We start from the raw sequence: 66092 nt of genomic DNA on the forward strand, positions 1-66092 counted from the left end.
AGTGAAGCCCATGTCATGTTATGGTATCTCCCTGAGCCTATCTCCTTAGGCTGGTAGCTCCCTGATGACAGGATTGTTTCTCATTTTGTTCCCTGTCAGCTTCAATGTTTTTGAAGGACTCTTGCCTGACTTTGTCGATCTCTTTCCTCTAGTCACTTTCTACAAGTCACGTCCCTTTGTGTCCAGAAGGAGCCAGGAGCCCAGAGGAACAAAACCTCCCAAGCAGGTCGGTATTTCCCACGGCCGCATCCATGGCCACCTGGAGAGGGGCAGGATACTCAGAATGGACGTGGTGGCGCCTGGCTACGTGGCCACCAAACTGCCCTACCCCTCGGCCCTCATGCCGGAGCTGGTCAGCAACAGGGCTCTGCAAGCCAAGAAGAGCAGGGCGACCAGTGCCCAAGATCAAGTCCAATCCCTTCCAGCGGGCTGTGCGCAGCAAGAAGGAGCTCAGCAGGATGTGAGCCTTCACGTCCATCACCAGGACGGTGTCCTCCTTCCCCAGCTCATTCCCCACAACCTGGTGGAGAAATCAAAGGTCCGGACCTAGGAGTTCTGATTCGGGGGTGATCACACTCTTGGCCATGTTCGGTGTCATACAGCCACCATCTCAATGTAGGGTATATGCTGTGTTGCAGGTGAGCGTCACTGCATTTTAGAACGTATTTTAGTTACAGGTATGTTTAGATTGAACCTAAGTGGTTACTTATTAGGCACATCCTGTGAGCTAATAAAAAAAGCAGGAAGATCACTGCATGCATGCAAGACCAAGGATATAAGGATGTCATGTCCTATTAAGTCATGATTATTCGTTCTGGTTATTCAAACTGGGGTAATGGTGGTGGTTAACCATGTGTTCCTCTGGAGGAGGCTGCTGGGAAGGGATTGTCCATCAAAGACCATCTGGACTTGGCCTCCGAACACGCTGCACACGCCGCCAGCTGCCACAGTCTCCGCTGAAGAGGCAACAAGCATCTCCTGCCCTGGAACCCTACCTGTCTAGCCTCCTGCCATAGCCTCCCCTCTCCTCTGACGCACCCCTCCCTTTTGGCTCGCTGGACCTTTGAATCAGGATAAAAACCCCTCTTTATCCACAATCTCTTCCCTGAACGCTGTACCCCCTCTTCCCTCGTGTTCCCTGAGAAGCTGGGAAGGGGTTGGGGGAAGGGGCAGGGAGGTTGCTCGGCGTCCAGCGGCTAAGAGTGATTGGCTGGGGTGGGAGGTACCCACGGCCTCGGTAGATCAGGCGCCCTGTGTAAAGTCCTGAGGTTGATGCAGACAGAGGCCAGAGGTGGCTCTGAACCCCCAGGAGTGTTCTGGCTGCCCTGGTAGGGATCTCGACTCAGCATCTCCACAAGCCTAGGACCTCCCAGGAATTCAATTTACAGTTATTAATTGAGCACCTACTGTGTGTTGAGCATGCATTAAGAATTATAGGTAGGGCTTCCCTGGTGGCGCAGTGGTTGAGAGTCCGCCTGCCGATGCAAGGGACGCGGGTTCGTGCCCCGGTCCGGGAAGATCCCACATGCCGCGGAGCGGCTGGGCCCGTGAGCCATGGCCGCTGAGCCTGCACGTCCGGAGCCTGTACCCTGCAAAGGGAGAGGCCACAACAGTGAGAGGCCTGCGTACCTCAAAAAAAAAAAAAAAAGAATTGTAGGTATAGCACTGTCCTAGACAGTTGGGATCCATGCCTTCATGCCCTTTTGGTGTTTTAATGTCTGCAAGAGAAGACAGACGTCGAATAGGGAGTTAAAAGAATAATGAGGGGTACGAGGGTCAAGTACAGGTTACGGGGGGAGAAGGTCAAGGGAAATCTGCCTGTGTGGGTCAACAGAGCCCCTGGGGAGAAGCTCCTCACTAGACGGGATTAGAGAAGGGTAGTCCCACAGCAGCCCCCAGGCCGCTTCCCCCAACCCCCACGGTGGAGGAAGGCGGACCAGCTCATCCTTAGATAAGTCGATCGCATGCTCAGAATTCAGAAGAATTTCAAAGCAGTGCTTTACTTTGGGTTCCAGCCACACCTTCTCATCCTTTCAGAGAATATTCACAGGCATGTTCAGGAATGGAGTCTCTTTACCATTTACCTCGTCTTCTCACCCAATATGGACCTTCACTTCAGCTTTCCGGGGCCGCTCCACACATCCACCCCTTCCTGCAGTCCCCAACCCTAACCCCTCCTCTTCAGATCCTCTCCCTTTCCTCTTCTGGGTAATCTGGTCCACAGCATTCTGCCTCTTTTCCGTAACCTCCAGTTTCAGCCATTCAGTTTATCATGTTCCACTCAGATGAAATGGGGAAGGGGGTATATTGGATCCTGCTGGTAGCGCATCTACCAGCCCCTGGCAGGCTTTTGCACAGCCAACAGCCTTCTCCCCCTGGCATATCACAGCATTAGTACCTTGCTAGAAGAATCCTTTCCGCTTCCTCAAAGTTGAGTTCTGTGTTAGTCAGCTAGTTACCCACCAAGAATCCTTCTTCTCTTCTTCTAAATCTAAAGCAGCAGGGTTTTAGTGCGATGTGGCCCCCGAGGCCACATTCCCTGAGTGTGGGCCTGTTGCTGATTTCTCTCCAAGGGAGGGGAGCGATGTTCGCCGTTTCCAGGCCTGGACCTTAAAACAATGCACGTGCACCCAACAAGCTGGAGCACAGACTCCTGGCAACCGTGCTTTGATGATGCAGGGTCTGGGGGAGGGGCAATGATTTTCACCATCCTGTGCCTCTCAACAGCTCAAAGAACAGAGCCGCTCCACTGATCTGGGTCATCCATGTCAGAACTGTAAGCTAGAGAGAAAAACGTATTTATTCTTCAAACCACAGTATTGTTTGGTCTCTTACCGTAAGTAATACAAGTTTCATTACCAAAATGTCTCTTTTTGTCTGGTAGTTGAGTGGGAAGGACCCTCCCCCTGTAAGAAGATACATTTTACAATGTTGTCCATCTCTTTAAGTGCCAATTGAGCATAAAATTACTGCCCTGTGGGGACTTCCCTGGTGGTCCAGTGGTTAAGACTTCACCTTCCAATGCAGGGGGTGCGGGTTCAACCTTTGATCAGGGAGCTAAGATCCCACATGCCTCACAGCCAAAAAAACAAAACATAAAACAGAAGCAATAATGTAACAAATTCAATACAGACTTTAAAAATGGTCCACATCAAAAAAAAAAATCTTAAAAAAAACAAATTACTCCCCTGTGGCTTTCCTTCCCACAAACACTCCTCACTCTTCTTCACCTGCTTCAGGTCAAGGTGAGTTTTCCCTGGGAAGGTGACAAATGGTAGCTCTTCCCTCAACCACCCCTCCTCCGAGCCTGCAGACATATGGTCTACCAGCCGGCTGCCCAGAGCCCTAGCATCTCTGCAGCTGCTGTGCAGTGAAGCCTCTTCTTCTGGACTCTGCTTTATTACAGCAACCCTCTAAGTTCCGTTTCACCAATGTCTGGAAGGCAAAGACTAAGGCTATAAATAAAATAGGTCCTACTGCCTCTTCTTCAGGGTTTCTATTGGTTGTGACTTAATCTCTTGAGGCAAATTGATGGTTTTAATATTAAACTGAAATACCAAGAGTCAACAAAGAGATCATAGAATTGAGCAAAAAAAATAAACCTTTCCAGAAGGCGTATTTTTCCAGCTCTTTGGCTGGGGTTTGTTTGGGCCAGGAAAATTTGTTTCTTTCAGGTATTGAGGTAGACAAGATAAATACCTTTATAAAGACTAAGAAAGCCAGAGAGTCTAAACATGGTTGGGGTTGTTTTTGTTGTTTTTCTTTTGTTTTTTCGGCCATGTTGCGTGGCATGCAGGATCTTAGTTCCCTGAAGTGGAAGTGCAGAACGCTAACCACTGGACCACCAGGGAATTCCCTAAACGTGTTGAATTGGAAAAGAATCTGAAACTCCAAGCAGAGGTTGGGTAGGGTCCCTGCTTAGCCTCCCCCAATTCATCCAGATCCCTCCTTGGCCCCAAATCAGGAATAGCTCTGGCATTCCTTGGCCATGATGAACTCCTGCTCCACTCTGACCTTGCACTAGGTATACCATCTCTACCTAATAAGTCAAGGGCTGAGAGGGTAGCAGTTGTAGCTTTGTAACTTCATGTGCAGCTCAACCTTGTACCCTCATCCCATCTCACTCTTTTTTTTTTTTTTTCCGGTTCAGTCTAACTTTAGTTTAAAACCATCAGTCTTTTAACAACATTCACAAACATTAACTGTCCCAGCACTAGAGGAAAACATAATGATGACAAGCTAGCCTAGATGGAGGGACCCTGGGTAGAAGGTGTGATCAAATCATAAATGGTACCGTCAATGTATGGAAGGCATGTAATAAGGTCTAAAGGGAAATATTTTATTAATTAAATCATGTATAAATAATGCCTTGATATTGCATTATGATCTGATGCTTTTAATCACTTCAAATGTATGTTAAAGTGTGACTTTTTAATTATAAAAATAAATCCTACTCAGGACATTTTAAAGGCAGCTACGATACTCTTCATAATAGATCTAAAAATCACTCTACTTAGGTGTCTAACTTATTTAGTACATTCACTGTTTGTCTTTCATCATTGACTTGAAGTTGTTTTCTTTCTTCTTATTTTAACCATATTCTCCTAAAGGCCCAAAGTTTCAAACTAAAGGACTGATGTAAACAATTTCACGTGTGGTTGGGCAACTCGTACTGTGAAGACCCAATGCCTTTAAAATATAAAGTGAGGAAAGCAATCTCACTCTTGACCTCAGCCAAGGGCTGATTCCATGTCCCTGGGAGACAGCCCATTGCGGTGAAGAACTGTAGACACTGGAGCCAGTTAAACCTGGGTTTGAATTCTTACTCCGGCATTTAGTGAAAGACCTATGGGCCAGCACCTCTATCTCACCCACCGGACCTGCGCGCAGCCCAGTGTCTCATGGAAGTGGGCTGGCTCATCTCATCTTTTGTGACAGGGTCTACAGAGGGGTCTTAAAATATTCTATTTCAGAAAATAGGCTTGAGACTTATTGCAAAGGCTTATAAAGGTGAAATAAAAACAGAATCCTAGAAGTGTGATGTCTAAGTGACATTTTAAAAGGAGGACTCTTAAATTGGATGAGAAGCTGAGAGGCTTCAAAGAAAGAAGGCTGAGTGCAGTATAGGTTCACGGCATGTATCGTCGGGGCCCCTCCATACATCCACGCCCCTCAAATATCATTTATAGAGGAGGCACCTGAGAAGGTAAAGGCCTGAGCCTCACAGTTTCTTGAGGAGTCTGGAGTTGGTATGTGGAATTTTTTTTGTTTGTTAGTTTTTTAATTTTATTGAAGTATAGTTGATTTACAATGTTATGTTAACTTCTGCCATACAGCAAAGTGATTCAGTTATACATATATGTGGGTATATATATATACATGCTTTTTCATATTCTTTTCCATCATGGAATATCACAGGATATTGAATAGAGTTCCCTGTGCTATACAGTAGGACCTTGTTGTTTATCCATCCTATATATACTAGTTTGCATCTGCTAATCCCAAACTCCCAGTCTATCCCTCCCCCACCCCCTCTCCCCCTTGGCAACCACAAGTCTTTTCTCTATGTCTGTGACCCTGTTTCTGTTTCATAGATATATTCATTTGTGTCCTATTTTAGATTCCACACATATGTGATATCATATGGTATTTGTCTTTCTCTTTCTGACTTACTTAGCTTAGTATGATAATCTCTAGGTCCATCCATGTTGCTGCAAATGACATTATTTCAGTCTTTTTCTGGCTGAGTAATATTCCATTGTGTGTATGTGTATATATATATATATATATATATATATATATATATATATATATATACCACATCTTCTTTATCCATTCATCTGTTTGTGGACATTTAGGTTGTTTCCATGTCTTGGCTATTGTAAATAGTGCTGCCATGAACATAGGGGTGTGTGTATCTTTTCAGATTAAAGTTTTGTCTGGATATATGCCCAGGAGTGGGATTGCTGGATCATATTGGAGTTGGTATACGTTAACTTAATGCTGTAACTTCGAGCCCTTGGTCAGCAATATAGAAGCACCTCCCATAGGGCAAGTCCCTTTGGTACCATTTGTGTAACAAAACTCATCTTTGAAATGTAATTAGAGCCAACACTCCCTGAGTGCTCACTAGGTACCATCATGCCAAGCCCCTCATGTGGACCATCTCCTCAGTCATCTCTAAAACGTTGTGAAGGTGCTGTTATTTTTTCATGGAAGTGACCAGCCCACCGTCCCCCAGCTAAAAAGCGGAGTCAGTATCTGAAGCCAGCCAGGCTCTCCCGGGCTTGTGCTCTCAAAGCTCGACAATAACGAGATTGTCGGAACACGATAAAACACCACCCAAACCAGCACATTTTAATCATACATACCCTATTACTTAAAAAATATACCCGATAAGAAATAAGAAATGAAAACGTTGTGTCAATGCTACTTTATTTTTTACACAACTGAATATTCTAGTGAATAGAGAGCAAGAGAATTCTCTTTAAATACTGTTCACAGAAAGAAATTTGATATTTGTTCAAAACAAATGCTCAGTTGCCTCATCTGATCCAGTCTCCCTTTGCCGCTGAATTCTGAAAAGAAAAAAGAAAAATGTACAGGTCAGATTGAATCATTATCAGGATGGAGATGAGGCCCAGGGTCACGTTATTATATAACATATTTTAAAATACCTCAATTTGGCATGTCATAAATGCCCATAATTGGTACTCATAAGGTTTGTTGCTGTAACTGATCAGGCCATTAGGTCAGTGTGAGAGCTGTGGCCTCAGGGAACATCTTTCCCAGTTTGGCCAGGGCGGCTGTGCTCCCCAGCATCTGGACAGCTCTCTCAGGCACCTTGGGCTGCCAGGGCCCCAGTCACTGTCAGTTGGTCCAGGGGCTCCAGGAGGGAGGCTGGGTTGCCTCTGAAAGACAGTGGCCTCATGTCCCTGGGACCACATCAACATGAGAAACAGTGGTGGCCCAGAGCTGCTCGTGTGCAGGGACTCGAACTGCCACAGGCCAGAAGCCAAGAAATCTCGCCAGATTTCACCTCCAGGTCTCAGAGCATCATTGAATGGAGGGAACAGCCTGGCCTGGTTCTAATCGGAAATGTTCCCACTATAGAGAACTTCTCCCCACCAAGCACGCCAGGGCGGATTTTGCCTCATCACAAGGGCCAGGTGAGAAGTCACAAAAGCTGTGGAGCTTCTGTCCTCTCACAGCCACTGCTGGAGACAACACACCTGCAAAGAGCTGGCATGAAGCAAAGGCTGCATTGTTTGGGACAGTGCCAGGCTGCAGTGGGGTCTCTGTGATGCTGAGAGCAGGAAAGGGAGGGGGCAGAGGAGCCCCTTAGGGGTTTCACATGGCCTCCCTTTCTTGGAACCATCACCCCTCTGGTTGCCTCTCACTGCCCCACGTCAGACAGATAACATTTGTTTGGAGGAGAAGAGCTGCAGTGAGGCTGACCTTGGACGATCCTACCAGGTGCTAAGGTTAAGGTTTCCTCCATTCCTTGGCTGAAAAAAAAAAGGAGAAGCTTACAGTACTGAGACCACACTGCCTGGAATCTCTTTCTTGGTTCCAGACCTTTTCTCTACGCCCTAAGGCTCTGTTCTCCTAACTGAGGCATTAGCAGCTTCCCTGGGGGCTCACCTGGGGAGCCCCAGTCTCTGCTACTCTGTGGATCCTCTGGGGCAGTGCTCCAGGACCCTTGCTGCTCCTATGGCCCTGACACTGTGCCTCACCCCACCACTCCACCCCTTAGCCTCTGTTTATGTGGCAGGACGATCCCTAAACAACGCATCACAGGACTTCTCATCCTAAAGACATCATGGAGACCCACTGTTTCTGCAAGTACTTTCCAGAAAACAACCACTAGTAGGGCATGCAGATTCAAAATGTGTACTTGGGATGTCATGGGGGTTTGGGAAAAGTATGACTGAGCCAAGTTGAACAGGTTGCTTCCTGCAGGACATGGTATTCTCTGTAAACCTCGGAGAGTGTCAGGTACAGTGTTTTCTATCGTATTTGATCTTTGCAGAGCATCTCTTAGCACCAATGACCACAGAATGCAGATGGAGGAGCGCACATGTAGTCGGATTCGCACGTTTTTCTGATGCAAACACTGAAGATCTAGGGGGTGAAACAGCTAGGGAGTGGTAGGTCTAGAACTAAAAGACCATCTGTGACTCTGTGACCTTTGCAAGAAGCTCCGAGTTCCCCGGGGAAAAGGACGCCTAGACTCCTATTTCCACTGTGATCGGGGCCGTGCGTCCCGGACCTTCAGGCTCTGGAACACGGACTCCGACTTTGGTTGGCCCGCGCGTCTGTCCATCAGCAGAACTCCCGCCTCCCGCCCCTGAGCTCCTCCCAGAGCCCTGGTGCGCGCAGCCCGTGTCCGTTGGACCCTTTCCTTTCCAAGCATCGAGTCATCCCCTAAGGAAGGGTGAGAAAGTTCCCCTAATGATTCACCAGTTCGCCATGGGGGCCTGTCTGGGCTCATTCTGCAGTAACTCCATAATTGGGGCGGTAGGAGAGAATTGGGGTGAAAAACAGAGAAGAGGAAATATGCTTTACCCTGAAAAGGAAAAATGGTCTTTCCAAGGTGGCAGTGTGATCCTGCAACATAAAAACACAAACCATTATGCAACCACGCTGTGCCGGAGGTCTTTCAAAGATGTCTATGGTAGTGGTTTTCAAGGTGTGGTCCCCAGACCCAAAACATTAACAACACTTGGGACCTTGTTAGAAATGCAAAATCTCAGGTGCCCGCTGAATCTCGGGTTGGGGCCCAGCCATCTGAATTTTAACAAGTCCCAAGTGTTTATGGTGCACGGTCAACTTGGAGAAGCACAGATGCTGCACCCCTCCCCAAGTTTGCACAACTGGCCTGTGGGCCCCTGAGGCAGAAAGCAAATCTCCAGGGGCAGATGGCCCCAGGTGACGCATCTGTAAGAACGGAGATGAAATAGTGCCGTCCAAGGGCATCGCTCCATGATTCCTTTCTGCTCCAGGACAAGCCCAGGGAAACCCAAAATTAGATGCTCAGCCTCAGAGAATTTTAGGGCATAGTGTGAGACCAGTTCTTTCCAGAAGTGATCTAAAGGGGCTGCAAGGTGGCCTGGCTTCAAGCACTCCCCCGTCCTTCTCTCTTTGAGAAGTAGATCTTTTTTGGGGGGTGGTGCTTGCTCAGGGCTTACACACCTTCTTGGTAAGATGCTCTGCAGCAGCTCCGGAATCCTGTGAAGGAATGAGGCCCAGGTTCATTTAATAGGAAACTCATCCCCGAGGCTTGCAGTGTACTGTGATCCTGCCCCTCCCTGATTCCATTCTAAGGTAGCCGGAAGTCAGATGCAAAATGCCTTTCAAGAAAACAGCTAACCGTGGAGCCAATCACAATTTTCTGTTCAGGAAGGCAAGTGTGTTTTCTTGGTTGGGTTACCCTTAGGGTCCAGGACAATGTTAAACTTGCTTGTTCTTCCCAATAGCCTCGACTTGAAGTTGGCTCCTGGTTTAGGCAGATTTTCAAGGATATGCCATTTCAGCTTCTTCAGCTCATCTTTCCTTGTGGGTCTGGCCCAATGGTTGAGGCAGACTCAACCTGGAAGTCTGACATCAGTATCCAAGCAAACTGTGGCCTGTGCTTAGAATGACCAATGGGTTTCTCAGGAAGTGAGCAATTTTTCTGGGGTCTTGGCATTTTCAGAGCTAAACCCAGGAACGGGAACGTCCTGGGCAAACTGGAATGAGTCGTTCACCCTACTTGGACTCACAGTGTACAAAAATTTGTGTTTGTTTCTTTGTTCTGCTACCACGCAACAAAACCTTGATGGACATTTTGAACAGGTTCAGCTATTATTGAAACTAGTCATTTCTAAACTTAAATTTTTTTAATTAAAATTTTTTTGGTTTTTTTAATTTAATTTTATATTAGAGTATAGTTGATTTACAATGTTGTGTTAGTTTCAGAGCTTCTTTTTTTTTTAAGAAACGAAGCCCTGCCATAAGAATAAAAGGGCAGGTGGGGCAATGGGAAGCAGAGTATATGATCAAGGCAAGTGTCCATGTCATGGGGAGGAAGAGGAAGGGGCAGGGAAAGTGAAAAAACAACACGAAAACTAAAATGAGAAAAGATGAAGAGCGCAGAGGAGGAGCCCATGGTCACGGAGCTGGACCACAGCCCCTCTCCCCCATTCCCTGCCCTGCAGCCACCGTGTGGAGCTCGTACAAGGAGAAAACACCAGTGAGCCCAAAGGGGACAACAGGCATTCACCACGGGTAAGTGAACTTCTAGTGGCATAAAAATATGGTGGAAGGAAAAAGTACGTACGCGCTGCCGAAATCTTTTCATCCTTTGGTTGGCCAGCTTAGCAGCCAGACGCATTAGAGAATTCACAGGAGGAAACTGCGGCAAAGAGGCGGTGAGGGTCAGACAGCACTGGGCCCAGGCCCAGGGCTATGTGCATTCCTGTCTGCTCACCCCCTTACAAATGGGTTTAATTTTCAGAGTAAAATCCATTTCCAAGCCTAAGCCTGAAATTTTATGATTTCAATAAAGAACCGCTTGCCTTGCTAGCACATTTCATTCCAACACATCACTCAAAAATATTCCCTTAGGGTAAAACAGACTTGTATCTGCACTAATCCCAAACATTCTGTCCTTCTAGTGTGGAGTGCATCGTCCCAGATAAGCATCTCCATGAAGATCCTCTCTGGCTCCCCAGGTGTGCTCTCCTTATCTAAGGGACGAGGTGGAAGGGCAGCATGCATAACCACCGGCCCCATTCATTTTATTCTCCTGTATGTCTCATCTGTGACTGCCCGCACACACTCAGACATACATACCCTGTCTTATCTAGTCCTGTGAATCCTCCCTGAGTATTTCAGCTCAGAGTAAACGTTAATTCGTGTCACAGACACGGAGTTTATCTTTTCCCTTCCATTTTCTTTTTTTTTTTCTTTTTTAGGCTAGAAAGAATCTTTTTTTATTAAACTATATTTGATTTACAATGTTGTGTTAATTTCTGCTGTACAGCAAAGTGACAATTATACACATATATATATTCTTTTTTTCATATTCTTTTCCACTGTGGTTTATCACAGGATATTGAAAATAGTTCCCTGTGCTCTACAGTAGGACCTTGTTGTTTATCCATTCCATTAAATGTAATAGTTTGCATCTACCAACCCCAAACTCCCACTCCATTCTTCCCCACTCCCCACACCCCGTGGCAACCACAAGTCTGTTCTCTATGTCTGTGAGTCAGCTTCTGTTTTGTAGATGGGTTCATTTGTGCCATATTTTAGACTCCACATATAAGTGATATCATATGGTATTTGTCTTTCTCTTTTCCCTTCCATTTTTAACCCTTCTCAACTTGCAGTGCCCATGGCCTGTCCTGATACTATTCCCATCCTTACCTGATCCCCAGTACTAAATCTATAATCTATACTACTCTTGTGTCTTTGCCTCAAAGGGAAAAACTTTTTGCTTGGTACTTGTTTATTTTAAGGATCTTTCTGAAGACTTGGAAAGCCTTGACTATATAAACAAGTGACTTTCTAATAGAATTTCAATCACTCTGACTGGATTGATTCTATGACCTTCCCAATATTCTCCAAATCATACCCTGCAGAAATTCACTTCAACAATCTGTTCCTGAGGGTAACTCCAATTTATAATAAGAGAGTTAGAGGCGATGCTTTTTATTCCCACAGCACATACACACTGTGACAGTGACGAAAGATGCACACCCACAGGTCACTATTGAGAATGTGGTACTTCACACTTCACAAAGCACTTTACAGAATTTAAAACACAGAAGGTAACATGGAGCAATGTAAATAGAGCTCAGTCTTTACCAGGCTTCTTGTACATCTGTTTAAGTGCATAATAAAAAGTTATTTCTTACTAATTTTTCCTTTTCTGTAATTATTCTCTAGCTTTTCAGATCTGTCAACCTCCCCCAACCCCTTCCCCAGAGAGGGAGAGAGAGAATCCCTGCAGCCCCAGGAAAAAGCACCTAAAAAGCTATTACCCAAAGTTTCTGGAAGGCCCCTGTTTTTCTACTTATCTGCATATATTAAATGGGAAAGGACAAAGGCGTGCAGAGGAGAGTGACTTTTACAGAGAGATGATTACGATAAAATACTGACCCCGGTTTTAACCGGATGCGTCGGCTTCTGAGTTCTGGAGTAATGAAATAAAAACTAAATAAGAGGAAAAAAAGGTTGATTTTAATTCTAAGCGTCACTTGCTGTAAATGTGGTAGTTGCATGCTCTTGTTACTAGGCTGGTGGTACTCACCCTTTTGTATATGTCTTGATTATCCTGGAAAGAAAATGATGAGGGTAAGTCACATGGAATTTTACTGGGGCAGGAGAAATTACACCGGGGACCTTCCTGATTTACCTGAATATTATGAAATAAATTGGCATTCTAAAAAGAAATCCATTATACAAACTTAATAAGACTATGGTTGATGCAGAATCTTGCCAAAAGGAAAGTTGCCAGCGACATCATTATTTTAAAACTTAATCTTATTTTACCTTTTCAATCTTCAGGGGAAAAACATACTCTATGATGCATTGAAGCAATACCCTAATCAGTTCCCAGATAGCCATCTAACTAAGAGGTGGGATAAAATAACGATTGCAACTTTTAATTTGCTGCTGGGTATACCCTATAATTCAGTTTTCCTAGGGTTGGTTCATATTGACCAAATTTTTTCCCTAAAAGCTTTCTACATGAATCTTCACTGTTCTTGCAGAAAGTCCAGCTTTTAATTTCTAAATCCTTGTTAGAGCACCACCCTGTTCTGTCTGCATGGATGACAGCCCAGGAAAAGCTGTACTGGCAGCATATCTTACTCAGAGAGGTACTGTGAATGATGTAAATATCTCGTTACTATTGATCTCATCTCATTTACATCTAAACATTGTTGAAACAGCTCAAACTCCAATCAAGACAGAAATGAAAGTTGTTAGTAACGTGTCTAATTTTGTTGCTGTGAGTACAACTTCCTACAAACTTCGTGGAGGGTTTCTGCAGTAACCAATACTTACATATTCTCTCTTTCTCTCTTTGTTATGTGTGTACGTGTACCCACATGAATATGGGCACACACACACACACACAGACACACAAAATAATGAACCAAAATTACTCATAGCAGAGGCTCAGTGGACATTAACTTTCTGTTTCTTTATGATCACCATTTCTAAATCAGCAGAAAGTATTTACTATTTTTACAACTTCCGGTCTCTTTGTCAGCATCTGTTCACAGAAGTGTGTGTGTGTGTGTGTGTGTGTGTGTGTGTGTGTGTGTGTGTGTTCTGGACACCTATTGGGCAAATAGTTTTGCCCAATAGGCAATATATTTTTGTTATCATGTTCATCAACTTTATACCATTACTTTTCAAGCCCCCCCACAAAATAACCAAGGAATTTGAAGATGATTTTCCAGGTGACGAACACCAACTCTCAAGAGTTCATATGCACCTTCCTTGCTTTATTTTTTTTTTTGTTTTAGAGAAAAAAATATTTTTAAAATTTTATCTATCTATCTTGGAGACTGCTTCCCCAACTAGAATATAAATTCCATGAGAGCAGGTAATTTGGTCTGCTTGGATCACTACTGTATCCCCACCTGACATGTAATTTTATGTATATATGTGATTATGTATATGATATGTATATGTGATTATGATCCTTATAAGAATGCAGATGAACTACCAATATTTTATGGTCATTTATATTTAGGAGAGTCACTCGTTATTTCCTAAAACTGTATTCTTACACACACACTTACACATACATGCAGAATTCTCCTATAGGTAGCAAAAGAGTGTGCTTATTTACAGATATCAATTATGGTATAAGCAGGTGCACTGTTATAAATAAAAGAATTACCATATGTATATTCATTGTTTTACCTTAGGTTGTCTAGAAAGAGTTGCCCAATATGCCAGCCGCTAAAAAATGAGGAAAATGAATCAAAGATAAGTACAAATTCCTTAATCAATAGAAGTAAAATTAAATCCTAAAGTTGCCTCATTTATGAACGTTGCATTATCTTCTCACACAGTGGCCATACATTTCAACACAACTCCCAAGATGACTTAAATGAAGCCACGAAAATGAAAACAGTGAGTTTCTGCTGCAGCCAAGAATCTGATCTTAACATAGTTTTAAGTGAACATTATCCACTTGATAGTTTCAAGGCTAAGGCTAAATAAAAATCTCACATTACTGAACAGTGGTGTACCTCAAGCTTCACGATATCCAAGCCATCTGGAGGATCAGCTAAAGGTCGAGGAAATCCTATTGTGAGAGATCATAAAAATCTCTGTTAGGAGAAAAGAGGTTGTAGCGTTGACTTTTTAAAAAAATATTTATTTATTTATTGGCTGCATCGGGTCTTAGTTGCAGCACATGGGCTCCTCTCTAGTTGTGGTGCGTGGGCTTAGTTGCCCTGCAGCAGGTGGGATCTTAGTTCCCCGACCAGGGATCAAACCGGCGTCCCCTGCATTGCGAGATGGATTCTTAACCACTGGACCACCAGGAAAGTCCAGCATTAACTTTTAAATCTTTACCATGAAGAGCACACAGCGATTCTATTAATACCATGTTGTTAAAAGGATTGTTAAAGAAAACACACTTCTACCTACCACTAGCAAATCTGAGATTTGTACCAAAGTTAATTTAAAATTGCATGGTTTTTTATTTACCAGGAGTTAGCAGCACAAGAGTTAGCAAGTTAGGGGAGAGGGAAAAAATTACCTAGTTAACAACTTAATTTGTATTTTTGAAATGGAGCAGAGCCCTATGGTCCTTGCCCCCTCATGTCCTCCTCCTGCCTTTCGTCTGTAGAAAAACTTTAGCCAAAAGATAAGTTTAATCCAAGAAGTGAGAAAATGCAGAAACATTCCCAAAAGACTAAATAAAAATAGTTTAGTCAGTAAGCAAAGTCAAGGACCTTTAGTTCCTTCTCAAGGGCTATAGATAATATTCTGAGCCATATCCTGTGAGCTGTCTTGTAGATACTAAAACCTCCATCAGGTGGAAGAAGTTAACTACACGCTGACCAGGCTGTAGCCATGACATAAGCTGCCACAGTTCTGAGAACTGGCCTTAAGGAAATGGGAACAACCCAACCCGAGAACTGAAGATTAACTATACTTAAAACAATCAAGATGATGCTGGTCAGACCACCACATGACCAATTTCAAGATTACCGTCAGAGCTGACTGTGCTGTTTCTGCAAGTAACCTCCTCCCTCCATCTATAAAAGCTCTTGCCCACTGATTGTCGGGGGGGGGGGGTCGTGGCTGGGGAGTCGGCCTTTGGACAGGCCTTTGTCCACCTTCCCCGCTCTATTGCCAGCACCTGACATAAAGGAAGCTTTCCTTTCCACCAACCTTGTCTCTTTATTGGCTTTTGAGTGGCGAGCAGCTGGACCCCACTTTTGGTAATATTTTGATGGAATATATAAGGACAGGATATCAAGAGATGGTGTCAGTAAGTATGTGCATCAGAGTCACTCTTGGAACTTTTAAGAAATACGGATACCTGTCTCTCTGCTTCATCAGACTCTTCAGGAATAGGGATATGGGGAAGGTTGCTACTGGTAATGCAGCTGAGTAAGTAATGCAGCTGAACCCTATACCAGTCAACTTTTATCTGACCTAGATGAAGTCTTCATCTCATTTGCATGTAACACAACACTTGGAGGAAAAGCTAATACTGCAACTGAAAGAATCAACGGGATATGTCAAAACTAAGAAGATGAAATTAAATGGGATAAATATAAGACCCTGAATTTAGATTTAAAAAATCTGAGACAGGGAATATCTGGCTCAAGAGTAGTATTTTTTTAAAAAAAATACTGAGTGATATATTGCTCCCTGCCGTCTCACTATAAGCCAAGAAAAAGCTGAGGCAATCTTGTGCTGGATTCAAAAGATAGTGTCCCAACCTTGAAAGGTAATAGTCCTACTTGAAATGATAGGATTTGTTGTGAGTTAAAGGAACTGAGCACAGTTTTCTTTGGCAAAAAGGGAAAAATTAGGAAGTGTGTGTTAACTGCCATCAACTGTTCTGAGAACCTGTCATAAGAAATATTAGTCCTGGGCTTCCCTGGTGGCGCAGCGGTTGAGAGTCCACCTGCCGATGCAGGGGATGCGGGTTCGTGTCCCGGTCCGGGAAGATCCCACATGCCGCAGAGCGGCTGGGCCCGTGAGCCATGGCCACTGAACCTGCGCGTCCGGAGCCTGTTGCTCCACAACGGGAGAGGCCACAACAGTGAGAGGCCCGTGTACCGGGAAAAAAAAAAAAAAAAGAAATATTAGTCTTATTCTGTATATCCCCAAAGGGCAGAACTAGGGCTAGTGGTTAGAAGTTGCATGTGATCAGATTTCAGCTCAGTGTAAAGAAGTTTGTGATGATTGGAGCTATTCAAAAATGAAAAGAAATTCAAACCAATCTTATAAGGAATGATAAAGAGGTTCTGTGCTAACAATACAATGATAAATACCATAGGGACCTTATCCTCAGGGAACAGAAAATTAAATCGGAAAAAGAGGGAGGTGGATATAAATATATAGACAGATAAATAAAAGGTACTAAGAAATTTCCAAAACAAGTTTCTATTGGAAACCAGGGGAGGCAGCTACTGGCTGACTTTGGCTGGTAGTGAGTTGGGTGTCACTGAAAGTAATCAACTAGGGAAATCATAAAGGCGATCCCTGCTCTCCTGAGAGTTTAAACTAGATGACCTCCACGGTTCCTTGCAATGCCTAGGCTTTGTGATTACACTACAGGACATGGCAAAACAAGCATTCTATTTCAAATATATTTTCTGTTTGAATATATTTTCAAAGATTTTCTACTCTCTGAAACCAAAATTCTAATGGAAAATTCTAAAATTTTGAAATAATCTGTGTTTCCAACTGGAGCTTCCACCACATCCTGCATCATATAGCGAGTTACCTGGAGATGGGTAACAAATTTCGACTAGGGACCCCATACCCAACTCCTGTTCCCTACAGGGAACCCCTTTTCCCTGCAAAAGCACTGGTTCTCAGAATTTGGTGAAGAGACACCCGCGTCCGGTCAGCACCTCGGACAGCGCCCAAGTCTTGGAAGACATGGGGCCTCAGCTGCGCTCCCAGGGCCTCTCCCCCCCGCCCAACCCCTCACCTTCCCCGCCAGGCCCACAGGAGAAGCTAGGAGAAGATTCCCTTTCTCTGTGCTCGCTCCCACACCGCCCTTCTCCAACTGTTCCTCAATCCTCAGTCTTTGGCACTGTAAGCTCGTCTCTGCTCTCATCTCTTCAGAATTCCAAGAGCACAAATGGCTAATACGTTGGAGTCGTCCCCCGACTCATATCCCTCACAATTTCAGCGGCACATCCTGGGACCAGCCCTGGGACAGGAGCTGTTTAAAGGCAGTTCCACAGGGGAAAGTAACCTCCTTTGGTAAAAGGCTGCGGCATCTAGCTCTGTCCATCCTCTCTGATGGAAGCCATTTCCAAAGGGTAGAAATGAGAGTAGGTGAGGGAACCAAGCTAGACTCCCTCCAGAAGTGCCCTGAAAGGTCAAGGTCTGTCCCAGTCTTCCTTAGAGCTCAGGCCAGCTGGGGTCTGTTGAAGGGGCCCCCTTACCTGAGGAGGGAATCTGTAGTAGGCAGAAGCAATAAATGGCCAAAATGGATGGGAATTGGGCAAGAAGATGCTTCATCTTCAAAGTGCGGTTTCTCTTTGCTGACCACGGATGTGTTCTGCTGGGATAGGAGTTGAGCATTTCCCGAAGTTCCACAGGCAGAGACAACACTGCGTCTGGCCAGCCCAGTGGAGAAGGTGCCTTTATTTGCAACGCCCTGAAGCCCATTGGCTGAGCACCAATCAGCTTTGCGCAGGAGGACTCGGCTTTTCTCATAAATGTCGTGCTGGGCCCTTATTTGTAGAATTATATCCTCCTGGTGTAGGCATTGTAGAGTCACCTTTTTCAACCCAGCAATAAAAATAAAAATTGGAGAGTCATAATTGTTATTCTATAGTAGTTTGAGAAACTTTTTTTTGACTCAAAAAAAGGCTTTTTTCTTTTTTAAATCAAATCACTGGATATAAATCTGTAAACTCTTGGATGATGAAGTCTTGTTTTATAAGAAGCTGTTTATTCTCCACCCTTAACAAAGGATGTTTTATAGTCTTTGGTGCACCTGAGAACAAAATTTGGAGTCCTGGATATAACATTAGAAGAAATTCAGAAGTTCAGTTAAGGTTTTTAAAAAATTAATTATGGTTAGGAATTAGACTTCTTATGGTTTCTCCAGATTCGTTTCTATGAACAAGTTAAATATTTCAAATTCAATCAGTATTCAAGAAAATATGACAGTGTTTAAAATAGTAATAACAAAATTACTCCATCTACTGAGGTCCTATTCAGCATTTCACCTAGGTTATTCCATGTAATTTTGCAGAAAACCTATAAGGAATGTATTTCTTTCCTAATTCCATCAATGGAGAAATTGAGGCTGGGAGAGATTAAGGAACTTGCGAAAGCTACCAAGCCATCAAGGATGCAGAGAAGGGATTTGGACCCAAGGTCACATCAGTAAGAATGTGGGATTTTAGTTGATATGTTAATTTTTTCTAAAAAGAGCCTCCTTAAGATTGGATATGAGATAGAAGGAAGAAGGAAAAAGAATGAAGTGAGCTGTCTTGCAAAAAGTGTAACATATACAGCATATGTGAAATAGCTTTAGGATTTTTTCCACCATGCATATCTTTAATTTTTGCCTTTAAGGATTAGGAGAATAATTTTTGGTGGAAGTTGCTCAGCATGGGCTATTTATTTATGACTTAAAATGTGGTATTTTGCCAAAAAATTTCTAATTCATAACAGAGCAGGAATTATAAACTATAGCCATAATTTTAACCTACTTCTTTGAGCCAGCAAGAAATAGAGACTTCTATTTATTACAGTATTTACCACTTTGGTTCAAGGAGAATCACCAAGGCCTTTAAACACCACAGAGAGATGATGTCTTTTGTATTAAAATACACCCACTGCCTAACAGCAAGTCTCTACTGAATGAAAGAAAAAAAGTGAATGATTGCTTTTTGAACATAAACTTTTTATGTATGTCTTATTGAATGGACCTTGTGGACACAAATGGACATTCTAGACACAAAACACACACATAATAGCAAAGATTTGTGGCAGTTCTACAAAATGTCAATCAACAAGTACTTTTTGAACATCTGGTCTGTGTCTACCAGTGAACTAGGTGCTCTATACACAAACATACGTTTTTCAAATAAACCTATAGGATAACTGACTTTATCAAATTTATTTGGTTTCCTTTGCATATTTTGCGCTCATTATTTCTCAGATATTAAGGATAAAAAAATAAATTATTTTTAATAATAATTCAGAAATGGGAAAAGGAAAAACGAAGAAAAAAATCTGCATTGATACTATTCAACAACATTGGTATAGACTGAATTGTGCTGAAACCCTGACCCCCAATGTGACTGTATTTGGAAATGGAGCTTTTTTTTTTTGCAGTACGCAGGCCTCTCACTGTTGTGGCCTCTCCCGCTGTGGAGCACAGGCTCCAGATGCGCAGGCTCAGCAGCCATGGCTCACGGGCCCAGCCGCTCTGTGGCATGTGGGATCCTCCCGGACCGGGCCACGAACCCGTGTCCCCTGCATCGGCAGGCGGACTCTCAACCACTGCGCCACCAGGGAAGCCCAGAAATAGAGCTTTTAAGCCGGTAATTCAAGTTAAATGGCATAAGGATGGGGCCCTAAGCCAACAGGACTGGTGTCTTTATAAGAAGAGGTAGAGACACCAATTCTTCCCCACTCCCCCACCCCATGCACGCACAGAGAAAAGGCCAGAAGAGGACACAGCGAGAAGGTACTGTCTGCAAACAGAGGGGAGAGGTCTCACCAGAAACAATCTTACTGGGACCTTGATCTCAGACTTCCAGAATCCAAACTAGGAGAAAAGAAATTTCTGTTGTTCAAGCCACCCAGCCTGTGGTCTTTTGTTATGACAGCCCAACCAGACTAACACAAACACAGGGATTCTTAGCTAGTTCAATACAAAAAAAAAAAGAAATACAAAGTAAAAGGTGGAAACTCTCATTGTTTAAAATGATACAATTATCTACCCCCGAAAATCCAAAGGAATCAACTGACAAATTATCAGAATGAATAAGAGTTACGAAACAGCCGGATTTAAAGAAAACTATTTTCAGGAATAATTTTCTTAGACATGAGCAAAAACAAATTGAAAAATGTTTATTAGAAAATGTAAATAGCTTAAAAAACTATGAAATATTGAGAACTAAACCAAACAATAAATATGGACTATATTAAAAAATAAAAGTACAGAACTTTACCGAAGGACATAAAAGAATATGTGAATAAATGAAAAGGTACATCATGAATCTAGACAACATTCACTGTTGTTAAAGTTTCAACTAATGGTAAATTCACCTATAAAGTCAGGATAATCCTTACTAAACTTCCAAAATGACTTTTCATAGAATTTTAAGACTGATTCTGAAATTAATTTGGGAGAGAAAATATTCTAGAATATGCAAGAAATTTCTTTAAAAAAGAATGATACTTTGTTAATGTAAAAATGTACTATAAAGCAATAGTAATTATGTTGTAGCAGTCATTTTGTTATTGATCCACCAACAGGCAAATAGGTCAATGGAAAAGAATAGAGTCTTGAAGCAGACCAGTTTAATACAGAGTCAAGGTGGTATTTCAAATCAGTGCAAAAATAATGAACTACTCAATAAATGGTGGTTAGGGCAATTGGCTATCCATCTGGAAAAAATTCCCTATTTCACACTATACGTTAAAATAAATTCCAGAGGATTAATGAATTAAATCTAACACACACACACACACACACACACACACACACACACACAGGCACAGGCACACACACTTATATAAAATGCTATATTAGGGAAAAAAAGAGAGTAAATAATTGATTGGAAATTGCTCTTGAGCAAAACCCAGAACAGGGGAGGCTCTACAGTGGAGCTGGATTTGACCGGGATTTAAAAGACAAGTGGAGTTTGCGGAGCAGAGCAGGTAGGTAAGGGCAGTATGAAAGGTACAAAGGTGAGAAAGTATCAGAGAAAAGTGAAGTTTGGTGCTTCCAGAGATTGGGGACAGAAGTGTGGCTGATAGCTGGAATGGGAGGAGAGATAGGTGTGGCATCTTTTGGGAGGTGGTTGGGACTACCACAAAGATGATGGGGAAGCAGAATGAAGGGCTCGATGGAAGCAGGTTGTCAGTCTGCAGACTTGTAGTGAGAGTAGTCAATGAGTCATTTTTATCTGCTTACTCTCCCCATCTGCAAACGCAGCTGCCTGCCAACAGACGGCAATCCTCTGATGTTAGAACTTGGCCTCCTCCTGCGGGAAGGGAGAGAAGGGAGAGGAACACATTGGTTAGCGGCTGGGCTGGCGCGGAAAGCTGCCCTTGAAGAGCCTGCTATGCCGATCAGGAGTTGGATGTATTGTGTCAGAATCAGGACCTCGAGGTCTGAGGTTTGAAAGCAGGGATGGTGGGATCTGAAGATGCAGGCATCCTCAGGTGTAAAATAGTGAGGGCCAGACCCCAGAGTCTTACCGAGAACAGAGAAGAGGGGGTGGATTCAGACGTTTGAACCGGAGAATTGGCAGGAGTTGGGGATGATTGGAGGCTGGAGGAAAAGAAGAAGCTGGAGAGGCCTCCAAGGGGTGAGGTCTTCAACGCAGAGCAGAGCAGCAGCCTTGACTGAGGCAGGCTTGGAGGGAGGGCGGTGGGCTGCTGTGCTGGTTATGTGCCTGCAGAGGATACAAACAGGAGGTTCCAGGATGTAGCTGGAAACGATTGCCTTGTGCTTTAGAAAGAGACTGAACTGTGTGGATTTAATCATCGGGAGCACAGGTGTAGCGGCTGCAATCACTAGAAAAGACGTCGCTTTGGGAGAACGAATGGAGTAAAGAAACCTGAGAGCAGCGGCGAGACATCGGGAATATCAGGGCTCAAGCGCAGGGGCGGAACAGAAGCCAAAAGGGGATCCAGAGGGAACTGTCAGGGAGAGAGGGACGGTGCATTTAGCATCTAGGATGCCGTGGGTGAGCGGTGTCTACAGGGGCTGGCGTGAGCATGCGCAGACGCAGAGACCGCAGAGGAGCACGTGCAGACCAGCCTTCGAAGCACAGAAGGTGAGAGGGCTGCGCACAAGGGAAGCTCCGTAATAAATGAAGGGTGAAGGAGATGGGGACACGCAGGTCGGCAGAGCAGAGGAATTGGTAGAGACAGGGAGATGAAAGGAAACTGAGAAGCCAAAGTCGTGGAGTTATCCAAGGGGACAGAGTCACAAGCCAGGAGGAGGGATCAGTCTCTCTGCTCTGAAACAGGAGGGAAGGAGATAAAGGCACACACAGGGCTGGAGAAGGAATTTGAGCCGGGTTATGTAAAGAAGAGGCTAAGGTACCTAGCTGGAGGCTGGTGAGAAGAAGCGGGAAGTTAGGGCAATTTCGAGGCAAAACCTCACACAGTCCATATTCCCTCTGTTAAATTCTCTTTCCACTTTTTCCTGCTCCATATTTTAAATTTTTAAATATTTTCATAAGACAGGCCTGCTTTATTCTTCACAGTGCTAAGTAATGGAATCCAAGCCCTGACGCAATAGACCCTTCTAATTGCTCGTAAGAGAAATCTCAGCTAAAGAAGAAAGTGTATCCCTCTCTAACGGAAACAAACTAAACAAGATGAAAGCTCAGAGAAATGTTCTTCTACATCATGTAATCATGCTCGTCCATGTTGTTTCTAACACAAGCATCATAAAACATTGGAACTTCAGAGATTGTTGCTATGGCTTCTGCAAATCACTGTAGCTTCCGTGAAGGCGGTGATCCTGATTGGTCTCGTTTAAAAATGTGTTGCTCTGTTTCACCCCCTTTGAGATCTGTTTTCTGAAAAGCATATATATTTGTGAGTCTTTAAGTCAAAAGAGGGCCAGGGGCACTTTGCTCATCTTCCGTCTGTGTGAAGCGAAAATAATAACAATGAACCCAACCCCATGATTTTTTTTGTTATCGTAAACAAAGAATTTGAAAGAGTAACTCATGTAAGTTAATGGTAATAGATGCTTGAGAAGCCAGGTAGGAAATGAAAAAAAAATGGCTACGGTCAGAGGGAAGGTTCGAATGGTCATTGTGGACAGTCTTCATGATTGTGGGCTGTTCTTCATGGTTCTGCACAGGCCAAGGAACAGGAGAGGAAGGTTCTGGAAACTCAAGGAGATGAGGGGGCTCTGGAACTGAAGGACCTCAGACCTTTGCTGGAGAGTCAGGCCACCTCCAAGAGCCATTTCCTGGACACCAACTGAGAAAAACCAGCCCCAGGGGAGATTCCTGCCCCCCTGACTGTCTTTGGGAGCCTTTAGCAAGGCTGCCTGGTACACAGACTGCACTGCGGCCACCTTTGTTTGCAGAGACCAGCTGCCTATCCACCTCGATAAGTTGTCCCTTTTGAGTCACTTTCTCATAGTTGAGAGAAGTTAAACACCCTCCTTGGAAACAGATGTGATCATTAGCTCCGTGGGGACTAAGGGCTATCGTGGTTTGTAACTTCTGAGGACACATGGGTCTCTCCAGGTATGTGAGGGAAGCCATACATCCTCATCTCCGAAAAATTCACAGGCACATCTGGATGCCCAATTTTCATACCATTTCAGGGGTTCAGGCACATCGTTCTTTCCACAGTCCTGTTTTTCTATTGTTGTCAAGGTATAATTTACATATAATAAAATACACCCATATTAAGTGTATCCTTGAAGGAATTTTGATAAATATATACACCCAAATAGCCACCGTCAAAATCAAAATCGGGGGACTTCCCTGGCAGTTCAGTGGTTAAGGCTCCAGATTTCCACTGCAGGGGGCACAGGTTTGATCCCTGGTCGCGGAACTAAGATTCCACGTGTTGCACAGCACGGCCAAAAAAAAAAAAAAAAAAAAAACAGTTAAAAAAGAAATAAAAATCTGGAACATTTTCATCACCCCCAAAAGTTTCCTCATGTGACTTTGCAGTTGGTTCCCACACCGAGTCCCAGCCCTAGGCAAGCACTGATCTGTCAATCACTGTGGTTAGTTTTGCCTAATCTAGAATTTCATATAAATGGAATCGTACATTAGGTACTATTGTGTCTGGCTTCTTCTGTTAAGCATTATCCATGTTGCATGTACCAGTGGTTCATTCCTTTTTATTCCTGAACAGTGTTCTTTTGTGTGGATCTAGCAGGGTTTGTTTATCCATTTACCGTGTGTGTGTGTGTGTGTGTGTGTGTGTGTGTGTGTGTGTGTGTGTGTGTCTATTTTATTATTTTTTTAAATTGAAGTACAGTTGATTTACAATGTTTCAGGTGTACAGCAAAGTGATTCAGTTATACGTGTATATATGTACATATATTCTTTTTCAGATTCTTTTCCATTATAGGCTATTACAAGGTATTGATTATAGTTCCCTGTGCTATACAGTAGGTCCTTGTCTACCTATTTTATATGTAGTACTTTGTATCTGTTAATCCCCAATTCCCAATTTATCCCTCCCCACCTTCTCCCTTTGGTAATTATAAGTTTGTTTTCTCTGTCTTCCACAGTCCTTTTTCTTGAACCCCTACCACAAACAACCACCCACCCTCAGGAGAGGGTTCCTCTGAATGTAACCCCCAGACTATGTGCTTGAGAAACACCCGGGGTGTGCATGAAAAATACAGGTTCATGGGTCCCCTTCTAGACTCCCAGAATCAGGATTGCTGGGTGTGGCACACAAGACTATGCACTGAAAACACACTTCACAGAGGGCTCCACTGCCTTCTGAGTTTGAGAAGCTCTGCCTATGGATTCAGGGGCCCTGGGTTAAGAACCTCAGTTCAAACAAAAGTAGATGATTTCTGGGACTTCCCTGGTGACACAGTGGTTAAGGCTCCGCGCTCCCAATGCAGGGGGCCCAGGTTTGATCCTGGTCAGGGAACTAGATCCCACATGCATGCCACAACTAAGAGTTCGCATGCCACAACTAAGGAGCCCAGTTGCCGCAACTAAGGAGCCCACCTGCCTGCCGCGACTAAGACCTGGTGCAACAAAATAAATAAATAAGTAAATATTAAAAAAAAATAGATGATTTCTCTTGTGTACTCAATAGCTCATTCTCAGCCAATTTTGGGTTCAGAACACACAAAGGTATTTTTATATTGGTTCTGGAAAAATACTGACAAAGACAAATCTTATGCAGAAAATAAATAGATAATAGAGGACTCCCCAGAAGCTGCGTGGAATGTCTGGAGTGATCTGTGCCCCAGCCTGGCTCCATCACAGCTGCTAGCGTCCACATGATCTATGCACAGCTATCTGCATGTGTAAAAATATCATTTGTGCACTAACCTAAGCAGCCCTGGTGGATAGGAAGTTTCGAGAAAGCTCTGATGACTAGAATTTGTCATTTAGAGAAACAGAATGCAAACAACCCCTGAGCATTGCTGGCTGCCCTGCTCTGGGAAAGGCAACCTGGCCTTTCCATTTTATGACCCACTATGAATAATTCTCACAATGTTTCATCTCCCTATTACTCAGATGTCACAAGCTCATTTATTTTCATCCCAAGGCCATATTTTAATTCAATGTAGCAATGCTCCTCCTCCGGATTCTGTGTTTTTATTACCCATCATGACACCATGAGAGCGCTGAGGCATAGGTACACTACTGAGGAAGCAATTGGTGCACAGGAAATAGAACGGGGCTGTAACTACACATTTATTCCTCCTCTTCTCATTTGAGTAACTTTCTTTTTGGAAAGTTTGCTGACCAATTCATGGAGTGACTCAGTTTTCTACAGAAGACAACTACAGAATTATTACAATTATAACTACCCAGCTGTAATATCTGACACCACCATATTTATCAGAAGGCACACATCCAAGTCCTAAGCTGGTGTCATCCCATTAGGCAATTGTATAAAAAGGCTCTGGGTTGTGTTACGAATCTCTAAAACCTGGAATGTGTCAACAAAAAATAAGGATCTTTTTTTTCACTTCAGCTCTGAAGCTTTCAGACTTTGGACAAACCAAGATCAAGATGGCCAGTGTTTGACATTGTATGTTTTACGTGGACGCTATTAGTTATCATGTTCATGGAGACCTTGGCCTTTAGGGGGTCCTCGGTGTGGGAGATGTTACGAATCATGGGGAAAGACTAATCAACAAATGGAGCTGGGACAACTGTGTTATCTCGTGGCATCAAAATCTCAGGGAGGCCGAATGGAAGGTACACATTGTACTGACATTTTTAAGGGATCTTTAAAGGTTGATGTGACTCCACCTACACTTTCAACCTCCAAGATGATATAAAAGGCAGGCTGTCTTGGTTCTGCAGCCTCAGGCACTTTTCTTTCCCCACAGGGCTGCCGAGACCACCAAATATTCAGATGTACTTCCATGACAACAGAGGAAATTTTGGAGAAATATTTCCTTAGCTTCCTGTGATCTTTGCCCTGGTCATTGGTTGGTTCACAAGTAAGCGATAGAGAAAGTAACTCAAGCTAAGTGCAGGTCGTCATCCTCACCAGTCCTCACGGCCATAACCAGCACTTGTAGTCTAGCTCAGCTTTCTACATGGAAACAAATTAGATTTATACTTCTTCACACCATATAAAAATAAATTCCAGATGGGAGTGAGATTAGATAAATGTGAAATCAGATAAATTTTAAAAGTTAGAAATTTTAGAACAACTGGAAGAAAGTACGCAATACTATTTTATTATTGGGGGAAAGGTGATTTCTTTATAAAGACAGCAGAAATCACTAGAGAAGATATTGATGTATTATTATAAAAGTGTTAAACTTCTATATGATAAAATATGCTACAGGGCTTCCCTGGTGGCGCAGTGGTTGAGAGTCCGCCTGCCGATGCAGGGGACGGGGGTTCGTGTCCCGGTCCGGGAAGATCCCACATGCCGCGGAGCGGCTGGGCCCGTGAGCCATGGCCGCTGAGCCTGCGCGTCCGGACCCTGTGCTCCGCAACGGAAGAGGCCACAACAGTGAGGGGCCCGCGTACCGCAAAAAAAAAAAAAAAAAAAAAAAAAAAAAAAAAAATACTACAAACTAAGGTTAAAGACAAGCCACAATCAGAGAGAACATTTTTATGGCAGATGAAGAATTTGTATACAAATATAAATGCATATATATGCTATGAATTAATAATAGTTAACAATTAGTGTTTACTATGTGCTGGGCACAGTTCTAAACATATATAAAGGCACATTATCCTAATAATCACCTACAGCTATAAAGTAATCCTATTATTCATTTTTCATTCTACAGATGGGGAACCATAGAATTTAAACAGCTTACTCAATATTACACAGCTGGTAAGGATCTGAGTCAGGACTCAGCAAAGGATATGAGCAAGCAATTCAGAGAAGAAGAAATATAGTTGTTACCCACCAGGGTTCTTGGCCTCCCTAATCAATAGAAATTGATCAGAGGCTAGACAAGAAATTCAGGCAAGGCTTTATCCGGGCCCCTGCTGCAGCAGGGGGCAGTGAGAACAAACAGCAGGTTCCCTGATAGGGCGTGAGATTACTCCTCATACGGGGTGAGGGTAGGGGTGTGTCCAGGGGTCGTGCCAGAGGGTTGGCTTAGGTGTTTTGCCCACCCCTTAGGTGGTGTTGTGTGCAGGGGGCATGCGTAATACCCTGCTTTTGCTCCAGGCTCTTCAAAAGTGGCAGTTGGGTCTTTTTGGTCTCTTTGTATCTTTTGTTCAAAATTTGTGCAGAGTGCCCATGCATGCAGTTATTTTTAGTCCCATAGAGTTTCTTTGTATTTTGTTGCTCAAGGAGAGGTGTGTCCAAGTGCAAGCATTACAGCACTGCAGCAGAGTGTCCCAGGTCCCATGTCTCATAGTGACCAGTGGACTAGTATTAGAGAAGTTATGTATTAAAACAATTACATACCATTCACACATATAGGATTGTCGGAAATCTAAAAGTCTGACAATAACGTGGCCAAGAAGTGGTGGGCAAGTAAATTAGCACAACCCCTTTGCAAGCAATTTGGAATACCTAGTGAAGATGCTTGGAGTTGGGAGCCCCAGGGAGTCAGTTTTGATGGTTCCTAAAGACTAGACTGTTACAGCCCCTCAATTTTTACTGTGGGACCCCTCTCACCTGCTATTGGATTGGGCAAGACCCTCCCCCATTTCAGTGGCTGCTTTCAAACTGGTCCTCTGTACAACTTCCGGTTTCTCCTGTTCTCCAGTTTTTCAGATGCTGCCTGGTTATCTGTCTGTTCCTGTACAGATGCTGTTAACCTATGGGTCTGTGGTTTTTCCCTGCTTACTTGTATTTTTGAGGTTTGTGGCAATGGCTCATCATCTGGTTCTGTTGTCAATGTTGTCCATGGGTTTTGCTATCTAGTTGCTCTGTTTGTATGCCGATATTTTGAGAAACTGAAAAACTGTGCTGCCACTACCACCTCCATATTCCTAGAATCTGTTTATGACATAAAGAGCTAGAGGTAGCCTAAATGTCCAGCGAAGGGGATCTGTTTCGTATACTATGGTACGCCTATAAAATGAAATAGCATGAAGCCATTACCAGTGATACTGTGGAGCTCTCCATGTTGTAGCATGTATCAGTACTTCATTCCTTTTTTTTTTTTTTTTTGCCAAATCATATTCCACTGTATGGGTATGCTATATTTGGTTATTCATTCATCATTTGATGGACATTTGTGTTGTTTCTACTCTTTGGCTATTATAAACAGCGATGTTGTGAACATTCACATACAAGTTTTTGCACAGATGTATGTTTTTATTTCTCTTGGAATATATACCTGCTAGGTTGACATTTTGAGGAACTGGCAAGAAGTTTTCCAAAACGATTGTACAATTGTATATCCTCACCAGCAACGTGTGAGTGTTGCATTTCTCCATGATTGCCAACACTTGTTATTGTCTTTTTGATTCTAGCCATTCTAGTTGATGTGAGGTGGTATTTCATTGTGATTTTGATGTTCACTTCCCTAGTGATTAAATGATGTTAAGCATCTTTTCATGTGCTTACTGTCCATTTGCATACCTTCTTTGGAGAAATGTCTATTCAGATCCTTTGCCCATTTTTAAACTGGGTTATTTGCCTTTTTGTTATGGAATTGTAAGTGTTCTGTATATATTCTAGATACTAGTCCCTTATTAGATATAGGATTTGCAAAAGTTTTTTCCCATATTGTGGGTTGTCTTTTCACTTTTTTGATAGTATCCTTTGAAGCACAACATTTAAAGTTTTTGATGAAGTCCAATTTATCTATTTTTTTCTTTTGTTGCTTGTGCTCTTGGTGTCATATCTAAGAAACCATAGTCTCACTGAAGGTTACAAAGATTTATGCCTATTTTTCTGCTAGTTTTTTAGTTTTAGCTCTTGCAGTTAGATCTACAATCCATTTTGAGTTAATTTTTCAATATGATGTGACAGTGTGTAAATTCATTCTTTTGCACATGGATATCAGTCATCTCAACACCATTTTTTGAAAGGACTCTTCTGCTTTCATTTAATTATCTTAGCAACCTTGTGTTACTGAGTCCAGGCTCGTACTGCTCACTGCATGACAGGCCAATCGATTGAGAGACCAGTTGTTGAGGCAAGGAATGGCGACTTTATTCGGAAAGCCAACAGACCAAGAGGATGGTGAGCTAGTGTCCCAAAGAACCATCTCGCTCAGGTTTGGATGCTAGTTTCTTTTATAAAAGAAAGAGGGGAAGGTGAGGAGGTAAAGTAAAAAAGGCAATAAGTTGTTGCAAATATTTCCTGGCTCTGGCCAGACTCCAGAGGGGGTGTGTTAATTTCTTCTTTTCCACAGGTGGGCCTGGTCAGGATGTTTCCTGTGAACAAAGGAAAACAAAGATATTTTAGCTTAACCTTCAGACATGGGAGACAGGCTTCCTGGAGATGGGCCATTATGCATACCTTAAGCTATAGGCAACATCCCTTTAGTGAATAACTTGTAGCAAAAGCAATAGAATACAAAGGTTAAAGAAACATGTCCGATATGGAGTCAGGGTTGTTCTTCCCTGTTACACTTGTTGGAAATCAATTGATCATAAATGTGAAGGTTTATTTTTGGACTCTCAATTCTATTCCATTGATCCATATGTCTATTCTTATGCTGGTACCACACTCTCTTCATTACTGTAGCTTTGTAGTAAGTTCTAAGATTGAGAAGTGTTATTCCTCCCTCTTTGATCTTATTTTTCAATAAGTTTTGAGTTTCTTGAAGTTCCCTGTGAATTTTAGGGTCGCATTGGCAATTTCTTCAAAGAAACCAGATGGAATTTTGATGAGGATTGCAATGAATCTGTAGATCAATTTGGAGAGTACTGCCATCTTAATATTAAGTCTTCGGATACGTGAACATGGGATTTCTCTACATTTATTTAGGTGTTCTTTAATTTCTTTCAAAAATGTTTGTATTTTTCAGAGCATAAGTTTTGTACCTCTTTTGTTAAATTTATCTCTAAGAATTTTATTCCTTTAGATGCTATTATAAATAGAATTGTTTTCTTAATTCCATTTTTGGATTGTTCATTGCTAGTTTATAAAAATACAATGATTTTTGTATTATATCCTGTAATTCTGCTCAACTAATTTATTAGCTCTTTTTAGTAGAATCTGTAGGAATTTTCTGTATGCAATATCATGTCATCTGAAAATAGAGATAGTTTTACTTCTTCCTTTCCAATATGGATAATTCATTTGTTTTCTTGCCTAACTGTCCTACCTAGAACCTCCAGCAAAATGTTAGAAGTGATGAAAGTGGACATCCTTGTCTTTGTCCTGATCTCTGGGGAAAGCTTCCAGTCTTTTACCATCAAGTATGATATTATTTGTAGAGTTTTGTAGATGTCATTTATCAGGTCGAGGAAGTTTCCTTCTATTCCTAGTTTATTGCATGTATTTATCAATAAGGGGAGTTGAATTTTGTCAAATGCTTTTTCTGCTTCTATTTACTCATGTGATTTGTCCTTTGTATTCTATTGATATAGTGTAATACATTAATTGATTTTCAGGTGTTAAAGCAACCTTCATCCCTGGGATACATCCCACTTGGTCATGTTGTATAATCCTTTATATATATTACTGGATTCAATTTGCATGTATTTTGTCGAGGGATTTTGTGTCTTTTGTATACAAGATATGGGTCTGTAGTTTTCTTGTGATGTCTATGTCTAGCTTTGGTATCAGGGTAATATTGGACTCATTGAATGAGTTGAGATGTGTTCCATCCTTTTCTATATTTTGGAAGAGTTTGTGAAGGATTCGCATTAATTCTTCTTTAAATGTAGAATTCAACAGTGAAGTCACCTGGGCCTAGTCTTTTCTTTGTAGGAAGTTTTAAAGTTACTAATTCAATCTCTTCCTTGTTTGTTATAGGTCTGTTCAGATTTTCTGTTTCTTCTTGAGTCAATTTTAGGTAGTTTGTGTTTCCTAGGAATTTGTCCACTTGTCCAGGTTATCTAATTTGTTGGCATACAATTGTCCATAGTATTCATTTATAATCCTTTTTATTTTTGTAAGTTTGTAAGTAATATCCCCCTTTTAATTCTAATAATTTGACTCCTCTCTTTTTTTCTTGGTCAATCTAGAATAAGATGTATCAATTTTGTTGATTTTTTCAAAGAGGCAATTTTTTGTTTTGTTATTTTCTCTTTTGCTTTTCTATTTTTTCTTTCATTTATTACCACGCTAATCTTTATTATTTACTTCTTTTATTCTTGCTTTAAGTTTAGTTTGCTGTTCTTTTTCTAGTTTCTTAAGGTGAAAGCCAATAATAAATAAATTAATTAAAAAACTAAATAAATAAAAATAAAAATGTTAAAAAAAGATAAACTTCTGTTTATCAAAGGGGATAGCAGCGGAGGCATAAATTAGGAATTTGGGATTAACAAACTACTATATATAAAATAGATAAACAACAAGAACCTACTGTATAGCACAGGGAACTATATTCAGTATCTTATAATAATCTATAATGGGAAAGAATCTGAAAAAGAATATATATATTCAGGTATACATATATAACTGAATCACTTTGCTGTACAACTGAAACTAACACAAACTGGTAAATTAACTATACTTCAATTTTTAAAATGTTTAAAAAAATAGTGAAGACAACTAATGTTCTCGTGTTATTGCGAAAGTGGTCTTGATATTGCAGATCCCCTAAAAGGATCTTGGAGATTTTCAGGGGTCCACAGATCACGTTTTGAGAACTGCTATTTTAGAAACTATTCTGCTGTTATAAAGACTGAATGAAAAGTTCATTTATAGAAACAAAGAGAACTAGAATAATTCGGAAAAACCCCAACAAAAATGTTCAGCTACCTTAGTCACCAATGTGTAAGCCTCTTGAAAGAACTGTATCTTTTAATATTTGAACAGCATATTAGGAATGCAATAAATAATAAATAATAGTGAAAGTAGTTTATGTTTACTGTGATTTTAACTACTGGGGGAGAACTGTGCTATGTACTTCAAATGCATTATCTCCTCTATTCTTTAGTATCAAACTCTGGGGTAAATACTATATAATATCCCTATTTTATAGATGAGGAAATGGGAGCACAGAGAGACAAAAGAACTTGACATGGTCACGAGCCTTCTGGGGTGGAATAAAGATTTGAATCAACAAGGTCTAATTCCCAGAGCTTGGACTCTTATTTAAACTCTGCATATTATTCAGTGTCACATCTAAGTTCCAAATTTACTTGTTGTGCTCCTCTCATGTACGTGTGTCCATTCAAACCCTCAAGGAGAAAGCAAATGTCTCTTGTCAACCATAGTGCCCCCAAGAAAGGGCTTAATAAATATCTGAATGTGTGATCAAAAGACCGAGTAAACCGCCCTTAAACTGCCTTGCCATCTTTAAGTCATGGTGGTCAGTAACCACGTTAAAAGTGAAATTCTGAAATGTTGAGCCCCACCGGTATTACACTTAAGTCATTAAAGAGGAAACCAACAGGGTAGACCAAAGAAGAAAAAAAAAAAAGCTGGTTTCTTGAAAGCTTGACAAAAATTATATGTATTCAAGTGCATACGTGTGTGTACACACGTATCTATATTACCGTGTTTGCTAAGTAGATATATATTTAGGTAGTTAACAAACATGTAGGTTAGATCAAAACAAAACTAGTTGACGTTTTCTAGGGCAATAAAATCCCCATCACCGTTGGGACTGACTCCACCCACTCTACCTTGACAAGGGGGTTACATCTGTCAGCCAAGGGTGGGTCTGCGGAAAGCGCCCTGTTGAAAGCTGTTTTTACCAGGTAGGCTGATTAGGAATGCTGGGAGGTGCCCCAAACTCAAGCAATTTTGCCTTTTTCCAAGCTTGGATTTTTCTATTTTTCATTTTTCCAAGTTTGGGATTTTTTTTCGTTCTCAAACACCCAACCTGTTTCCTGGATGGAGACCTAGTGGGATTAGGTTTGGCCACAAGTCTCTCTGTCACTTCCCGGGATATAATTTGGGGGGTATTTTTTTGGGGGGGTGTGGGTGGAAGGGAGGCTCAAGGACCGGGTGATCGGGTTCCTGGGGTCCTTTGGCTCCGCCCCCTCCCACCTCCCCTCGGTCCTGGCGGCACGCACACGCGGGGGGTGGGGCGGGGACGCGCACAGCCGCGCAGGGGCGCGCACGGCGCGGACGGGCGCTAGGGCCGCGTGGGGCGGCGGCGGCCTCGCCCCCCGAGAGGGCGTCGCGCGCTCGCTTTCCTTCTTCCGGCGCCGCCGCCGCCGCCGCTGTCGCCGCCGCCGCCACATCCCGGGCCGGGCGGGCGGCGGCGCCGAGGCCTCCGGGCGGGCGGGCCTCCAGCGCTCCCCGGACACCGGGACACCGCGCGCCTTGCCCCCAGGCCCGCGAGGCCCGAGCCGAGCTTCGCCCCTGGGGCCGCGGAAGGGCCCGAGGGCCGCGACAGGCTCCGGCTCCACAGAGGGTGAGCTCGGGGAAGGGCGGGGGGCGGGGGGATGAGCGTCATATACTCCCGGACCCCGACTTCCACAACACGCCAGGTGGACGGGAAAACGGGGGGAAAACCGGCTTCTGTTTGCTAGTGATATCCCAGTGTGGTTTGGCGACTTGAGGGCCTCCCTAGTTCGTGGGGTTAAAGAGGAGAACCTTCATCACGTTAATTATGCAATGAGGCGGCGTCCTTGCTGGGGATGCTGTGATCGTGGCATCATTGATACTCGGTGATCCATAGTTTACTTCTTTCATCCTTGCCTGAGAATTTGCATTTGTAATTGGAGGCGGAAAGAGGAAGAAAATGTTCCACTTGGGTGCAGGGAGCAGGCAGACAGAGGAAGAGAGAGGCCAGGGAAGAAGGGCCATGTGCAGCTTCCCTAAGTGCACAATTAGGCACGTCTCTGGCGGGTGGGAGGGGAAAGGATGGTTGGAAATGCGTGTGTCCTGCCAGGTAGGCTCCCGGGTGCCCTCAGCTCAGATTTGGACGGAAGAGAGGCCTGTCAGAAGTTGGAGGTGGAGGCATAAATTTCTGCACTTCTGGCTGGGAAGATGAACCAGATCTTCCAAAAGCTGCCTTGTTATTTTCCACGTCTGCAAAAGGCAGGAAAGGGCCGGGCACTGAGTGCAAAGCAGCGCAGTCAGGTTCTGGTTAGCTGAGAGGCAGCACTGTCATAAAGGGTTTTTTTGGTCTCAAACACCCCAAGTCTGGGGCCTTGGACCATAAAGAGTTGGTTATTGGTCAGTTTTCACTGCCAGAGTGAGAAATGTCTCAGGTATTCTTAAAACCAGGCAGAGCTCCCTTTAGCTCCAGGCTTATTCATTCTTTTCATTGACTGGGTTAAGAGGAAGAGACACGAAGAGGGAAATGATCTTCTCTCTTTCTTCCCATTATAATTAGGGCAAAGTCCATCTTGGGTCCAAATGGGAATTTCAAGATGGAAAGAAAAATCTTTCCATCTTTGCTTTTGACCCTCAAGGATAGAGTCTCCAAGAAATACCTAAGAGAAAAATTCTCTCCTTCCCTGGAATGGAAACTGGAGTTCTTGCAAAACTGAACAGAGAAAGGGAAGAATTAGTTACTATCCTGGGCAATTTGCAGTTATATTCAGATCATTTTTCAAATGCTTGAGGTTATACAGTAGAATAGAAACGGGGGAGAGAGGTGAATGCAGGACCTGAGAGATCATAGAAGCCAAGAGAGTGTTTTGTCCTGATACAGGTCTGGAAGAATCTGCATCTTAATCTTTCCGTCTTTGTAACATAAAATTGCTTTTCCTTTTAATATGGAGTTCATAAGAGTAAAGGGAAGCACAGCTAGACTGCTCCAATCATCCCAGGCAGCTCGGGCTCTATTGTGTTTTAAATCAGTTGGATGTTTATTTTGCCAGGTAGCTCTATTAAATCTGTAATCTCTCTAAGTCCATGAGTTTGGCTTGTTTCCATTTATTCATTCACGATATGACGTTTGGCTAGAATTTACCAGGGTGTCATAGCTTGAAGAAATACAAAACCCCGTGAACATCTTGCATTGAAAGATTTGATCATCTTATACAGGAATCCTTTATGCAATATCAAACATATAAAACATGTATAATAGGATCTGATTATTTTTGCTCCAAAAAATATTTCATTTTTTCATACTAAGTGACAGGGAAGAATCTTTTAAACAGCTAGCTCTTTTGGTACGTTTAGAATATTTATTCATCTGCCAAGCCATCCAAAGATAACCCCCCTCTGTAAGAGACCTGGCGTGCAAGTATACTTGAAAAATCAAAGTGGTTAACTGTTTCCCAAGTATAAAGCAACTTGTGTTCAGTAAGTTGATCTCATAACCTTTAATGGTGCTTTTTTGTTTTTTTAATCGTCCTGTACAGAGACAGGAGGAGCCAGGAACCTCCAAGGCAAAGCAGATACTGCAAGGAGATGTGGACCAGGCCTAAGAAGGTATGGAAGGGAGGTTGTGGACACCTCACTAGTTATCTGAGATCCACGTCACATAGCATTCTCCTTTCTTGCTCATATGGAGATTTCTGGAAGCTTAAACTCGTAAATAGGAGTATGTATACGGATTCTTAGAAATGTTTTCTTAACCATGATCATCATAGGAGCACCCGCTTAGGCAGGGGGTTAGGTGAGCTGGGTACCTGCCGAGTGCAGTGCCTGGCTTGCAGCGACCCCCGAAGACGTGTTTGCTGTTCGTCATCATCACTCCTGAGAATCTGTCTTCACCTCCAGTTCATTCTCCAGCTGGCTAGAGTGAGGAGTAGGTTTCCATTCTGGTCCCTAAAGGATGAGCAGTCAGTCGTTCTGAGGTGGTAAATTGTAATGACGATGGCCAAGTAGACAAAGGAAATTTCTGAACTTAGATTGAGAGAAACGCTTACTATGAATTTAAAGCTCACAGTGATTGTAATAAGACTTTATATACATATATATATATTTATTTATTTATTTATTTATTTATTATTATTTTTTTGTGTGTGTGGTACGCGGGCCTCTCACTGTTGTGGCCTCTCCCGTTGCGGAGCACAGGCTCCGGACGCGCAGGCTCAGCGGCCATGGCTCACGGGCCCAGCCACTCCGTGGCACGTGGGATCTTCCCGGACCCGGGCACAAACCCGTGTCCCCTGCATCGGCAGGCGGACTCTCAACCACTGCACCACCAGGGAAGCCCTAGACTTTATATATTTTATAAATTCATACGCAGCATTTTATTTTCTTAAGTGGTGATTTAATAATTTTGTTGATTAGGGAACACATTTTAGTTCAAAATCGAAAGGGCTGGTGGTGGAGGGTCCCCGCTGCTCCAGCCTCAGCTGTCTCTTGTTTCCCTTCTCCCTGTCTGTCCTCCCGGGGTTACCGGGTCCTTGTGCATGACCAGATTCTTTTCGTGAAGTTTCCTTTGCTGTCTGGATAGGTTTTGAATGAATGTTTTAAAAACTGAACGCTGGGCAGGTGATCCTTTCCCCGGGGTACATGGGTGATGGGGGGCGGGGGTCCAGGAGTTTCCAACTCAGTAAAGGGCCCTTGACAAGGCTCTTCATCTGGGCCACTCCCCCGCCGTCCTGCTCACTCTGCACAGGAGATGCCAGCCTCCTTGCTGCTTTGGGGATTCTGGGACCCAGACCAAGCTCTTTGCCAGGTGCTGCGTGATGAGTCCCCTCCCTCTGTTTGAACATCTTCTCAACATCATCTCCACCGAGGTGCCCCTTCCTCCCTTACCCTTCTGTGTTATTAACTGTGTCACTTAGCGCCTGCCTGGTGTGATCCTAGGCGTTAATGGCTCTATCTGTTTATGGCCTGTCTGCCTCTATTAGAAACAAGCACCATGAGAGCAGAGCGGGTAGGTTGCTGTATCCCCAGAGCCAGGAACAGCTCCTGGCTCAGAATAAGCCCTTGGTAAATATGGCTGAATGGATGAATAACATTTGGGGAAAAGCTGTTTTTTGGTTTTTTAAATCTCCTCTCCTTTCTCTGTCTAGTTGTCTGTCCCTCTGTCTCCTTCACATTCAAGGAGTTGAATGGAAGTTAACTCCTCGGTTACCATCCCTGATATCCGCAGGGCCCCTTGTTTTGTTTACTTGTGGATGCCTTTTTAATTCCCTTTCCTCAGTCTCATTTCCTCTCGTCCACCCACATAAGAAATCACTGGAAAGGTCATCCTCTTCTTTCTCTGTGTTTTTGTTGAACGTGTATTTTTGGTTTCAGTGCCTGCGTTTTTAATTTACGTAAATGGCACTGTGTCATATATCTCATTCTATTTTTGCTGTATTTCCTTTGCACCACGGTTGTGAGATTTATCTGTGTGCTTGTGTGCACGTCTAGGCCAATTGCTTTCAAAAATGTTTTAACTCTGTTTGGAACAGTTAAATGGGCTTATTTACCACAGGAGGAGTGAATGTGCATAGTAAAAGTAGAACTAGGAGAGGGCTTCCCTGCTGGCGCAGTGGTTGAGAGTCCACCTGCCAATGCAGGGGACGCGGGTTCGTGCCCTGGTCTGGGAAGATCCCACATGCCGCGGAGCGGCTGGGCCCGTGAGCCATGGCCGCTGAGCCTGTGCGTCCGGAGCCTGTGCTCCGCAACGGGAGAGGCCACAACAGTGAGAGGCCCGTGTACTGCAAAAAAAAAAAAAAAAAAAAATAGAACTAGGAGAAAAACAAGTGGAACTAGGCAGGTGGGAGTCAAACTCTTCTGCACAAATTCAGAAGGATTATGCTTTTGGGTAACAACTCGAACACGGGGGAGAAGCCACTGGCAGCTGAGCAAAATGGATGCTTTCAAAAAGCATCATTTTGAAAGTGCAAGGGAGGCCGAATTTGCACCAAAAGTTGATAATAGTACCAGAGTCACTGTTGTCATTACAAACATATCAAATGTGTGCTGTCTTCCTTACGGTTTAGAGAGAGAGAAGCAGCTTAGGATTTCGTGCATGGTTAGTGGTCTTCCTGCATACCTGACCCTGCTTTCCCCATATGTCCGTCAGTTCTTTAACCACCGCTTCTGCCTTGTGAGTTTTCAAAGAGCCAACCTTCTGGCTTAGTTTCAGAGCCTGACATCTTGAGAGGTGCAAATCCCACGTAATGATCAGGAGTAGGAAAGCTCTGCAAACGGCCAGGGTGCGCGCTCAGGTTCATCCCTGTTAGCTGCAAGAGGCACGTTGGGAGTTGTCTTGGCTCCTTGAACAAGGGAGAGTTAATTACAGAAAATGTCAGGCTCTTTAAAGGCTGTTTGTCACCTGGCTGCAGGGAGAGCAGTGGCCCTTCCAGAGCCAAGGAGGGAGGACCGTGGGTGTCAGGCCCCAGACTCTCTGCAGACGGAAACAATGAGCCTCAAGGCTGTTGCCCGTGGACAGGAGGCAGACCCGTGGGGAATTCGTGTGCTCAAGGAAACACTGCAGATGGCAGATGGCGGGCAGGCCGGGAGGAGCTGGGGCTACATGAATTTGGAATGACTTTCTTTTTGTTGAAAAAAAAAATGGGGCAAATCTTCCTGAGTTTTCCAAGGTCAGCCCAAAATTCTACAGGGGCTGGTTACCTATAGATGGGAGGGCTGGAAAGGAGAGTAAATGGGAACAGTGATGGAGGTCTTTATTCTAATCAGGTCTCTTTAAGCTGTTTATTCAGAGCACAGGTAATTCAGATCCTCAGTAGACAGTCTCAGTTGACACACCCTTTTGCTACGGTTTTCCTTCTCATTACTGTAAAGAGGTGGTGGGAAGACAGCTGTTACGCTAAAAGGCCTGGAATCTGCATTTTAATGAGTTCCCCAGGGGGCAGCGGGCGCAGTAGAAGCTGAGGAGGCCTGGGGGCTGGACCAGCAAGCAGCTCAGCCTGGCCGCTCACTGGCATCCTGAGCAGAGCTTTTCAGACTCGCCCAGATTCAGCCTCACAGGTTTGCCTAGATCCTCCTCCACAGGTCTGCATTGTCTCTGCTCAGGTGTTCTTGGGGCCCAGGGTGTTGCTGTAGTTTTCAGAAGCTCCCCAGGTGGGTCCAGTACACAGCCCGGACTGGGAGCCACTGCCCTAAACGTGAGGTCGGACACCTTAGCAGATGATCGCAGAGCAGAAACGCTGCCTGGCCAAGTGGACACACCCCTCCGTAGGATTCGTCAAAGCCTAGCCCCTCAGGTACTGTGGCTCTTACTGGTTCATTGGCGGGTTTTCAGAGATCGAGAGGGTGATGTGATGGGGAGCATTTAGGAGCACCACCTGCGGCCTGTGGAAGTGACCTCGGGGCTGGGGCATGGCTGAGCGGATCGCTGTGCTTGGCTGCCAGAGAAATAGTTCCAAGATGTAAGTCAGGTCACTGTACCCCATCCCCTCTCACCCACAAGGCGACCGCTCCCCAGGGCCCAGCCTTGTCTGACCACGTCTGCCAGGGCACCTCTCTGGCCGAGCTCGGGAAGCTCGTGCCTGCGCCTGGGCCTCCGTTTGTGCTGCCCTGCAGCCCGGTGCCTGGGTCTCCGCCCCTCACCCTGTAGGTCTCTGTGCCGCCCCTGCCCTCCGTCTGCCAGGTCGCGGCCCTTGTGCTTTCCTCTCACGGCACCGCGTCCTCTGCCTCATCTCACGTCTTAGGTAGAGTCTTTGGTGGCTGCCGGTCCCCCCAGCAGCCTGCCAGCTCCACAGGACGAGGAGCGTGTGCGTGTTGGGGGGTGCTTTGGGGCTCGGTGCTGTGTCCCTGCGCCTGTTTTGTGGGATGAATGAGGACACCTTTTTGTGATGAGCTTGGTAATTGATCGTTTCTCGGTTAGTGTGTCCTTCAAAATGTATGCAGGTGCACGTCCCCTCGCGCGCGCGCGCGCGTGTGTGTGTGTGAATGTATGCAGGTGCACGTCTCGCGTGTGTGTGAATGTATGCAGGTGCACGTCTCCTCGCGCGTGTTTGTGTGTGTGTGTGTGAATGTGTGCAGGTGCACGTCTCCTCGTGTGTGTGTGTGTGTGTGTGTGTGAATGTATGCAGGTGCACGTCTCCTCGTGTGTGTGTGTGTGTGTGAATGTATGCAGGTGCACGTCTCCTCGCGTGTGTGTGAATGTATGCAGGTGCACGTCTCCTCGTGTGTGTGTGTGTGTGTGTGAATGTATGCAGGTGCACGTCTCCTCGCGCGTGTGTGTGTGTGAATGTATGCAGGTGCACGTCTCCTCGTGTGTGTGTGTGTGTGTGTGTGTGAATGTATGCAGGTGCACGTCTCCTCGCGCGTGTGTATGTGTGAATGTATGCAGGTGCACGTCTCCTCGTGTGTGTGTGTGTGTGTGTGAATGTATGCAGGTGCACGTCTCGTGTGTGTGTGTGTGTGTGTGTGTGTGAATGTATGCAGGTGCACGTCTCCTCGTGTGTGTGTGTGTGTGTGTCGGATGTCATAAGTGTAGAGATAGTGGCCCTGAGGGGTGGGTCATGTGGCGGGGGCCCGGGCTTCAGTCTCACTGGTTCTGGTCAGCATGGGACTTGGAGAGCAAGTCCTGGTTCGTCTAAATTTTTAACCAGCTTCTACCTTGACAGCTTCTTCACTTGAGTCTGTGTGTGATTTGTGAATTTTCTCATTATAGACCACGAGAAAAAAAAGTTAAGTGCTTAAAAACGGTCCATCTCTCCACCCGGCTGTACCACCGCATGTGCCCCCTGAAAAACATAATAAGTGATGCAGTGTTTCCTCGCAGCCCGGGGGAAGCTCGCCTCCCCTCCCCCAGTCCGCCCTGCCTTCATCTGGACTGGGAGGACCAGCCTCCCAAACCTTGCTGCGTCTGTGAGAGGAGCCGTATTTGATGTAGTGAAAGTGTCATCACCCAGATGGAGGGTATCTGGGGAGGGAGGGGAGCGGGGCCAGGCAGGGGCTCCAGCTCATTTGTCACCCTTTATTTCCTTTAAAAGACTCAAGTACGTACAGCAGAACTATTAGAACTGAGCATCTGAAAACAAGTATTTGTTATATTATTCTATGTTTCAAATATTAAATCATTTTAAAAACTGAATTAAAAACTAACTAGTGAAGACAGAGATGTATTTCGTAAACACTCAGATACATATTGCCTGTCCATTCACCACATTCTTTCCTGGCTGGAAAAGTATTTACCATCCTTTGCCCCATTTTACAAAGTGGTAAGGAAACTGCTGTTGGTGGTGGTCAGGTAGGAAAAAAAATTAAACAGCAGAAATAAAAACACCCGGGTCCGCACATGTAGGTGGTATTTTCTGTATTTTATTGGTTTTTATTATAAAATGGATATATGCTTTTTGCAATAATGTTTTTAAAATACAGAATTGTACGAAGTAAAAAATGACTCCACTCATCCTCAAGATGTTATTCTGTGCATCACACACGTGTGTGTGTTTGTTTGCGTGTATATATAATCACATACGTTCACATGTATATATATATATAATTCTTTTTAACTAATAGGATCATAATTCAATTCTGCAACTTGCCCTTTTTTGTTTACTGATGTATCTTGATACTTTGGAGCTATGTAATTGGCTTACCGCCTTTCAGCGTTGTTTTATTTAAATTTTAGAAAAAATTTTTTTTGGACTGCAGCATTCTTTCTTTATCCCCTGGTCAGTAGGTTGTAGACATAGAACAGTAGTTGTATGTCTATTCAAATGCATGTGAGTGCGTGACTTATAAAATAGAATTTTATTTTCAAGTAATAGTGAGGTCCTAGTAGCTTTGGGTTGTTTTCTAGTCTCAGTTATCGCATGTTAAATATATAAGCACTCACGTGGAGACTGGAAAAGTATTTTGAGGTTGAACGGGGGCCTCATACTTTAGAGAGTTTGGACCTTGGGGTGGAGGGTTGAGCCAGGTGTCTTCTAAAGCACCTGCCAGCTCTCCTAAGTCTTCCCGGTCGTTTCTTGGTTGATGTCGTCATCCAGCAATAGCGAAGGTCATCTTGCGGTGCGCTGGGCACTGTGCTGGCCGGGGTGCTCCAGCACGAGCTCACATGCCACCAGGGGAAGCAGAAGATTCAGGCTGTGGTGGGTGCCGGGAAGGAAGTGAAACTAGGTGAGGATGGAGGGCAAACCAGGGTGGCCAGCAGGGAGGGCTGAGCCTGCCTTGTGCTGTGCAGTGGGGGGAGCAGGCCCTGCCTGGCGTTTACAGGGGCCCAGTGGTTGGTTGGTTGGTTGGTTGGTTGGTTGGTTGGTTGGTTGGTTGGCTGGTTGGTTGGTTTAGCTGCACCGCACGGCTTGCAGGATCTTAGTTCCTCGACCAGGGATTGAACCCGGACCCCGGCAGTGAAAGCGCCGAGTCCTAACCACTGGACCTCCAGGGAATTCCCTCCGGGGCCCAGTGGCTGGGAGAGCGCTTCACCCACTCCCCACCCCCTGCTACCCGAGCGCAGGCCCCCGCAGTGACCACCACAGGCTGTGTGGCCTGGGCAGGGACCGCAGCAGGGCACCGGGGTCACTGGCAGGCCTGGGTCTGGCCTGCATGCTAAGTGCTGGCCGTACACTCTGCTTCCCAAGAGATGTTGGCGGGGGCTGGGGTTTATGCACGCGGAGCTTCCCAAATCTGCAGCCGCATCACAATCCCCACGTGTCCTGGGCACCGTCCCTGCCCGGCCCAGGCGGGCCGTGAAGGGGGTGAGAGGCAGGTGGGTGCCTTGCAGACGCCCCCCTCCCCTGATCCCGATGCCGTGGCCGGGCTTGGAAGGGGAGAGGGCTCTCTGGATGTCTTAGTGCAGTAGGAGTTTAGCAGAAGTCACTTTAGAAGTGGAACTTTCTGGAAATAAAATTGCTGCCTGGAAGAAGCAGCAGCGGGCTGAATCATTGTACGTTGCAGCCGAGGTGCTCTGACAGCCTCTGTCTCACAGGGCCTCCCAGCGCACTGGTGGGTATGCAGGCGGCTGTTCTGTCCTAATCTAGTAGGGGGCCCAGAGAGCTATTCTGTGACTAACCCCCAGACACCAACACGGAGAAGAAGGGACCAAATCCTGCCCCTGCCCCACCCCCGCTTCTGGGTGAAAGTAGCTGTTGCTTCTGACTTTACATGAAAACCCAGGGTTAGGAAGGCAGGCGGAGCTTTACGACCGTGCAGGTCTCACTTTCCAAGCAGCCCAGAGGTAGAAATCCTGCCCCTGAGCCGCCTGGCTTCCCGGAGGGCAGATGGTGGGAGCCGCATTTTCATGTCCGGCTGTTTATTCTTTGTCTTCCTACCTTTATCTGGAGGTGAACCAGCTTGGCGGGTGGACTCGAATTAGATCCCTTCAGGTGACTAGCTCGCATAGGAAAGATCAGATCCTTAAATCACAAAACCTCCCGAGTGCAGTGCCCAGCACCGGCCTGACGCCTGGGTGGCGCCCAGGGGCAGGAAGCCCGGAGGTCGGCAGGTTGAGCCGGGCAAAGCTGAGTGCCAGCCGGGGCTCTTCTGTGCCCTGCCCTGCAGGGTGAGGTGTCTGTGTAAGGGGGGCAGACCCCAGTGACTCCCCTGTGTCTGTGCTCACTCTGCCACGGCACAGTGTGAACCACAAGCCCTGGGCCACTCGGCACCAGGGCCTCTTCCTTAGCCTCAATCTTCCCGAGAACTGGTGCACAGACACAGATGCCTCTGGGCACGTTGTGGACCACCTGCCTGGAGCTCATCCGCTTTCTCTTTACCCACTCTCCAGCCCACACTGGTCCCTCCGCCCCTCTGTGAGAAAAGGCCTGAAGCCGGGCTTCCTCAGTGACTGGTGAGGATGGACCCCGCCAAGTATCCCCGTCTCCGAGGGCCCAGCTCAGCGGACTCAGCCCTGAGGGACCCTGTGCCCTCTGGGCCATCTGTGCCTCCCTTGTCTCTAGAAGAGAAAAGCCAGTAGCCTGGGCTGAGGGTCTGGCCTTTCTTTTCTTCTCTTGGGCAGTTCACACTGTGAGGTTAATTTCTAGGTATGTGTCAGTCAAATAGGAAAGTCACCAAGGGTGCCGAGGGACCGACCGATTTCTGTTTGTAGAGGGTCTGCTCCAGGCCAGGTGGTCCTTTTGGTGCAGTCTCTCATTTAATCCTCGTGACCATCCTGGAGGGGGGAGGGCCTTGTCTCAGGGACTGAAAGCCACAGCTTAGGGAGGGTAAGTGACTTGCTGAGTCCCAGAGCTAGCGAGCGGTGGGGCACTCCAGGGCTCTGCTTTGTGCCACGTGGCCCCAGACGAGGCGTGGCAGAAGGGGACAGGGAGACAGGCCAGCTGCTTCAGGCAGTTAGAGCGGGAGCGGTGTCCCCCTCATTAGGTAGTGTTGCCAGATAGAATGCAGGACACCCAGGCAAATTGGGAATTCAGAGAAACAGCAAATAGCTTTCTAAACCATAAATGTGTCCCACGCAGTACTGGGGACATAGTTATACTAAGTACTAAAAAATGATTTGCTTACCTGAAATTCGAACTTCACGGGGCACCCCGTGTTTTCATGTGTTTAATGTGGCAGCCCTACCAGGGGACCCCGGGAAACATGGTGCGCCTGCTGCGTGGAGGCCTGAGAATGCAGGTGCAGGTGTGGGCTGGACTGCGGGGGGAGAACCCCTCGCGGGAGGGAATCCAGGTCGCAGTGAAGGCCTCAGAGGCAAGGATCTGTCGTTGAGGCAGGAGGAAGGCCGACGCCTGGGCCCTCGTGAGCCCTGTCCACCGGGTGCACTCAGGCTCCGTCAGCGCACGTGCAACAGACCAGCTCCCTGCTGCCCGGGGGTGATGGACGGCCCGACAGCCGGCAGACACCAACCCAGCCCAGCGCGGTCTCTCTCTCCAAGTGGCTTGGTTTGGCTTCAGGAAGCCCCGTGTTAAAGGTGACACGAGGCACTTTTTTGTCTCTCTTGCAAAGAATCGAGGGCGACTTCCGGTTCTTCTGTGTCCCCTGCAGCAGAGTGTAACCGTGTGACCCGCTGAGGACCCAGGTGCCCCACGTCACTCCAGGGCAGCGATAGCCTGAGAAACGCCCACCCCCGAGGTTCCGCCCAGGCTCTGGCGGGCAAGTGGGCCGAGCCGGGACGCTCCGGGGTTCGTTTCTCGGGTTTCAGAGATTCTCTGCAGCTCAGTGGGTGTGGCCGCAGCTTGTCACCGAGTCAGGATTTTAAACCCAGCCTGCTTGGAATCGCCTCAGGGTGGCGTGTGCCCTCTGAGGATTACCCAAAGGTCCGGCCCGCGGCAGGCCCCCTCCTGCCCCGGCTTCCAGGCCCTGGCAGGTGCCAGATGCCAGGGACACAGTAGCCTGGGCCAGAAAGAGTCAACAGGCACATCTGCAGAAGTGAAGTCTTATCACGTGTTCCAAGACCAAACAGAAATGGCTCCTTTCCGGTAAAGTGTTTTAAATTTTACTTAATTATCAACTTGATAAGTTGCTATTAATTAAAAATATGATGTTAAGTTAAATAATAAGTCAAAACACCCTTGGTATCAATAGAAAATTTTTCAGGAATATTTGTATTGAGGCTATTAACTGAAATGGCCCATTCTTTTATTACCTTGTTTAATTGATTTACTTGTAAGCAGCATTTTGCTTGTGTTTTCCAGGAGGAAGCACTGAATGGCTGACATTTGACAACATGCACCACCAGTGGCTTCTGTTGGCCACATGCTTTTGGGTGATTTTCATGTTCATGGTGGCCAGCAAGTTCATCACACTGACCTTTAAGGACCCTGATGGTAGGTACACTTCCTCATGGAATGGATTTTGACAAATTCAGACCTTGCTGTGGTACTGTTCCTGGGTACCTGCTTGGATGAGTGACTCTGACCCAGAAGGGCCTCGGAGGTCATGGCGTCTAAATCCTTGATGTTGCAGAGGTTCGGGAGAGGAGGTGGACGGGGATGAAGGGGTCTTTCCCCTCGCAGGACACCAGCCCTGCTTGGTGTCGTTGAGAGATGCTGCGTATGTGCCCCGTGATGCTGCCTGCTGGTGGCCATGTGTTTGAAGGTCACCTTCAGCGCCCCGGAAGGAAGGTGGTCTAAATATATGTGTGTTGGGTTGTCCTCGAGGATTTTTTTTAACTCCCCTTGACCTGATGTAGGCGTTCAGATGAGGACATATTAAGAGCACGCAACCCAGCCTCAGAAGAGCTGCGTCTAGTTCGTGCCCATGCCCTTTGCTTACTGGGGCCTTAGTATTTTTTCTGTGGAATGGGCATGCTCCCTGCTCTGACAGCTCCAAGCCCGACCTGGGCACCGTGAGGCCCTGTGAGTGACCTGTGAGGTGCTGGGCACGAGTGAGGAGCTGTGGGGACAGTCATCTTGAGCCCTGAGGCCACTCCTTCAGGGGCAGCATGAGGCAGGGCGCACGGGAGATGCTGAAAAGGCTCGTGAGCAGCCTTAGAGTGTCCTGGCGCCGCCATCCTGATAGGGAGGAAGTGCACAGCGTCTTTATCCTGCACGAGGCTTGGCATGTCCGCCTGCAGGCGGTGGCCCTTGAGGAAGGGAAGTAGAAAAGGATCACACCAGTCTTTTGCTGATTTACGCCCGGGGGTGCACAGCCCGTGCCGTTTGTGTGGCCAGCGGGCTCCGGGCCCTGCTTATCCTGGAGAGCCGCCGGGGGTGTCCCCGGCTAGGCTGAGGCCGCCCAATGCCCCACACCCCCTGCTTCCATCCTCCCTGTAGAGGGGCAAGGTAGGAAGGCAGATCTGCAGGCAGAAGAGGGAGGTGCTGAAATAAGCCCCCAGGGTGGTTCTCAGCTCTGCAGTTTCAGGTCAGTAACGTTATCGGGGCCCAACTGGCTGTCATCTCAATCCTACCCTCATCTTCCAGGAGCCCAAGAGGCTTTCACAGCCCGGGGAAGGTGGAGTCACAGCTGCAGGCATCTGGGGTGGCCAAGAGCATCACGGGGTATCACGGCTAATCACGGTCACACTGGGAACCAGGGCCACTGTCAGGACAGCACAGACCAAATCTGGGAAGGTGGTTGGAATCTGAGCTGCAGATCTCAGCCCAGCCATTTGCTGCGGGGCTGCTCCCCCCAACAGTTAACGTCACCGATAGTGGAGACCCCTTGTTAAGAGTTAGAGCAGTGGTTCTGGTCCCCAGGGCACTTTAAAATCGCATGGGGACTGTGTATACCTCCTGCTGCCCAGGCCCAGCAGAGACCAGGGGGCAGAATCTCTAGGCGGGGGGCCCAGGTGAGGACCGCCAGTGGGAACGTGGCTGGGAAACTGCACAAGAAACAAAGCTGCAGAGAACATGAAATGGTGTCACTGAGTCTACACATTTCACTTGTGATTCCTTTAGTGTCACCTCCTGGTAAGGGAGACACTTGAAAGGCGAGCCATGAGGTTGAATTGTTTGTGGTTTATTTTATTTAAAAATGAGGAGTGTATGTAATATATTTTATATTCCACCCAAAATAATTAAATAAGACGTGTGTCTCTGAGTTTGAATATGATCTAGCAGCAAGGCCTCTGAAGAGCACCTCGCATCTCAGGGGCATCTGATAAACGAGGTGTCGCTGCTGTGATGGGGCAGGTTTTATGCTGAGTGTTTTCAGAAAAGTGTGGGAGCTTGAGAAGTTTCGGGGAAGGGGAGCAGAAAGTGAATGGGTGGAAGGTGACCCTACAGAGAAGGCTGAGAGGCCTTAGGATGTTAAAACTGCAGAGAAGGTCTGCTGCTGCCCTAGGGGCGCCCACCAGGGTCTCACCAGTGGCTCCAGCCCCATGAGGCGCATGGTGGTCCTCGTGCCCTTGGGTGTCCCGCGTAGTTGCTGGGGTTCCGTGCATGGGAGCCTGGTGGCGGGCTGCTCCTGGAGGGAACGTGAGAGCCAGAGCTCACCAGCCAGCTCCCCTTTCCCCCTTGGGCAGCATGGAGGAGCCGGTCTTCAGTGGGGATGCAGCCCTGTGTCATGCTGTGGACTGAGAGTAAGGACCCTAACCCCTAAACCCTAACCCCTAAACCCTAACCCCAAACCCTAAACCCTAACCCTAACCCTAACCCTAACCCTAACCCTTTGTTGTTGGACTCAAACATAACCCAACCTTTCTTGACCACACAGATCTTATCTAATTGTCCCCAAGTCCCTGGCTGCGATCATGAAGGCGGGTGTCTGCTGGCTGGGTTCGGGTGCAGGGAGCGAGCCCACATGCATGGTGTCTTGCTGGCCTGGGTGACTGAGCAGGGAGCGGGCCCCCCAGAAGTTCAGGCCTCAGCCCCCTGGAGTACTGTGGCTCAGGCCTCGGGTCCCCTCTGTCTTGAGAGGCAGCTCACCCCCACAGTGGATCTCGGGCTCCCACAGGAAACCGGGGAGGTTGGTAAATGTGTGGCCATGAGAGATTTCCTCATGTGTTGGAGTTTATTTTACTCACGTTCAGTGTTTTTGCTCTTGAACCAGAAGCCCACTGTGAACTGTCATCACAAAGAAGTAGCTAACACACAGTGGTGTCCTGTGTGGGGAAGTTCCATCCCTGTAAAGTGGGCGGCAGATCCATGGCCTCAGTGTTCAGGGAGCTGGGTGCCCTCAGTGTCTATGGGCAGCTCCTTCCAGCTCTGTCCCCTGGGAAGTGGGCTCTGTTCCAGCATCCAGTTCTCACCTACCTGTTCTATTTTTTTTTTTTTTTTTTGCGGTACGCGGGCCTCTCATTGTCGTGGCCGCTCCTGTTGCGGAGCACAGGCTCCGCACGCGCAGGCCCAGTGGCCGTGGCTCACGGGCCCAGCCGCTCCGCGGCATGTGGGATCTTCCCAGACCGGGGCACGAACCCGTGTCCCCTGCATCGGCAGGCGGACCCCCAATCACTGCGCCACCAGGGAAGCCCTCACCTACGTGTTCTTAATGAGTTCCCTACCACCCAGTGGGTAGGAAGAGCACATTTGTCTTGAGCTGCTGTTTAAAGCCGTGTGTGTGTGAGTGTGTGTGTGTGTGAGTGAGTGTGTGTGAGTGGTGGTCTCTCTTTGGCTCAGCAGTGAAGCCACAGTGAATCCTTCTTTAACAGATTTCAGTGTCGTTTTGAACTAGACTTTGTCATAGGGAAATAAATCCCATTCAGTGGTGGGAGTTTGATGGCGTGGTGTGTTGAGACTTGAACACAGAATTGACATCCGTGTGAATCTGGTGTGTATGCGTAGACACTGATTTTCTTCCTAATCTTGTGCCTCAGCTCAGCTGCCAGCCCCTTAAGGTCAAAACCTGTGATGCGATGTCTGCACGCCCCCTGCCCAGCGTGTGATGCAGTGGTGACCCTGGGCAGCTGGACACACAGAGGTCAGGGAGCTGAGAGGATGCTAGCCTGTCTAGAAAAACAAAGCAGTACTGCACGTGGCAAATTTAAAGACATTTTGTAAAACAAATATAATGATGTCTCTAAGGAAAGCGAGCTCACGTTATGAAGACAGCTGATGGTACCTATTGATCAGGATCCTTGGGCCTGAAGCTGGCGTCTCGCCCCTGGGGTTCAGGGTGGGGTAGGGATCTGCCCTTTGGTCACAGTGGCGACAGCAGCACCCGCTGAAAATACATGGTTGTCAGCAAAGCAGTGGGAAAGCAGAACCAACATAAGGTGTGCTGTCGGTTTTATTTGAATCTAGTTGAATTGGGTTTGAGGGGAGTTGGGGAGCAAATACCAGGATGTTCAAGGTAAAAAAAAAAAACAGTTAAAAATTGGCGGACGAATAGCCGACATGTGTGGCTGGAAGGTGAGCTGTCCCTCAGCTACCAGAGCCCGTTCTGGATGCTTCTGAGTGTGTGGAATAGGCGCTTTTCAAAAATTCACTGTTAAGTCAGTTGTTTGGAATTCACGCTACGTTGTCCATCTAATATGTCATTAAGGAAGCTTAGGTTTCTGGGGACCCGTGCGGCCGGTGGAAGTGCTGAGCGTCGCTGTGCTGGTCAGAGATGTTGGCACATGAGGTGACCAGATGGGAGTGGAAGGTGCCATTTCCCTGAGCACGTTGGTGCTCGCAGGTGAGGCTGCAGAGGAGGAGGAGGTTAGACGCTGGCCTCGTGGCCCTCGGGGTGCATTCCGGAGCCTTGGGGCCAAGGGTGCTGCTGCCCTGTCTGTCTTCACGCGGTCCGTGGTGCCTCCTGTCCTCACGGCAGGTGCAGAGCAGCTCCTGTGCGCACCTGTGGTTAGGGCTGCATTTCAACTCAAACACAGGGAAAAGGAGAAAAGATTTCCGTGGATTCATAGAGGTGTGTGGCCGAGATTTCTATTGGAGTCGGAGAGCTCAGAGGCATGAGAGGTGGGAGGTGGGTTATTATTATTGACGGGGCTCTGGGAGGATGGGTTTCTCCCCTCTGCACTGAGAGGACGTCAGGGTGGGGCTCGTTCATGGCGGGGCTGGCTGGGGAGCGGGGGTCTTTAACAGCCAGACTGAAGGCGGGGAGGCTGCAGGAGAGCCTGCAAAGTGCAGGTAGTAATGACCCAAGAGGAGTTGGTTTTGATGTTTTTAACAAAGTGAAATATGCCTTTGCTTATGCTTTTTTATGCTAATTTCTGTGCTTTTCTTTGATAACTACTTTTTTATTCAAATAATGTTTCCAGGCTTTGCAAAACTTTGAAAGCAATGTTTCTTTGATTGTAGAGATCTGACAGTTACCTTCAAATTCTACCCGAAGGTTTTCCCCCAAATCAGTTTGTTGTAAACGATTACTCTGGTGTAGCGTTCTGTAAGACTCCTCTAGTCTGATTTCAGTTCCCATAAATTTCAAAAATAATGTGTGAGCACTAACTTGACTGCTGACTTGGCTTTTTTTTCCTAATTAAACTTTTAATTTTGAGATCGTTGTAGAGTCACGTGCAGTTGTACGAGAGTCTGACGTACCCTTTCCTCTTTTGCCCCCGTGTGACACGTTGCAAAACCACAGTGCAGAGTCACAAGAAGGGTGTTGGCAAGGATGCAGTCACGAGGCACCACGTCTCCACCACCACCAGGATCCCTCCGGTTGCCCTTCTGTAGCCACACCCACCACCCTTTCCCCACCCCCCACCCCTGCCCCCTCCCCCCTTGACAACCACTAATCTGTTCTCCTCTCCACCATTTTGTCCTTTCAAGAATGTTTTATATGGTATATGACCTTTGGGGATTGGCCTTTTAAATTCAACAGGGTCACCTGGAGATGCATCCAATTTACTGTGTGTATCAATAGTTTGTTCCTTTTTAGTGCTGAGTAGTATTCCATGGCATGGATGTACCAGTGTTTGATTAACCATTCACCTGTTGAAGGATAGCTGAGTTGTTTCAGTTTGGGGCTATTATAAATAAAAATGCTGTGAACATTCGTAGGTTTTTGTGACATAATTTTTCATTTCTCTGGGATAAATGCCCAGGAATGCAATTGCTGGGTCATATTGTAGTTGAATGCTTAATTTTTCAAGAAACTGCTTCTTCTAGAGTTTCTGAGAGCTGCTGTACCATTTTATATTCCCACCAACCATGTGTTAGTGATTCCTTTTTCTGCCTCCTCACTAGTATTTGGAGTTTTTGGAGTCTGTTTCAGGCATTTTGATAGGTGTGCAGTGGTATCTCACTGTGGTCTTAATTTGCATTTGCCTGATGACTAATGACGTTGAACATCTTCTCATATGTTCCTTTTCCACCTCTAGATCCTCTTTGGTGAAATGTCTGTTCCTGTTTTGCTCATTTTCTAATGGGATTGTTTGCGGTTTTTTTTTTTTTTACTGTTGAGATTTAAGAGCTCTTTACATATTCTAGATATTCCAGTCCTTGGTCAGACGTGTGGTTTGCAGATAGTTTCTCCCAGTCTGTAGCTTGTCTTTCCATCCTCGTCATAGGGTCTTTGCCGAGCAAAGGTTTTAAATTTTGATGAGATTCAGTTTATCCGTTTTTTCAAGGTTTACTCCTATGCTCTTTAAGAAGTTGTATAGTTTTTTGTTTCACATTTAAGTGCTAATCCTGAATAAAGGGTGAGGTTTAGGGAAAGGCTCCTTCTTTGTCTGGGGGCGTCCAGTTGCTCGGGTACCGTTTGTTGAAAAGATGCTGCCCCACCGCATTGCTTTTGCGCCTTGTCAGCTATCACTTGGGTGTGTTTGTGTGGGTCTCTTCCTGGGGCCTCTGGGCTGTGGCACTGATCGGGGTGTCTGCCCCTCCATGGGAAGATGTTTTAACCTCTCTATGTCTCCTAGCCTACAGCGCCAAGCAGGAGTTTCTGTTCCTGACCGCCGCGCCCGACGCGGGGAGGTCGCTGAGAGAGACGCACTTCCCTGAGGAGCTGAAGGTGGGCACAGCCAGGCCGCGGCACTGACCCCTCTACCCATTCTTCCTTGGCGTATCCCTCTCACCTGCTCACCCCTCTGGCCCCAGCGGGTCCCCCATCACGGGGAACAGCCTCTCCTCCCTCCCTGCCCTCATCAGCTGGTTTCCACTTACTGTCATGCTCAGCTTTAGAGTCGCTGCTTCTGCACCTTTCCGCTTGCTTTTAGTGTCTGGCCGGGGGAGTCCTGGTCGGTGGGCCTTGTGCATTGTGGGTGCTCTGGAGTGTTGACTGTGTTGAGTTCCCGCCCAGCCGAGAATGAGCTTTGTGCTGGGTGGATTGGGGATGTTGGGCGAGTCGGTAGGAAACCAGGGGAAAAGGTCTCTGCCCCCGAATCCTGGGAGTCCTGGAACTTTGGAGTTACGGGGCAGCTAGTCCAGCCTCCGGGGGGTGTGGATGAGAGAACTGAGGGTAGGAAGAAAGCTAACCATCCAGGGTCACGGGGGTTAGCAGCAGGGCCCAGGGCCGCTGACCTCTCCCCGTGCTCACCTTCCTTGACACTCTGACTCCAATTTCTCCCCAGGCTCCTTTTGCACGTAAATTCCTAATCGTCCCCCAGCCAAGGTGAGGGGCGCACTCCTGAGACCCCCTTCTCCCCCTGCTGGCCCCTGTGCCGGGTCTGGATGGAAGGTTCAGGTTGCCCTCGTGCAGGAAGAAATAAGGTGAGGAGAGCCAGCTCTAAAGATGTTTATCGGCCCAGAATTAAACTCAGAGAAGGGACAGTCCTGCCCATGAGCTGCACGTAAGGTCAACAGAAAGCATCCAGCAAAGTCTGGACAGCACAGCCCTGGGTTTCTGGCATCACAGCCTTCACCCCGCAGTTCACGCGGATCTTCTCACCTGGTCTCGTGACTCCTCAGAGCAGAACCAGTGCTGATGGGCTCCATCACCTGCTCACAGCAGCCAAACCACTGGTACCACTGACCTGACGGCCAGGCAGAGCCCCTCTCCTCACCTGAAGCCGCATGTCAGAGAAACGTAATAGTGTGCTCAGCCCTGAGGAAGTGGAATAACCTGCCTTTTTAAAACCCACACTCAGTGACCTAAGGTGTTTTCTTAAATTAATAAACCAGATACACCAAGGTACCAGGTTATCTTCAAAACAGCCACCGCCTGTGTAGACAGCAGATTCTTAGGTCCAGGCCACATACTTACACTCAGGTCACATGGAGGGAGAGCGAGGGGGCAGAAGCTGGCCTTCCCTCAGATCACTGAACGGAGGATATCCTGCCGTTGCCATTATGCCATCAGCACAGCGACAGGCAGGCAGCCCACCCGCCCCCGCGGTTTGTCCAAGCTGAGCATGAGGGGACAGGGTCAGCCGTCTCTGGCTGCACTGTGGTCCAGCCCATCCACGCAGCCTGAACCCCGGGCCGCGGCGCTGACTCACGCCCTCCGTCCTGCTGCTTCTGTGGCAACAGCCCCCAGGCTCTGGCCTCCGTGAGTTAATGCCCGGCATGCTGCGTTCTGCTAATGAAGCCCTTGTGCCCGTTTTATCTCCGTTCCCTGCAGCTGACCGGGAATATGCTGCCGGGAGGGCGGCTCGTTCAACCCTTGGTCTATATGCAACGCCTGGAACTCGTCAGAAACGTGTGCAGGGAGGACACCTTGAGGAACCTCTCACACACCGCCGTCTCCAAGTTTGTCCTCGACCGGATATTCGTCTGTGACAAGCACGAGATTCTCTTCTGCCAGACGCCCAAAGTGGGCAACACCCAGTGGAAGAAAGTGCTGATCGTGCTGAACGGTGCGTCCTCGCTGGACCTCAGGGTCTGCAGGGAGGGTGGCCGGGGCCAGGGCGGGGGAGTGGGGGAGGGCGGCCGAGAGAGGAGCCCGGGACTGGCCGGTGACTCACAGACAGCGTGCCGGCATTTTTCCTGTTCGTGTCCACGTTAGGAGTTGGCGGGGTTCACCCAGGCGCTCCCCACCCACGGTCAGGGCCTCCTGGCTTCCCTATCTCTGCCTGCCCGGTTGGTCCCGTTGCCTCTCTTCAGAGTCCCTGCATTGATTCTTGCGAGTCACTCACTCTGTCCTGGGAGGTCAGGGCTCCACGCTGACTGGGCCATCCAGCAGCTGTCCTCATGGCTGCCCTCCTGTGCTGAGAAGGACCCACACCCGGACACTGGTGGGTCTGGGGGCCTCCCCACCTGCAGTCGTCCCCATCTTACACTGAGCATCCGTATTCGGAGGTTTAATCCGCCTGCTTCAGGAAGTCTGGTGTTCACTTGGGAACAAATCAGATCATTGGAGAGTGCCCCTCACGCACCACAGGCTTTGACTCCTCACCACTCTTCTCAGACACTGTGTTTGTTTAAACTCCAGTTACTCTGAATTGACCCAAGATAATTATGGGCTCTGCTAAATGCAGCTTCAAAAGAAACAGTTCCAGTAGACAGCCGTGTGACTCCTGGATCAGGAATCAGACCTCGGAGCCCCATGGGACATGGCCCCGGGCTCTCCGTCCCGCGCCCCCCCAGGCCTGCCGCTGCTCTCAGAGGTGGTGTCGGAGTTGGGTGTCATTCGGCCTCTTCCCTGGTTCGTTGGGGAAGAAAAGGGAGACACCCGCCTCATCTTCTGCTTATAATCAGTGCACTTCTTGAGTAATCAGGCAGTACGTTGGATTTTTGACATCGGAGAATGAGCTTACAAATCAGATTTAAAGCAACAAACGTACAGAAGTCTTAGATTTGCTACCACTGTGTGACGCATCAGACTTCGAAGAAGAAGAACCCGTTGATGCGGGCGGGATAGAAACGGGAGCGGTTTGCCAGGCCATGTGATAGGAGAAGGACAGTCCCGGGGCTGCCTTCAGCTGTCCGTAGATGCACCTGCGTGGCGACAGGTACCAGAGCAGATCCAGGTGCAGATCCTCAGAGCTGGTTCCTCTGTGGGCCCCGTGAGAGCAGATGTGCATCTTGCTTGTTTTATAGCCATCCGTCCACTGCACTTATTAGCACAGGGTTCTGGATCGGGGCTTAAATATTCTGGGAGGCTGTGATCACTGCTTAGATGGCCCAACAGAGATCCTTCCCCGCCAGACTCTGAGTTTAACATGGCAAGGTTAACACAAAGGTGCACATGAAGGGTTGCAGAGGCTTGGCTAGCACCCCAGCACAATGATGCTTTATTTCCATTTGTCTAAGTTGAGAAAAGAGGGAAGCACCTGCCCAACCCTCCAACCCTAGGATGGGCCCCCCAGGTTCCACTCTGCAGCCTGGACCAGGAGCTGTGGCTCTCAGCCCTGCCCTGCCTTCTCCTCAGACACCCCGTGTCCTCCTCTGAGCTGTGCTTCGAATATATCACATCACTCGCACAGCATCAGCCTGACTTGTCCAGCACCACACTTCTTGGCCACTGCCAGTCTGGGATGCTGTGAGGTTACCTAGGAACCTCTTAGGCCTGGGTGATGTCATGCTGGGAGTGATGGGCCCGAGCTGCGGGCATGGATCAGCAGTGTGTTGTTTTTATTAAAATTAATTTTTATTGGAGTACAGTTGCTTTACAATGTTGTGTTAGTTTCTACTGTACAGCAAAATGAATTAGCTGTACGTATACATGTATCCCCTCTGTTTTGGATTTCCTTCCCATTTAGGTCACCACAGAGCACTGAGTACAGTTCCCTGTGCTATACAGCAGGTTCTCATTAGTTACCTATTTTATACTTAGTATCAGTAGTGTCTGTATGTCAATCCCAGTCTCCCAGTTCATCCCACCCACCCCCGCTTTCCCCCTTGGTGTCCATACATTTGATCTCTACCTCTGTGTCTCTATTTCTGCTGGCTGTGGGTTTCATGGTCCCAGTTCTCTGGCAGTTTCCCCCAGTTCCAGAGCAGAGTCAGTATTGCAGGTTTTGGGCATTCTGCTTGCAGGCACTGATCTTTCTTTTGTGGCAGATTGAACCCGATTTAGGTGCTCGTTGCTGTAGCCGTTGCTCCCTCCCTCTCCCTCCTCCTAACTCGTCTGTTTCCTCCAGATGGCCTGTGGATCACCAGAAGCTTTTCTTCACTCTCATCCTGCCCGCAGAAACAGTTGAAATTCAAAGACCTAAACGTGGATACTGGGATGGCCCATGGGGAACGCGGGCCCGGGCTTCGAGACGGGCATCTGTCTTTAAAGGCAGCATCCCCAACACGCCCTCTCCCTGTTTGCCTCCCAGGAGCCTTTCCTTCCATCGAAGAGATCCCTGAAAGCGTGGTGCACGACCACGAGAAGAACGGCCTCCCGCGTCTCTCTTCCTTCAGCGATGCAGAAATTCAGAAGCGGTAGGAGCAGGGGAGGGGGATGCCGATAAAACCCCGCAGGCTCGGCTCTGTACTTGCCGTGTTTCCCAGATGGCTCCAAGAGCTACTGGTTTGTGTTGGTGAGAGGCAGCCGGGCATACGCCCAGCGTTCAGCGCATTTAAATTCACGTCTTTGTGAGAATTTCTGAATGTCTTCTCCACCCTAACCTTCATGCAGGCTATTAAAATGAAGGTTGCGTAACTGTCTTATAGAAATGAGTGGTCGTTTTTGTTCTGCTCTGATTTTGTTAAGTTTTATGGATTTCTTACTGAACATGACCTTCATTTCATAAGAAAGGGATTTGGGTTACAGGGAAACCCCACTTCATTTTTCATTTTCTCCCAAGGTGTTATGCCTGCCTTGGCGGCAGCTGCCCCTGGGGGGGTGGCGGGATCGGCTGGACCCAGCAGAGGTGGAGAGAGACAGGCCTCACCAACCACGGCAAGGAGGGAGACCGGCATCGGGAAAGTTCCTTAGCTGATTGGACAGTTGTCTTGACAGCTGTGGTATGGCCCCGTAGAACAAGGTTTAAAAGGAACAGGTACATAATACGCCAGTCAGTGTCAGGGCACCGTATGATCTTTCACCTCCCTTGCTTTTCAGCTACTTGATTTTCATTGCTTCCAGTATTGGTTACTCACTCTTGCCAACGTGTACAGCCTTAGAAGGCAGGTGTCAAATGCCAGGTCAGAGACCCTCCTGGGGGAGGGCGGTCCTGTCACCCCCCTCAGCAGCGATCCTGCGGGGCTTTTGTGAGAGTAGACACGCTGAGACCTGCAGCGCTGAGAGGGTCTCTGCCCTGGGTGAGCGCACGGAATCACAGCAGTGTCGTCGTCGCTCTGTCACTGTCAGTACAGGCCCTTTACGGGAGTACCCCTGCGCCGCCACCCCCCCACTGGCAGCTCCCCCAGACCCCCTTCCGCCAGCTGGAGACTGGAGCCTCACTCTGCCTTTCCTCTTCCCCCCCTACTCTGCCCCCCATTTTCCTTCCCCTGGAAACTTTGAATTGAGTTTTTAAAGACGTACCCTTAGAGTCATTCTCAGGCCTCAGCTGTTCCTAACTCAGTCAGGGTTCCTGCCCTTAACGGTTTTCTGCACAGGAACAAAACTTTCAAACATTCCTGAAGTTTCAAACTACTCAAGTGAAACAAAACATGGGTTAAATAGATGTCTTCACAGCAGCCCCGGGGGTGATGAGTACTGTGGTCTTGGACAGTTAAGGTCTCTGAGCCTCCATTTCCTCAGCCTGTAAAATGGGTTCATAACAGGATCTGCTTCCAAGGGTGGCTGTGCGGATTGAGTAAGAGCCACATGCAGTGTGCTTGGCACAGGGCTCAGTGTGGTGGCTGCCACTGCTCCGGCCATCACACTTCACTCTTCCTCACAACCCACAGCCAGCACCACCAGCAGCATCAGGTTAACTTCTTCATCTTCATTTGTTTCCCTTAGCTTGAAGACATACTTCAAGTTTTTTATCGTAAGAGATCCCTTCGAGAGACTGATTTCTGCGTTTAAGGATAAGTTTGTTCACAACCCCCGCTTTGAGCCTTGGTACAGGCACGAGATTGCCCCTGGCATCATCAGGAAGTACAGGAGGAACCGAACGGAGACCAGGGGCATCCAGTTTGAGGACTTTGTGCGCTACCTGGGTGATCCGAACCATAGGTGGCTGGACCTTCAGTTTGGGGACCACATCATCCACTGGGTGACATACGTGGAACTGTGCGCACCCTGCGAGATCAAGTACAGCGTCATCGGTCACCACGAGACCCTGGAGGACGACGCCCCATACATCTTGAAAGAGGCTGGCATAGACCACCTGGTGTCTTACCCCACCATCCCCCCGGGCATCACCGCGTATAACAGAACCAAAGTCGAGCACTACTTTCTGGGTATCAGCAAACGAGACATCCGGCGCCTCTATGCACGTTTTGAAGGGGACTTTAAACTCTTTGGGTATCAGAAGCCAGATTTTTTGCTAAACTAATGTGTAGGACTGTGAGTTCAAGTATCTTTGTTAGACCAGAGGCTAACCGGGTGGAGATCTGGGCACAGAAATGACACTTTGCTCTGTCACGCTCCCCCTGAACAGTTCCCCCAGTTCCCATGGACCTGGGTGTGCCTTGGCCAGTGAAGCTGGACCCTGACCATTATGACCTAGTTTGGACAGAAGGTGCACGGCGGGCCCTGCCTCCCTCCTCCACCCCAGCCCCAGTGCCATGGGGCCTTTGCTCTCCTCAGCGGGGAAGGACACTAAACATTTGCAGTCGAACAGACGGGAGGAAAAATCATACAGCCTCGAGTCACCTCCCTCGGTTGTCAGACACCTGCAGCTCCCGCAGACGGTGGGGCGGTCATGCCTGTCCCCAGGGGATTGTAGACATGGCGCCCAGCGCTTTCAGGAGAGATGGAAGAGCCAGTGGTCTGCACACATCCCAGGGGCCGAGATAGGGTCAAATCTGAGTAATTACACCTCTGGGTTTCATCTTGGCGCCACTGTAGTCACAGAGGCAGACCCTTCTTTCCACGACTGTTCTGTTCCTGAGAAGTTCAGGGATGACTCGAGGGCACTCTCCGGGAGTCCATCTATTCAGAATACATGCCTGTGTGCTGCTGGGCCACATTTCCAGACCTCTGCCTGCCAAGTGATGATCTCATTCAGCCCAAGAGATCCAATTTTGCAAAGTGAGGGGAGTGTACACATTTCCCACCTGAGAAAGGGAACGTCTCTGGGGACCTTAAAGGGAGCCTGGGAAGAGGCAGAGCTGGCCGAGTGCTGGAGCTCGGGCTGCCCTGGGCTTAGGCACGTCCACCCTGGTGACTGTCTGCCTCTTGTCTCTGATGGTCCCGTGTGGATGGGCACGGGGAGGGGGGTCTCCACCTGCCTCTCCCAAGGCCAGGCCCTCCTGGGGGCCAGCGGCAAACACGGGCAACATGCCAGTATTGCCCAGTCAGTGCAGCTTACACATTTCAGTCTCCTTTCGTCTCAGCAAAATGCGCACCACTGGACCCATTTCTGATGATGCCGTCATCCTGGACTGTAAGTTGGATAATCAAGTTCACCAGCAATAAACTCCTGGGCCGAGGCAGCCGTAGTAACGCACCTTCCAGGCGCTGAGGAGCAGGCCACGGCTACCATTTCAGGTGCCGTCCGACAGCGAGGTCCCTCGAGGTACGGGAGAGTTTCCCTGCGAAAAGTCCCAAGCGTCCAGGCTGCACAGGGTCCAGGAGCCCAGCTTTTCCTCCAGGCAGCCTCCACCGTCCCTTGCTCAGTGTGGCTTCCTGAGTTTGTAAATGTGAAAGTAACATGAAATTAAAACAAAACACGTGCCAACCTGACGTGGGCCGCGGTTCCAGGTCAGGTGCTGTGTGGACGCGACGTCCCCGAGGCCTGGCGACGGTGAGGGGCACGCGGGCCTGCGTGATGGCTGCGGGCGAGCCGGCGGTGGAGGAGAGGCGCTCGTGTGCCAGCCCGCCACGCCGGCGGAGGGGCAGCCAGCGTGGCGGCCCGTCACCCTCTGCTGACACGCAGAGGCTGCAGGATCAGTCATTCTTCTATCGTGTTTTAGCAGAGGCTTGTTGAAATCGTTCCGCACCTGATGCAGGAGTGTCTCTGTGGGGTGGAGCGAAGCTCATTCCCAGGGGAGACACCTGGCGGGGCAGGGGGAGGAGGAGTTGGCAGCTAGAGAGGGCGACCCCGCAGGGAATGTGCAGGTGAGCACTCAGAAGTAGCATCAGCCTGATTCAAAAAGAAACAGGAGAAGCAACTCTGCCTCCAAGAAGCGGTCTTAAGGCAGGGAGGGCAGTTCCTGAATTTGGAAGTTTAATAATATTAGGTTGACTTAATAGGCTTGTGTCTTAGATCGCTTTTCTCTTACTGGATTTCTTCTCACACATTTTAGTTTCATGGGTCTTATGTTGGAAACTGTCAACAGTGAAATGTGCAGAGCCAAGGCGAGATTTGGTTTCCCTAGAGGCTGAGTGCACGCAGAGATGGCAGATCCCCACATGCCGGGGCCCAGGTGGCTCTGTTTGGGGGGGCGGGGGAGGACGGGGAGGGGTCCCGGGAGAAAGAATCGCCGACTGGGGACACGGTCCCAGAGGGTTACTGGGGGATGTTGGTTTCCCGACCGCTCACCCTCTACCCCTCACCACACCCCACCCCCACTTCCCCACTCAACCCCAGCTTAGCGCATTTAACTGGAACCTGCAGAAGCAGGGAACAGAAAGCGGGACGAGAAGGGGAAAACGATCGAGATGTAGCCGAACTTTGGACGAAGAGCCTCGCCACCTCTTTGATGAAATGTAAATTGTTCTAGGTACTGCTGATGAAAGATTAAATCCGTCGATCTAAGAAGGAAATGGAAAATTTTATTTGAGACAAATTGAGGATTATAACCCGGAAACAGCCTCTCAGAAAACTCTGAGAGCTATTCTGCCCATTAGAAGTCAGAGCACAGTTACCATAAATTTTTGGAGACAGAGGGTTATACATTAACTGATGGACTGTTGACAGTTTACACAATCCAGATCTTCAGGTACAAAGTGGTGGGTCCTTGTGACCCTTTGAAGATTAAGAAAGAATGTTATCTTTTAAGGAGTTGTCTTCTTGGTTCTAGGGGAATGTTGCTGTTTATGGCTGAGCAGGTGTTTCTGCCGATTGGGAGGTTTGGTCAATGCCTAATGCAGAGACACAATGCATGGTAGAGGGTAGAGAAGAGGCCAAAGGGCAGAGAAGATTTTTTTACATTTAAGTTTTTCTTGTCTTGCCATAAAATGTGTTATTTCACAGTACCTCTTCCAAGCCCCTTGGACACGCCAGGCGCTGCATCCATCAGGGTTATGGGGTTCAGAGCTGAGCAGAGCTGCGAGCTTGCAGCGGAGTAGAGGCCGCCAAGTGCTGAACAGGGCCGCCCAGGCCTGGGGGTGGCAGGTACACAGGAAGGACTGGGGAGTTACATGTTTGTTTCCTTGCCCTCAAGCCAATCTCCCTGTCAGTTTATTAGCAGTCATCTTGAAGCTGTCTAAAACAAGACTTGGACAGCAACATCACATCCATCATCTGTATTGTCCTCAAAACTGAGTTGACCTGGTAAGTCTTAACAGGCCTTTTTCAGTCTTATTTCCTGTTGTCTGTAATCTGTAAACTCTCAATTGTTGTAACACTGCAAGGACCCAAAATTCTGGACTTTTCCTTTGTGCTTGCCAATTTCAACTAGCCAGTCCTCTCTCTCCACCCCTCTCTCTCTCTCTCTCTCTCTCTCTCTCTCTCTCTCTCTCTCTGTCCCTCCCTCCCTCAGAAAGTAGAGAGGAACAGTCAATACATACTTGCACTTTGCCTCTTTCCCTCCATTTTCCCCAACAGTCTTTCTGTTTTCTCTTTATCACTCATATTGTCACAGGTAAGTTTCACTCAATACTGCACTGCAGCATCACGAGTCTCAATCTTTCCAGCCCACAATATCTGTTTTTTTAGCCACGCAGCTCCTAACCAGTGAATATGAAGTTTGAAAACCACAAATTTTAGGTTTTTGTAACTGCAGCTCCACTATCAGGATAACGGTTTCTTTGTTAGATAGGGTAGCATCAGCTGCCCTGACAAACAAAAACCAAGGTTTCAGTGATTAAAGGCAATAAAATGATTATGTCTTGCACACATAACAATCCAGTGGTCTGTTCCTCGTAGGCAGGGAATCTTCCATCTTGTGGCTCCATTATACCCAAAGGTCACATGGTCCTCTGCTTGCAGGAGAAGGGTAGGAGGAGGGAGGACCACTGGGGCATTATTATGAGCCAGTTGTGGCATTGGGACACATGTCTTTCACTGCGTCCTTGAGGCACACAGCAATTTCACAGGAGCTGGGAAATGTAATTCCTGCCTTGACAGGCATTTCCTGGTGACAACTCCCAAATTCGTGGTGAATGTTGACAAATCCGTAATAATCCGTATGGAAGTATAGTGCTTTACCATTTACAAAGCATTTTAATGTAAATAATGACGTGAAGTAGGCCTGAAAGGTTTATGATCACTATATCATAAAGGGAGAAATAGCTTCAGAGGAGTTGACTTACTCAAGGTTGTACAGCTAGACTTCCGGTTTCAGGCCCAGTGTGTAAAAAGGGCTTGGAAGTTGTCGTTCCTATTGTTACAACAAGAAAAACGCTGAGAAAACTGAAAATAAACACCTTTCCTTAATACTCGTCAGAGAATCATGAGATGGGTGAATACGGAGATTCTCAGCTGAGGTCAACTTACCTGTAGCAGAAACCACCAGAGCCGTGGACGGTAGGATCACTTACGTGGTAATCCTGACAAATTGCTGGAGGTTGAGCGTGAGCTACCAGGCATTCTTATGATGAAGAGTCAAGAAAAATCTCCTCCTGGCTCTGCAGATAGAGGAGAAAGGTAACCATTTTGAACTATGCCCAGAGCACCCTCCATAACAAAGGGCTACTAGCTAGAGTGAAAGACTTCACCAGAGCCTTATCCCACATAGGAGATGGGCATTTACCCAATTCCAGCCCCCTCAAGCCTTCCTGTCTCACCTCAGGGGTAAAAAAAAAAAAAAAAAAAACAGCTAAGAAACACCTGTAAAGGTGACAGCCTGGAGACACAGGCCCACTAAAAGACTGAGATTTAAAGCTACAATTGTAGAATGCCACCCCCTCCCCACGCCCTGCCTCCACAGCACCAGAAATCAAATACAATGACTCTGAGTTACAGCTGGGAGAGCTGCAAGGCACAGACTCTGTTTAAGGAGTAGTTCCTAGGGAAGCCCAGGGACAATAGAGGAGGTAGCAGCAGGAACCCTGGAGGAAGCTGGAGCCTCCAGCACCTATGGCTGCAGCAAACATTACACACAGCCCAGCTGCTCACAGGTTACCGTACATCCTAACATGAAAGGCCTTCTACCTCGGTTCCTATTACCTGATGTACATTATGTCTGGGTTTTAACCAAAAAATTGTAAGGCATGCTAAAAGATAATTTTTTTTTTAAAAACCCACAACAATATGAAGAGCATCAGAACCAGACTCAGATACGACACAAATGTTGGAATTCTCAGGCAGGGAATTTAAAATAACCAATTAATACGTGGAGGGCTCTAATGGAGAAAGTAGACATCATGAAAGAACAGATAGGTAGTGTAAGCAGAGAGATGGAGACTCTGAGAAAAATCAAAAGGAAATGCTGGAAATCCACAGAAGTGTAACAGTGTAATGCCTCTGATGGCTTCCCAGTAGACTGGGCACCACATATGAAGCAGTATAGTGTTATTTGAAGGTGGACTCAGATTAGTTATACATGTATATTGTAAACTTGAGGGCAACTGCTAAACAATATAAAAAGGAAATGTAATTGATATTCTAAGAGAAGAGAAATTGGAATCACATAAAAATGTTCAAAACCAGAAGAAAAAAAGAAAGAACAAGCACAATGAATAGAAAAGCTACAAACGTATTTATCCAACTGTATAAGTAATAACTATAAATGTGAATGGTCAAAATACACTAATTAAAAGACAGGGATTGCCAGAGTGGATAAAAAAAGACCCAGCCACATGTTGTGTACAATAAACCCATTTTGAGTGTAAGGATTATACAACTAGCGACTATCTGAACCAAGCAGACTCTCATGCTTTAACTTCAATCCACTTGTCTTCTTCCCACAGCACATGCCGTCGATGAATTACAGAGGCAAGTACAGTTTCTAGGAAAAGCGGAGCCTCCCCACACCTCCGACGTTTATGTCAAGGGGGATAAACTAGGCCCTCATTCTCCTGAAAAGCCCTTGAGGGCTTGCTGTGATTGCCAACAGGATAGTGGATTAAATAAACCTAACTCCTGCTCCCCCTGCGAGGAAGCCTCAGGTCAGTTACTTGTTACAGGAAAGAATGTTTTAAATGGATCGATCTCCTATCTCCTGCTCTCCTTCACCCCCTACCACTCACTCCCCTCCTCCCACCCATGACCGAGTGACCCTCAAGGGCAGGGACTGTTTCCATTTATTCCCGTAGCTCCTGAGCCTGAACAGATACTTAATGAATGCTCCCTTGACTTAGCACAGTCGTTCTGAGCATGGCGTTTTTCTACAGGAACGCTCGCTGACCCCCTTGGCTACCCACCTGTTGCACGCCTGGCACCGCTGCAGCAGCGTCGGACCTCCCTTCTCCCCAGCTGCCAGCATTCACTGGGAGTCAGTCATGAACTAAGCTGCTTCCACGCCACCCCATCCTAAAGACTCATGAGCGCCTTTTCTCCTTCCCACCCTCCCCATCCCATAACTGGAGGACAGGGATGCTAAAGAAGGAACGTCTGCACTCACAAGAAAGCTGCCAATTTCTCCATGCATGTTCTTCTCAGCTATTGGTTACCATTTTCCTTAGGAAAAGAACAATAACAATTTGCCCTTCTTTCATCTCTTAAAATAACTTGAGTGTAAGATATACGTTAGAGCCTTCTGTACATGATAGCAAAACTGATCTGTGAACATTTGACAGTTCAATTAGGATCAGGCGACAGCACTTTGGAAATAAGAATATGAGAATCTCATCTTGAGCCAGGCAGATTGGCCACTCCACCTTAGGGTCCGGAGGCCCAGATGAGCTCCTGCAGGTCCAGAGGTTTAAGGAGGAGAGATAGATACACCTCTGAGCTGAACAGGAGGAGCTGGGCACAAACAGGAAGAAGAAAGGAAGTAGGGCCCCCTGTTCCCACCCTTGTTCCTGGTAATGAGCTCCAGCTGCCTCACATTAAAGTAGTGCTTTGTGGCTGGTGAGGATACCCCTTAACCATTGCTCAAGGCCTTCACAGAAAACCCTGAAAATCCAGGTGCTGAAGAAGAGTATTCCTTTTACCTTCCTCCTACACCCTTGATACAAGAAATAGATTTGAACCCTTTGGTTGTCTTAGGTAGATACCTCAGCATAGAATTTCTGGGCCACAGATATTTTTTAATGAAAAGGAAAAAACCAATGTTACGACTTTAGGGAAGTTTCTAAAAGGCAAAAAAACTAGAACCAACCTCCACGTTACATAGAGAATATAAGTAAAGAGTTGGCCATAAACAGATTACACTGCA

At 46.9% G+C, this 66092-nt stretch overlaps 2 protein-coding genes across 6 annotated transcripts; one reads left to right on the forward strand and one right to left on the reverse strand.

Annotated features, from left to right (window-relative positions):
• Positions 1-6422: 6422 nt before the first annotated feature.
• Positions 6423-17820, reverse strand: NMS (neuromedin S). The gene is made up of 10 exons (XM_004277747.1): positions 17655-17820; positions 14259-14314; positions 13927-13965; positions 12299-12322; positions 12148-12201; positions 10322-10396; positions 9196-9231; positions 8569-8610; positions 7459-7508; positions 6423-6578 (listed from the first exon to the last, which is right to left on the reverse strand). Exons 1-9 carry the CDS (start codon positions 17791-17793, stop codon positions 7470-7472), a joined length of 504 nt encoding a protein of 167 aa, XP_004277795.1. The 5' UTR covers positions 17794-17820; the 3' UTR covers positions 6423-6578; positions 7459-7469.
• Positions 17821-33874: 16054 nt separating this feature from the next.
• On the forward strand, positions 33875-60333 carry CHST10 (carbohydrate sulfotransferase 10). 5 transcript variants are annotated; one of them, XM_049696085.1, is made up of 7 exons: positions 33875-34063; positions 35967-36036; positions 46059-46190; positions 52604-52695; positions 54244-54478; positions 56705-56993; positions 58462-60333. In XM_049696085.1, exons 3-7 carry the CDS (start codon positions 46091-46093, stop codon positions 58997-58999), a joined length of 1254 nt encoding a protein of 417 aa, XP_049552042.1. In that variant the 5' UTR covers positions 33875-34063; positions 35967-36036; positions 46059-46090; the 3' UTR covers positions 59000-60333. The 5 variants fall into 5 exon arrangements, with proteins under 5 accessions (XP_049552042.1, XP_033257670.1, XP_049552045.1 ...); XM_033401779.2 differs by having other exon boundaries at positions 33882-34063; positions 56888-56993; XM_049696087.1 differs by lacking the exons at positions 33875-34063; positions 35967-36036 and adding an exon at positions 53255-53393 and having other exon boundaries at positions 46151-46190.
• The last annotated feature ends 5759 nt before the right edge of the window (positions 60334-66092 follow it).

Source organism: Orcinus orca, chromosome 13, assembly GCF_937001465.1.
Source record: "Orcinus orca chromosome 13, mOrcOrc1.1, whole genome shotgun sequence".
Lineage (NCBI taxonomy): Eukaryota > Metazoa > Chordata > Mammalia > Artiodactyla > Delphinidae > Orcinus > Orcinus orca.

Excerpts from the sequence above, each read along its gene's own strand:
- NMS (XM_004277747.1), bottom strand. The coding sequence starts at position 17,793 with ATGCTCAACTCCTATCCCAGCAGAACACATCCGTGGTCAGCAAAGAGA. Across the intron at positions 10,397-12,147 it reads CGCATCCGGTTAAAACCGGG|TTTCCTCCTGTGAATTCTCT; the intron begins GTCAGTATTTTA and ends TCTTTGCCGCAG. Across the intron at positions 7,509-8,568 it reads GACCATTTTTCCTTTTCAGG|CCAAGGAATGGAGGAAACCT; the intron begins GTAAAGCATATT and ends TTTTTTTTTCAG.
- CHST10 (XM_049696085.1), top strand. The coding sequence starts at position 46,091 with ATGCACCACCAGTGGCTTCTGTTGGCCACATGCTTTTGGGTGATTTTC. Across the intron at positions 46,191-52,603 it reads GACCTTTAAGGACCCTGATG|CCTACAGCGCCAAGCAGGAG; the intron begins GTAGGTACACTT and ends TATGTCTCCTAG. Across the intron at positions 56,994-58,461 it reads GATGCAGAAATTCAGAAGCG|CTTGAAGACATACTTCAAGT; the intron begins GTAGGAGCAGGG and ends TGTTTCCCTTAG.